The sequence below is a fragment of the Musa acuminata genome, chromosome BXJ3-8, assembly GCF_036884655.1.
Source record: "Musa acuminata AAA Group cultivar baxijiao chromosome BXJ3-8, Cavendish_Baxijiao_AAA, whole genome shotgun sequence".
In the NCBI taxonomy this organism is placed as follows: domain Eukaryota; kingdom Viridiplantae; phylum Streptophyta; class Magnoliopsida; order Zingiberales; family Musaceae; genus Musa; species Musa acuminata.
The window spans coordinates 10,654,737-10,709,549 of NC_088356.1; the positions used below are offsets into that span (position 1 = coordinate 10,654,737).

The 54,813-nt window shown below is 39.3% G+C and overlaps 4 protein-coding genes, 1 long non-coding RNA gene, 2 other non-coding genes and 2 pseudogenes across 13 annotated transcripts; 5 read left to right on the plus strand and 4 right to left on the minus strand.

Moving 5' to 3' along the window:
* The first annotated feature begins 7,346 nt into the window (after positions 1 to 7,346).
* Positions 7,347 to 9,166, plus strand: LOC108953577 (uncharacterized). 2 transcript variants are annotated; one of them, XR_010498737.1, is made up of 3 exons: positions 7,523 to 7,746; positions 7,815 to 8,100; positions 8,994 to 9,166. It is a non-coding gene; the product is annotated as an uncharacterized LOC108953577 (long non-coding RNA). The 2 variants fall into 2 exon arrangements; XR_001979354.2 differs by lacking the exon at positions 8,994 to 9,166 and having other exon boundaries at positions 7,347 to 7,746; positions 7,815 to 8,268.
* Positions 9,167 to 11,891: 2,725 nt separating this feature from the next.
* Positions 11,892 to 13,518, plus strand: LOC135646091 (uncharacterized). Its single transcript, XM_065165235.1, has 2 exons — positions 11,892 to 12,337; positions 13,029 to 13,518. The coding sequence occupies exons 1-2, from the start codon at positions 11,907 to 11,909 to the stop codon at positions 13,294 to 13,296; spliced, it is 699 nt and encodes a 232-aa protein (XP_065021307.1). The 5' UTR covers positions 11,892 to 11,906; the 3' UTR covers positions 13,297 to 13,518.
* A 1,783-nt stretch (positions 13,519 to 15,301) lies between these two features.
* On the minus strand, positions 15,302 to 15,401 carry LOC135647811 (small nucleolar RNA Z103). The gene has a single exon (XR_010500508.1). It is a non-coding gene; the product is annotated as a small nucleolar RNA Z103 (small nucleolar RNA).
* Positions 15,402 to 15,483: 82 nt separating this feature from the next.
* On the minus strand, positions 15,484 to 15,592 carry LOC135647813 (small nucleolar RNA Z103; annotated as a pseudogene).
* A 291-nt stretch (positions 15,593 to 15,883) lies between these two features.
* On the minus strand, positions 15,884 to 15,983 carry LOC135647810 (small nucleolar RNA Z103). The gene has a single exon (XR_010500507.1). It is a non-coding gene; the product is annotated as a small nucleolar RNA Z103 (small nucleolar RNA).
* An 89-nt stretch (positions 15,984 to 16,072) lies between these two features.
* On the minus strand, positions 16,073 to 16,184 carry LOC135647812 (small nucleolar RNA Z103; annotated as a pseudogene).
* Positions 16,185 to 23,318: 7,134 nt separating this feature from the next.
* On the plus strand, positions 23,319 to 25,430 carry LOC135646228 (uncharacterized). Of its 6 annotated transcripts, none has more exons than XM_065165556.1 (7): positions 23,319 to 23,574; positions 23,674 to 24,292; positions 24,403 to 24,525; positions 24,607 to 24,681; positions 24,762 to 24,827; positions 25,055 to 25,093; positions 25,171 to 25,430. In XM_065165556.1, exons 1-7 carry the CDS (start codon positions 23,351 to 23,353, stop codon positions 25,336 to 25,338), a joined length of 1,314 nt encoding a protein of 437 aa, XP_065021628.1. In that variant the 5' UTR covers positions 23,319 to 23,350; the 3' UTR covers positions 25,339 to 25,430. The 6 variants fall into 6 exon arrangements, with proteins under 6 accessions (XP_065021628.1, XP_065021630.1, XP_065021629.1 ...); XM_065165558.1 differs by having other exon boundaries at positions 24,613 to 24,681; XM_065165557.1 differs by having other exon boundaries at positions 23,677 to 24,292.
* A 1,456-nt stretch (positions 25,431 to 26,886) lies between these two features.
* Positions 26,887 to 37,541, plus strand: LOC135645822 (dolichyl-diphosphooligosaccharide--protein glycosyltransferase subunit 1A-like). The gene is made up of 10 exons (XM_065164608.1): positions 26,887 to 27,050; positions 28,882 to 28,926; positions 30,139 to 30,773; positions 30,863 to 31,010; positions 31,124 to 31,300; positions 32,551 to 32,619; positions 32,716 to 32,805; positions 34,555 to 34,713; positions 35,775 to 35,999; positions 37,153 to 37,541. The coding sequence occupies exons 1-10, from the start codon at positions 26,952 to 26,954 to the stop codon at positions 37,342 to 37,344; spliced, it is 1,839 nt and encodes a 612-aa protein (XP_065020680.1). The 5' UTR covers positions 26,887 to 26,951; the 3' UTR covers positions 37,345 to 37,541.
* Positions 37,542 to 40,665: 3,124 nt separating this feature from the next.
* LOC135645823 (RING-H2 finger protein ATL80-like) lies at positions 40,666 to 41,486 on the plus strand. The gene has a single exon (XM_065164609.1). It carries the CDS (start codon positions 40,740 to 40,742, stop codon positions 41,313 to 41,315), a length of 576 nt encoding a protein of 191 aa, XP_065020681.1. The 5' UTR covers positions 40,666 to 40,739; the 3' UTR covers positions 41,316 to 41,486.
* The last annotated feature ends 13,327 nt before the right edge of the window (positions 41,487 to 54,813 follow it).

The window sequence follows — 54,813 nt, forward strand, 5'->3', positions numbered from 1 at the left end:
ACACTTGGACCTCTCATATTTGGGAATATAAACAAATACTTTACACCCAAAGACTCTTAAGTGATTATAAGATATATCTTTTCCTCTCCATACTCTCTCTGGAACATCATCTTTTAGAGGAACTGATGGAGAAAGATTTATCAAATCAATTATAGTTCTCATAGCCTCCTCCCAAAATGACTTTGGTAACTTGGCGTGGGAAAGCATACACCTAATCCTTTCTTCAATGGTTTTTTTCATCCTTTCTGTCACACCGTTCTGTTGAGGAGTTTTAGGAACTGTTTTCTCAAGCCTGATACCATGGAACCTGCAATAATTCTCAAAGGGACCCCTGTACTCGCCACCATTATCTAATCGAATACACTTTAGTTTTCTGCTAGTTTCGCTTTCAACACTAACATGAAACTCCTTGAAAACATCGAGTACCTGGTCTTTAGATTTCAAAGCAAAAGCTCACATTTTTCTTGAATGGTCATCAATAAAAGTAACAAAATAAAGAGTACCTCCAAGAGTTCTAGTTTGCATAGTATAAACATCAATATGAACTAAATCAATAACATCTGATCTTCTAGATGATGGATATGCCTGAAATGTAATTCTATGTGTTTTTCCAACTAAGCAATTGATCACAAGATTTAAGAGATGTACCTTGCAACTCTAGTAAAAACTGCTTTCTAGCAAGAGTTTGAAATTCCTTCTCGTTGATATGTTCAAGCCTCTTATGCCAAAGATCTATATTTTCATCTTTTTGAATTGCATTAATCTCTCCTTTACGTAGCTTAGCTTCCATGACATAAAAAGAGTTAATCTTCTTTCCTTTTGCCACAATTAGAGAACCTTTAGTGAGTTTTCATTTACTTTCACCAAAATAATGTGCAAAGCCCTCATCATCAAGTCTACCTGTAGATATCAAGTTAAGACGAATATCTGGAACATATCTTACATCTTTGAGTATCAATTTGCTCCCAATACTAGTCTCCAAGCAAATATCTTCAATGCCCACAATCTTAGATGTACCACTATTTCCCATTCTGACATTACCAAAATCACCAACAGTGTAAGATCTAAAGAAATCACCATGAGAAGTGACATGAAATGAAGCACCAGAGTCAATTACCCAATTACTGTCCTAAGCTATAAGGCTAACACAACCTTCATCACAGACAATAGTGATATTACCTTCAGCAATAATTGTATTGGTCTCTTTCTCATTTTTCTTCATTTCATTATGTTCTCGCTTCCAAAACCTACACTCTTTCTTCATGTGACCTGACCTGTTACAGTGAAAACATTTGATATCTCTTCTAGACTTGGATCTTCCTCTATAACCATGTGGATTTCTGCTATGACTTCTTCCACGTCTTTCTTGTTTTTCAGTAACAAATGTCTCAAAAGAAGATTCACCCTGTTCTTTCCTTCTAGCATCTTCATTTAGCAAACTATCTTTAACCATATCTATAGTTAGAGTCCCCTCTAGCGTGGAGTTACAAATAGTCACCACATACGTTTCTCAACTTTCTGGTAAAGAGCTGAGAAGTAATAATCCCTGCATCTCATCATCTATATTCATTTTCATAGCAACCAACTTGTTTGCAAGACTCTGAAATAGGCTTATGTGCTCAACAATGTTACTACCATCTTTATACTTCAAATTTACAAGCCTTCTAAGGAGAGAAATTCTATTTCTCACTGTCTTTTTCGCAAAGAGGTTTTCTAACCTTTGCCAAACAACATCAGCTTTGGTTTCATCTGAAATATGCTCATGCAAGTTTATATCCATCCATCTTCTAATATAGGCAATAACTTTTCTATGTTGAACTTCTCATTCTTCATCATCCATAGTAAAAGGTTTATCTTTAACCTTGATAGGCTTATACAAATCTTTGTAATAAAGCAAATCTTCCATCAGACGCCTTCAAGTGGAATAATTTGATGAGTTCAATTTAATCATATCATCTGACTGCTCCATTTCAATCACACAAGAAAACTAGCACCAAACAACCTGTTGCTTTGATACCACTTGTTGGAAAGAAACCTATTAAAGCGGAATATTCTTTTCCCTCTTTGTGTATCAAAATGGGTTCCTTATCAAAATGCCAACTTGGTATCCAAATGTAAATATCAACCAGCACAACATAAACAATAGAGCAAATAATCAATCACACAATAAGACCAAATCTTTTAACGTGAAAAACCCAATATGGAAAAAATCACGGGACCGTAGTCCACCTCAAACTTTCACTATCAATAATAATGATAACAGGTTTACAGTAGGTCTTCTCTAGAATAACTAGAGGATCAGAATAACATCAAGAACATAGATCTTGGCTCTAGCATATCATCGGATGAATCTTCTCAAAAAAGAATTTTAAGTCTTACAAAATAGATATCACAGAAAAATATCTTAGAGAGGGTAAACTGTAGATCAACACCATTAGGATTGTAGAGTTTACTGTAAGGATTCTCCACTTAAAATTTAGGCTGAAACTGACAATGTTTGACCACATATCGTCAAGCAGAAAACTCAGAAACTTAATCTTTTTCTCTTTATTTCTCTCTCCTCTTTCTTCACACCGCCGCACGCTGCACGCGTTTACTGCGCACACACACAAGCTGCCATGTCTATTTTCTCACCTTTTGCCCTTTCTCTCTCTTGTTTGCTGTCCAAGCGCACACATGGGCTGGATCTTGTGGAGTACATACAGGTCACCGATGGCAAGAAGGCCTGGAGATGAGGGAGATTCCGCCGGGCCCTTCGAGATCTTTTCTTGGATGGAGATCATACATGCGGTCTCAGAGGTCCCGAACCCACCAAGATTCCTTTCCGGCACCGAAGTGGCAACGAGCAGAGAAGGTATTGGTGTTGACAAACATATTCGTTTTTGATCTGACAATAAGGTCAATAAGTTAATCATTATGCAACTAAAAAAGCACTGTGAACAGTGTAACACACCAAATGAAGAACTATGCAAATCCATCCTTGTTTTGCCAACAAGTAAAGAGGGTTATCTAGACACACGGAAGATTTACTGGTTGGTTCTTTCTTCGATCTTTCGCTGCAAGGCAGCTGCCGATTGATCCTGCAGATTCCGGAGTTGCTGCGTCTTCAGATCGTCTGGTTTCTGTTCGTCGTCTTTGCTGCGGGAACCAACAACGGCAGCAGGGCGTATCCCATGGGGAACATCCAAACCATTCTCCACACCTCGGATCCAACGACAGCAGGGCAACAGCGACAGCTTCGCGACTGCCTGAAACTTCTCTCTCGTCTCCGAAGTCTGCTCTATCAGGTAATCAACGAGGACAAGGCGATGAAGAAGCGCGTGGGAGAACTCTGGGTCTGCATGCTTTCAGCCAATCTACTCTCTCTCTCTCTCTCTCTCTCTCATGACATGGTTTCTTGGATTCGTTGATGACCAAGATTCCTTCCCGGCACCAATGGAGTTCCAAGAACTCCCAAGAAAGAACCCCCAAAGAACTCCGATGGGGGATCAATAAGGAGAGGCGCAGCATCGAACATTCCAAGAACCAACAGAAGAGAGAAGAGAGATGGGACGGGCAGGTCATAGAACGGGTCCTCTTAGGGTTTTAACCCCAAAGAGAGAGAGAGAGAGATGCAAGAAACAGAGGAAGCGTGGAGAAGCAAAGAAGAAATGAATCAAAGGGTATATATATATATATATATATATATATATATATATATATATATATATATATATATATATATATATATATATATATAACACCTGACCCGATTTCAAAATCAAGAATCTGGATCCGACCCGGTACGATATCGGGTTTATCGGGGTCCAAGACTCATGACCCGGAACCAATTCGAAACCCGATCCGGTTCAAAATCAACAACACACTATGGATCCGACGCTTACTACTTAAAACCGACCACACCGGGCCCCACCGACCCCCGGCACCCGCCCCCCCCCACCCCCCTCCCCTCCCCCTTCCCCCTCTTCTTTCTATTAGTCTTCTTCCTGAGGCAAGTCCACCTAAAGGAATTAACGAGGCGATCCATGGGGAACGACCAAAGCACCCCCAGGAACGAGGCGGCCTTGCTTCTTCAGCTCAGCAACTACGACGACACGATCCGTCGGCTCCGGAACAGGCTCTCCGCGGTGGAAGACGAAGAACAGTGGATGAACAAGCGCGTAGAGAGCGACCGGGTCTGGGTTCTCTTGCCAAGCTTCTCTCTTGGATTCCTTCGTGTGATGATGTTTTGATTGGAATGCGTAGGTCAAGTCAATCAAAGCCGCTGAGGAGTTGAAGGATTGCATGGCGGAGTGCCAGAAGATGGAAAGCAAGCACGATCGTCTGGTGAGGCGCAAAGCTACATACGATGTAGAGGTAGGAAGGATAGAGACTTTTCTTGATAGCATTGACTTCTTGGAATCAATAACCAAGAAAAGAAGATGTCGCTTTAAGCACTCACTCGATCTTTCTTCTTATCTGTACATTTGTGATCCGGAAATTGTTGCATTCCGTAGGCTGCAAGATTGGCTACTGACATCAAGCTTCTGGAAATCATGAGGTGAGCCGCAAAATCTTCTTCCTTCTTCCGTGGATGATGCATATCTCCGGCCGCTCATGTGTATACATAGTCATCATATTTTCTTCATACTGACATACAGTCATCATGAGCTCCAAGATCTCTAACATGCATAAGATCACCACTAAACATTCTCTCCATGGGCAGGCCGCAAGATGGAAGAAGAATGTGAGGAGACGGACGAGTCGATCACTGTCGTAAATGTTACTGAGCGTGAGTTCCTGAGAAATATGGCCATGCATGGCTGGAGCAATTGTGAAGCTCCCAAATCAACTGTGAGGATTCAAAAATTTGTTGGGTTTGAGTTCATGTACTAATAATCAAGAGTTGTCGTGTTTGCGTGCTTTTTTTGGTATAGCGGTATCCTTTGTCAATCAATTGATTGACAAAGAACATCAATCAATACATCAGAACTTGACAAAGAATCTTTAATGTTTCTTTGTTCACCTTTTAACTTGGAGTTGTTTTATGTTCTTTAAGTACAACTGTTCCAGCTAGAAATGCGACCTGGTAGTATTCTCTGCTACATGACACCAATGTGGGCAGGAGCAGAGAAGGTATTGGTTTTCACAAACATATTCATTTTTGATCTGAAAATAAGGTCAATAAGCTAATCACTTTGCAACTAAAAAAGCACCGATGAACAGTACGACACACCTCATGAAGAACTATGCAAATCCATCCTTGTTTTGCCAACGAGCTAATCATTTTGCTGGTTGGTTCTTTATTCGATCTGTCGCTGCAAGGCAGCTGGCGATTGATCCTGCAGATTCCAGCTCTGCTATCTCTCGAGCCAACGTCTCCTTCTCCCGGTCTGAGATCTCGTCTGGTCGCTCGTTGCAGCTTCGTCAAGGCCGCAGAGCAGAGCTCGGGTGGAGGAGCAGATAACCAAAGAACAAGAAAGCCGTTCCCAAGAACACAAGAATCTTGATAAACCATATTGCCTACCTCGACCCACTATAAAAGCACGTCGGCGTTCTCCCTCTGCATGCCTCCCATTCTCTCTCGATCTCCCTCTCCCGGTGAGATCAAAGGTTTCTTTAGCTTTGCTTTCTCCTCCCATTAGTCCTCGTCCCGAGTTGCTGCGTCTTCATATCGTCTGGTTCTTGTTCGTCGTCTTTGCTGCGGGAACCAACAACGACAGCAGGGCGCATCCCATGGGGAACATCCAGACCATTCTCCACACCTCCGATCCAACGACGGCAGGGCAACGAAAACAGCTTCGCGACTGCCAGAAACTACTCTCTCGTCGCCGAAGTCTGCTCTATGAGGTAATCGACGAGGACAAGGCACTGAAGAAGCGCGTGGAAAAACTCCGGGTCTGCATCCTCTCTCTCTCTCTCTCTCTCTCTCTCCCTCTCTCATGGACATGATTTCTTGGATTCGTTGATGACAGGCTAAAGCACGCGAGACTGCGGGCGAGCTGAAGAAATACAAGGATGAGTACCGGGAGCTGAAATCGAATCACCGGAATCTGGTGAAGAGCAAGGAAGAATATGATGCGGAGGTACGACCCGAATCTTGTAATGTGTCGAATCTTGATTACCATGAGAATGGAAAACAAAAAGATTAAGGAGAAACCTCTATCCGTCCATCATCTGAGAACTGTTTTCCGGCTAGATCAAGAGATTGACTGATGAGATCGAACTTCTGGAAACCGGGAGCGGAGACAATGATGCAGAGGTACGTGGTGTGAATCAAAACGTTTAGGTCTGCTTCTTGCAAGTCATGTTAGCTCTGAATTATTTGCTTGATTTCCTTGGTATTTATTATGTACGTTAAACCTTCTTTGATCCGTTTCTATCTATCTGGATATCGCTGCACTGTGTAGGCAAGCGGTGAGATCCAACATGCAGATAATCCAGACAGATATCGAAGAGGTATGAAGTAGAATTTTTCCTTTTTTTTTTTTTTTTTGGTGTATCGACCATAATATTTTCCAAACAATTAATTTACCGACGAGAGGAGAAGAAAAAAATATAATTAAAGGAATGTGAATTATATTATTTTGAACTGTTGCTCATGGCACACGCACACCACAGGTTGCACCGTCGGCTAAGAACTCGGAAATGCACTTATGGGGACGGTGTTGATTCCGGTAGCTTCAGCCGTTCAGGGCATGTGAAATGCACATGAATCTTGTTCTCGTGTAATGGTTGAATCTTGCAAGGATGCGTGTTTGACTTGGAAATGAAACAGGCTCTCAACTGGTAAGTTCTTCTGTGTGTTTGACTTTAGGTGCCAGTTCTGCATGGCATGCTCGATCGCACATTCATTCACTGGATTGGGTTAGTAGGATCGATTCGCACCGAAGATTGGGTTACTGTTGGCCACGAATCCGACCCAACTCGAACGCCTACGTGCACAATCCAACGCCGTTGCTTTCAGCACAAAGGCTTCGTTTTGTTGACATAGAAGCTTGTAGGAGTACACCGTCGGTCATTATAATCATCACATAGTGTCCGAGAAGAAGATAAAATATTCTATTATTCATTTATATTAATGTATAAAAGTTATTAACTTGGGAGTCGAAAGAATGGAAACTAATTCGGATCGTATCGAATTAAAAGGTCAATGACTTGATCCTTCGACAAAAGCCTCGATTGAAATGTCAAGAACACAAATAGAAAGCTCAGATCGGAACACACTGAGACACAATTCTTCACGTATAAGTCGACTAGATTCAGACTTTCGAGTCCAATCAAAAGGTCAAAATTGCAGTTAGGTAGCTTGGTTCGTCGAAACGATTAACGTAATCATTCCTTCCCATCCAAATCTGCGTCGGTGATTACCCATCTTCCATGGCTCGCAGGAGGCGGAGTGGTAGCAAAGCGCAGTACAGTGCAGTACTAAGATACTACACAAACCACACAATAGAAGTACCACTATCTGAAGCTCGGGCAGTGGGAAAAGTACACCTTTGTACTGCCCCGACACACTCGTTCTCGGGTTTATAAAAGCAGAGCCGATAAGAACGCATCACAGGAGAGGGACAGAAAGAGACTAGAAAGAAAGAAAGGGCGCTGAGGAGGTAGCAGTAGCAGTGGAAGGGGCATGCAGAGGAGAGGAGAGGAGAGGAGGGAAGGCGAAAGAAATCCTGTCTCCTGTGCCTGCCCCTCCCACCCCTGCTGTTACGACTCGCTTCTACCGGTCACGGCAATTCCTCCTCGACATCTTATCGACGAACGGTATGGTTTGACTGATGACTCTTTGATCTTTATTTGTTCTTTGTGGTTTTATCATGGAATCGCTGCAGCTTATAGCGAAGGTAAGGGGGAAGGGGGGAAAGAGGTCGATTGCCATCTTGGAATCGCTTCTCGCTTCTGGATCTGAATCTGGATTTTGGCCTTACGAACGAACAGGTAGCAATCTGAATTTGGGTTTCATAGCAGGAATTGCGTGTAGGATTCTTCTTTTTCTTCTGAAGCGAAGACCTCGATTGCCATCTTTTTACCGTCCCAGCGGTTAATGATTTGTGTGGACAACCAAAACAGTGGGAGTCAGCTGCACGTTTGCTGTTCCCGGAGAAGCAAGCATATTTGGTAATCTTAATTGATCTGTGTGTGTGTGTGTGTGTGTGTTGTGAGCATTATTACGTTGCAACTTTTTGCTTATTGATCAGTGTGTGTCTCTCCACCAAACACCAGTTGCTTATTTTGCAACTTGGTTGAGAAATATTACATTTTATGGAGATGTGCATTGTTTGTCTATCGCTAAGGTAAGTGTGGGGGAAATTTGAAACAAAAATATGGCAGCATTTTGTATACGAACAAATATAGATAGATAGTAACACACAGTCGAATGAAAATATAAATTTCAGAATTTTTTGTCCAAAACTCAAACAACAATCTCAATGAGTAAATAAGATACAAGGATTATGTGCATAATATCTAAATTTTTTCTATTAATCACAACAATGAATAACAATAATCTCAAAAAAATTATGTGCATAATTTTTTTTAATTAATCACAGCAAGAATCTACTAACTTTGAAAGAGAATACTGTTTGGATGATTGAGAATAGTCTTACTCTACTAGCATTTTTCTGCTATAGTTTTTTACCTTGTTGTTGTAGTATTTTCTTCTAATTTTTCGTAGGAAGATGGGCTATGGTTTGTTAAATCCTAGTATGGACTAAACTCATGGGCTATCAGTCCAATACACACAGGGTGATGTTCAATTGAATTTTTTTTATGAAAGCTTCAAATCAATGATATTGAAAGCTTCTGATAAACCAATCATCATGATGATTCTCTACCAAATTAATAGAGAAGATTTATATACAAATAAGATTCATTTGTGAATATTAAGATCATCCTTCAATGCATTACACATCTCTCTTTGAAATAAGATGAGGGAGTGATAAAACAAGAGTTTGGTTGTGCATTTGTTTTGAAACTATTTTGGTGATTACAGGTTTTTAATACACCTGCAGGTTAGAAGGCAGCAGTTATGATGATTACTTATCTAATAGTGAAGGCAATGATGTTTGGGTCAGTCTTTTATTTTGGATAAAGATTTGTATTTTTTGGGTTTGAATTGTGGTTAGTTGACAAATTTTATTTGTTTTGTGTCATCGGATACAAAATTATATTTCTTTTTGTCACAGATTATATTTTCCTACAAGCATTTACCAATTCATCAGCATTTTACATAGATGCAACACTAATAATACACATTCATAAATTGAGTGTTAATGAATTTTCTATTCATTGCATTTCACCATTAGAAGGGTACAAACAACAATATTCAATATCTATCCCAAATTTGTAACTACAAAGAGACCTCCATTACACATATAATTAATTGATGGAATATAAAAAAAATAATTTTTGTATATGAACAAATATTAATAGATTATAAACACAATGAAATTAAATGGAATCACAATCAAATAGAATAAATTAAATGGAATCATAATCAAATAGAACACTATTATTTACGTGAAAATTCTTTCAATGTGAAGGGTAAAAATGATGAGACAAACTAAAGATAATTTATTATATTAATAATAAATATATAAATCTCAATTTCTTATCCAAAATCATAGCAATAATCACAAGAGAATAACTGGGATACAAGGATCTGTGTATAATATCTAAATCCTCCATAATTCTCCCTAAGTAATCACAGTAAGAATTTACTATAGATCTAATCTAACCTGATATGAAAGCACTGTTAGATGATTAAGAACAGTCTCTCTGTGTTGTCATTGTCTTTTTTTCTTTTCTTTCTCTTCCTTTTCTACCTTGTTCTCCTCTTTTTCTTTGGAATTCCATGGCTGTCAAAAACTACCTAGTTGCTGCCTTTTCCTACCTCTTTTTATAGCCATCACACCCCCCTAATATAAATAGGGTTAAGTTAAGAGAGGGTGAGCTGTGGACTGATAAAATCCATCTTGGACTGAATATGGACTGTCAGCCCAATATTAATTATATACAAGTTGATGCAAATGTAGAGATTGGACCCTAAACCAATCTAAGCTAACACATTATATTTTTTGCAACAACAAAACAATTAACCACAATTGCAACCCAAGAAATGATAAGAGCTCCTCAATAAAAAGTTCCTCCCTCGATTTACTTTTGGCCAATTCCACTTTGTGAGGATTGGAACTACTCCGTTTGCTCGTTCACACATATAGGTGGATCTCAATCCAAGTAAAATATTGACATCTCCCTATGCTTCGATCACACCATAAATCTTAATAAATAACTAGACCACAAATCATTACAATGAAATCAATGTAACTAGCAAGAATAAAATCCTTCACAATCCTCTAGTAAAATAAGTATAGTTGTGCAACCACAAGCATATTAATTGCATTATCAAATAAATCCTAATATATAAGTTGTATAAACCAAGCTCAAACCATTACAATGAAATCAATGTAGTAAGAATAGAATCATCCTTCGTAAAATAAGTATAGTTGTGCAACCAATAAAGATATAATCATTAGAATGATAAGAGTAAGTAACTCTTTGAACTCACAAGTACCACTTTGACACGAATCAAATCAGGTTCTTCTTCATCTAAGATATCTTTATTGTAAATTCACATGTCGTAATAATATAATTTATTTGTATTCGAGCTAGAGTTAAAACTTTGACTTAGACAATTATATTCTTATTGTAAATTACATATTAAATTAATATCATTGTAACTGGTAAAGATAAAATCCTCAATAAAATAAATACGATTGTGCAACCAATAAAGATATAATCATTAGAATGATAAGAATAGGTAACCCTTTGAATTTACTCGTAGCACTTGATGCAAAGCAAATCGAGTTCTTCTTCGTCCATGGCATCCTTATCACAAATCGCATAGCACAATAGCATAATCCATTTATATTCGAGCTCGAGTTAAAACTTTAACTTGATATTCCCATCCTTATCGTAAATTGCATGCCAAATTAACACCTATATAACCAATAAAGGTAAAATTCTTAATAATTCCTCATAAAATAAAGATTAATTACATGATACCATTTGCAATTAGCTATTTTTAGAATTTTAATTTCTATATTCTTAAATGTTATATTGGGATCTCTATATTTATAAAAGTGAAACATCTAACCTTGTTTCTCCTCATGTCGTCGTCGTCGTCGTCGATTCGAAATATCATAAGGTATATCATTGAGCACATGCGGACTCTGCCTTACTTCGGTTTATCACTAAGCACGTATAGTATTTTTGTAAACAGAATCGATAAGATGAGTAAAAACAAGGTTAAATATCTCATTTTTATAAATATAAGGATTTCAATATAACTTTTTAAAAATATCAAAATCGAAATACCAAAGATAACTAATCACATGGATAACATATAATTAGCTCATGATCATTCAACTAACAAAAATATAATCGTTAGAGAGCAAATCTAATTCTTTTTCCTCTAAGCTATTCTCATCACATGTCATATATTATAATAATATAATTCATAGTGTCTAGTGTGAGAATTTGTTGATCGCTAAGAGGAGAGGTCGGAGCGTTAGGAGACTTAAATTTGAGACTTTTTTAGAACACTTAAAATTTGACAAAAATATTTAAAAAAAAAAAAACCATTATGTTCTTTATTTAATGACAACTTACGCACGACTTTCCGTGAAAGTGCCATATGACCCGAGAGATAATGGCAGTGGGGAATATATAATTCCCCTCTCTTTTGCGACATAACGTTGGAATAAGAGTCACGCGATGCCGAATATTCTTTTTCGAGAAGAAACGCACGAATCTTGAAGTACTCGACGTTGGCTGTTAGCGCCAGAGGGCAATGTCGTGATTGTCGACAGAGTTGATTTGGATTCCGTCAAATCGGCTCCCGTCATGTCATTAGCGACGGAGAAATGACTCCATATTGCCACATCAGCCCCGAGTCGACTCAACTCACGGTGGATTATGACACCCCCACTCCGGCGGACGGCGTTAGCACCGGAACAAGCGGAATATTCGCAGAATGTCGTTCGCTGGGAGACGGCTCCGTCAGGAGACAGTTGGTGCGGTGTGGGTCCCACGGATATAATATTCGAGAAGGGGAAGGGTTGAGTGCGACGAAGCGCGTCTCCGTTGTCCGTTCCCTTTCCCTTTCCCCTTCTCAGATAGACTCTTACCATTCTTTCCTGCTTTCTCCACGCGGAGGTTTCTTTCCTTCTTTCTCCGTCTCATCCGTTCTTTGTATGGCAGCCCGAGTGTTAGTCACTGGAGTCCTGGGGAAGCGATTCGTGAACCGGATCTGGGCCGCTCGGGATCCCGCGCCGCCCGCCGTTGCTTCTTCCAGGTTCGCCCCCCTTCTTTTTGTCTTCTTTTCTTGCTCGATCTGATGTTGCTCCTACGAACACGGGGATACATGCTCTTGTTTGGGGGAAAACCATGGACCTTCTTCTTCGTCTTAAACCACTCTTAACAATTTCTTGGTCATCTCCTCACACAAGAATCTCTTGCGACAATTATTAAAATCGGTTGCTTAAAACAGGGGTTTTTGGTCCGAATCTCTAATCTCTAACGAGCTGTCTAGTACTGATTTATCGACCATGGAAAAATCCTTCGGTGGGTGGTAGACACATCTTTCGTATCCTCTCACGCCAGATGGGAAGAAGGACTGTCCTGATTGGTTGCGAGTGTCGCTGAGATGATCCAGGCGATATCAGCCGTATGATACGTTCGTCGAGGTCATCGACGTCTTCCTTCTTTTTTCCCTTGATCTCGTTCCAACCGGTTTCTTACCCTCGCATGGTGTACCGGTGGAACCCGCTTGCTACCGTGACACGCATTACTCCGCTTCCTCGAGGCACCGGAGCGGGTACGTGAGCGGGTGGGGAGGTCTCGTACGGTTGGGATTTGCTAGCTGATGGTGGCATCTTCGCTCTCGATTGGGGAGTTTTTCTTATTTGTCTGAATACTATGGAAAAGATCCGCTGCATCACCGAAACAGCATGCAGCTATAGAAGTCCGCTTCTGGCTTGGTGCAGGAAGAGGGGAGTGCACGCGTCGTCGTACGATAAGAACGAGGACGAGCCGGTGGGACCCACCGCGGTGCCGGATAATGTGATCGACGCCCAGGCGGACAACTACTACTGGGGCCCCCACCCCACCACCGGCGTCTTCGGCCCCGCCACCGAGACTGGCGCGTCCTCCGCAGCCGCCGGCGGTGCGAAGACGGCAGCCGGCCCGTCGGCGTTGGACGAAACCGTGTGGTACCGCCCCCTGGAGGACGTCGACAAGACGCCCCACGCCTGAACGCGGCCTCGGTAGCATCAGCTATCACGCAATAAGCAGCGGGTGTATGTGTGTGTGTTGAATGCATGTAGGAGAACCTGTTTGCCTCTGCTTCGATCGTCGTTTTGCTTTCCGGTATGGCGTGCTTTAGCTTTAGCGATGATGTATTAGTAAATGGCTTGCTGAACTTCGTTAATGTTTCGTTGCCTTCGCTGCACAATTTGCTTTCTTTTTCTCTTTCTATGATTCGCTATTGTCTGCTTGCAACTTTCCCTTGCCATCGTCGTACGTACGGTCCTGTCCCACCGAGCTAGTGGGGTAAGGGATTAGGCCTCTTGGATCGTTGTGCCGACACAAGCTTGCTTGGACTATGGCCATCGGATCCAATAGGGAGTCGATGCGTTCTGTGATCCGCACCGATAGGATTAATCATTCATGTTGGCAAACCCCGCCGCACCGAGCAAGTAAAATTATCATAAGACATAATATATCACAATTAATATAGGACGAATTCCAGGAAAACACTCTATTTTTAGCTCTTTTTTTTCCCGTAACCATACTCATATTTTTCATTTTTTGTCAACATTCCACAAAATATCTCTAACAAGCCACAATAACAATTCTCGTTTATTCTTTTAAACCAAGCTACAGGGTAAATTGATCTACAGAGTGAATAAAAATAATGCAATTAATGTCTTCCTTTTTAGTTGTTCTTGTTTCTAGACCAACAAACATATTTTTTAAAATCATATTTTGTATATGAGAAGTTCTATTGAATCTTGAATCAATTTATGTTGGTTATAGAATTTTTAAATAAGTATACAATATTTTGATAAAGGTTTTTAAAATACTGCAAATTTATTAAAAATAATATAAGTGACGTGTGAATTTTATACATGCGAGGTTAATATTGTCACCCTGTGACCATCGATTGGTTGTACCCAATACTAGTTAGTATAACTCCCTCGTCAAAGGATATTTCGAAATTGTGAAAAATAAGATCTTTAGAAAATATAAAAAAAGGGATACATTGTAGAAAAACTTCAAAATGAAAATACAAAATTGACCATTTAATATAACAAAGTTACTCTCAAATGGTTAGATATTATTGTATACTCTCTCTCACTGCTACCAATAAAGATTTCTTAGACGCGACTCCGAATCAAATCGAATTGATTCAACTATCAACAAAATTTTGGTACCAAGAGGAGGATCACACATCTTAAAAGCATCTCTCATCCTACCCTCAACACTTATACCCCGTCTTCAACTACAAAAGTTGTTTCCGTTCGATCGCATAGTTTGACAGCAGTATACATTCAATTTAGAATTAGTTTACAACTTTAGGCATTCTTGATTTTGATGTTTGTTTATTTAGGTATCCTTGCTTTGAGGATTATTTCAACATGCTTTAGAGGAAGATATTTAACCATCGGTGGAAACTAGTATTTTAAGGTCTCGGGTCAAGCATTCGATATACGCTAGTAGTTCATCTCCGACAAGGTTCCTTGGGATAGAAACGTGGGCGATTACACTGCCGCCAAGCTCCGCTATTCGAGAGGTTTGGAGGCGTCGAAGGCGTTGAGATCAAGGCTTCGGTGAGTATAGTTCGTCTCTACATGTGCTTAAAATTGCATTGCAATTATCACCCGATGATATTACTTCGGAGAGTAGCAAAGAAGATAAGCAATTAAAAAAAGTGATAATTCTGATGTTGAAAAACGTTGAGCTACAAAATGAATTTTGAAATATTATTTATTTTCTTGAAGACGAAGATATCTCTGTAGAATTACTGAAATATTTCTGTGGGTTAGGAAAGTATACATCCAATCGTTTTTTCTGCCTCTCGGATCTAAAAAAACTGGGAGATCGATTTCTTGTTTTCGGTAAAAGAAAAATTAAAATACTTTCTTCGCAGATAAAAACAGAGATAATAATGGAACTCTCGTATCAATATTAATTAAAACATTTTCAACACAAACATAAAATTGCAAAATTCTCAGACAATGAATGGATTAGCAATCGCGGAGATCAGAGTCCTGGCTTGATCTTCTCCGTAAAGGAGAAGACATTAGCGCACAGTGTGTTCATAGTCGATCATCTGGGGAAAGGCTCATCATCTCGCCGCGACCATTGATGTATCATCAACGGCAACAAAGCATCAGAAATCAACAAAACTAAAAAAAGGAAAACAGAAGATGGAAGGATGGAGATCAGAACCGCTGGCTTGAATCTTCCTCCTCCAATCTGAGGAGACAAAGAAAAATGCACAGTGTATTCACCGTCGATCATTTGGGGAAAGGATCATCACATCCCGTAGAACACCTCCATCATTCTCTTCCAAATCGGAAAAGAAAATGAAACAAAAAGAAGAAAGAAACCAATCATGGATTTATCAACAGACATGAACACAAACGCTAAGAATCTAACGCCGAAAAGATCATGAAATCTAGAGATCTCGACTACGAAGCCTCCGCGAAGAAAGAGGAACCTTAACTTTAAACGAGGAGGCGAGCTACTTATAGAAAGGAAACGAGAAACCCTAATGGCCATCGGAAAGGAGATCAACGATTGCACCATGCCAGCCATTGGATTGGTTGGCAATCGCGGAGATCAGAAACCTGGCTTGATCTTCTCCTTGAAGGAGAAAACAATAGCGCACAGTATGTTCATAGTCGATCATCTGGGGAAAGGATCATCATCTCGCCACGACCATTAATGCATCAACAACGGCTGACAAGCATAAAAAAATCAGAGAATCTAAAAAACAAGAAAGGGAGGAAGACGATGGAGGGATGGAGATCAGAATCGCTGGCTTGAATCTTCCTCCTCAAAAATGAGGGGTAGATAAAGAAACACGCGCAGTGTATTCATCGTCGATCATTTGGGGAAAGGATCATCACATCTCATGAAACACCTCCGCCGATCTCTTCCAAATCCGAAAAAGGAAAACGAGAAACAAAGACGAAAGTGAAGTAGGATCCATCGACAAAGAAGATGCGCGAACCTTAGAGATCTCGCCTTCAAAGTCCTACAAAACCACGAACCCTACATATGTCGCCTCCGAAGCCCCGGCCATCAGAGAGGAGCTTTGGGCACCGAGGAGAGAAGCCGTGGAGGCGAGTTACTTATAGCGAGGAAACGAGAAACCCTAATATCCATTAGGAAGGAGATCAACGGTTGGGATATCGCAACGTCGTAGCTGCGAAATGAGACCCTAAGACCCAGGAGGCGGCGGCAGGAAGGAAACCGATCAAATCAAATCTGATCAACGGCTATTAGGGTTTTATCCGTATTTACAAGTTTATCTCTGTAAAAATTTTAATTACTTAAATTCTATAGATTAAATTATAGAGGAAGAATTACATCTTAAAAATTAAGACTAAGATAATTAAGCTCCAATTAATTTTTTTATTGTCAGTCTTTGAAAAAAGAAACGATGACATTGAAAGTTCAGTCAGATGCCTCACATATAAAAGATTACGACTGAAAAATATAATAAAATGAAATAAATATTTCATTATATTTTCTTGGACGAATTCCAGGAAAAAAAAGCTTTTTATGTTTGAAATATCTTTTTTCATTCCATATTCTATCGATCGACCCATAGTTTGATCAGGTGTGATTATAATATTTTTTTATACTATATCATAGTGTTTTCAATAATACTATGGTATAAAAACACTATAATATAGTGTTTTTATAAATAGTATAAAAAATATATTTATAGTATATTTATATTATATTATAGTGTTATTAGCAATAGCAGAAAAATGTTAATGAGTAGTAACAAAAGCATTGTAATATAGTTTTTTTGTTTTTCGTGATATTAGGAAGACATTATAACATTATTTTTTACTATATTATAATTATATTTAAAAATTATTAAAAAATACTATAACAATGTGTGAAAATACTGTAATGGGATCGGTTCATCCTACTTGTTCATAGAAAAAAAAAAAGGGATAAATGATTAAGGGTATTTTAGACATTAGAGAATAGAGGAGAGGAGGGTTATGATCGCTCCTCTTTGCATCCCTTGCTCTGATATCGGAGGAAGGCTGTTGTAATCGTACCCTTCTCGTGGTCAATGGTGCTCTGCTGCGGTCGGCGGTTCTGCATCTCCTGCTCTCCTCCTGTTCTGCTCGGTGGAACAGAGGAGGGTTTCTTTGGGGGTGGCTACTGCGTGCAGCCCTCTACCCTCCTTCTTCCCCTTCTCATTACGAGGAACAAAGGTGAGGTGGGCTGGGTGACAGCGGCGGCGACTGCAACGAGAAAGTTGGGATCGTCGACCTGCTGTGATCCCTCTCTGCAGCCCCTCTTCTCAACGAACATGGATTCTGCGTGAAACCCCCAACGCCATAGAAACAGACAAGAAGAGGGTCGGCAGTTCTGTGCGCTCCTCGTCTTCTTGGTGGAACAGAGGATGGTTTCTTTGGGGCGGCGAGTGTGCAGCCCTCACAACGCTGCAGGGACACAGCAGCGATGGTCCATTGAGCTGGCGACGGTGGCGGCAGGATAGATTTGACGGCGAGGCTCCCTGCCCTTACCTCTCAAGTTGCTCCTCCACTATCTTCTTTCCAGCGAGATGCTCGTTCGACGAAGCAAGTCGCGCTCTAGATCGCGACCTCCTTCTCTCGTTTCCGACGTTGGACTAGCCTCTTCAAGGCTCCAATTGAAAGTCCGGATCTCAGCTTGGATTTTTTTGCTCGAGAAGTTTAGACCGATAAAAAGATTGCTGTGTACGAAACTATTTATTATGCATAGTTGATTGAGACATGATCTATAACGATTGTTGGATATGGGGTAGGTCTCAAAATATCATATTTCTTACTAGTCTCATTTATCAAAACTACATTAGGAACATCGACATTTGATCTTTACATGCTGAAGAACGATTTTTTTGTTTACAAACTATACTCTGAAAAAAATTTGCAATGGGTCCTCAAAGGGTTTTAGAGTATTCACGATCATCCAATGATTCTACAATGTTGGTCTCCTGATGTACATTTGGAGTTAGACAACCTACAGTTTATTTCATTATGGGTATCCTTTCAAATCTTTCCCTACATTTTTAGAGTCGATATTTTATTACAAAGTTATGCAGCACTTTAGGACAGCTACTCTTCGACAAAGCAACAACGATGCAGACGAGATTAGCATTTGCACGAGTATGTGTACTGGTTTCTTCCGATGAAGATTTTCCTGAGGTATTTTATCCGAAAAATGTCCGAATATTCTGCCTCAACTATCTTATGCCCCAATAAGCGATATTGTGCGGGAGAAAATATAAAATCTAAGGATAAGAAAAAGGATGGTATTATCCATTCAAAGTCATAGGATGAATATCTTACTTCCTTTTCTATTTGTTTAATTTCTGATGAAGATAATCTACTAGAATGTTCATGGAGTTAATAAGCCTGAAAAATATCCGAAGCTCTACAGAATAATCAAGTATGTCGTATGTAATATTGCTATTTTTGTGGAAATGAAAACTAAGCAATCATGTATTCATGCTCAAAAGAATTTAATATGGCTAAACACAGAACTGTTTAGCAATGACTCCAGTGAAACTTTTGGTAGAATATGGGTCTTATGACATCCTAACTCTATTAATGCTTGGTTTATTTATGCTACTGATCAATTCATTCATCTTAAGGTTGAGAACAAAAAGAATGGCTATCAATTTAATTTCACTGGTATATATGTTTCAAATAGTATGCAAGAAAAAAATATACTATGGACTGATCTAACTAACATTTCAAATGATTGTGTTAATGTACCTTGGATTGTTCTTGGTGAGTTTAATATTGTTCGGTATATAAATGAAAAAGTGGAGGGTAGACAGCTTTCAGAAAGTCAACTTCAAAGTTTTAATGATTACATCGATACTGTTGTATTAATTGATATGAAATATATGAAAATTGGCTCTCCTAGAATAATTAAGGTGCTGCTAATAGAAAATTAATGGCTCAACTCGACAGGTGTCTGATTAATCAAGAATGCTTTACAGTTTACCTTGATTCACTTTTTGAGTATGATGCACCCTTGTTTTCTGTTCATTCTTTAATGTATACACATGCAGATAAAGCAACATCTAGAGGCAAAAAACCTTTTAGATTCTTTAATATGTCGAGGACTCATCCTCAGTTCCTTATGTTATCAGATCAGCTTGGAATGTTAATATGTTTGGTTCGCCCCCTTACATCTTATGTTAAAAGCTCAAAGTCTGTAAAGCAACACTTAAAGAGTGGAATACAAATAACTTTGGTAATATTATCACCCGAGTTCAATTTTGCAGAAAGGAACTAATAGCAATGCAACATGAGATGCAACTTCAGCCCCGTGATAAGAATCTTATCTACAAAGAGATAGAAGTCAGAAATAACATTATACAAGCCTTAAAACAGGAGGAAAGTTTTGCAAAGCAAAAGTCTCAATAGCATTGGCTTACTCTAGGGGATTCAAATACTCAGTTTTTCTATTCTTCCATTACTACACGAAGGGTTGTTAACCGCATTAGAAAATGCAGAGACAAATATTATATTCTTATTAAGAATTTAGATGAGGTTAGCAATTTTTTTATTCCTTACTTAATCAAGCGGTGCAACCTAATAACATTCATGTGGAGCCAACTAGAAAGCTTGATTCGAGTGTCATTTCAATCTTCAATGCCTTATAGATGACAAAATTGTAAGAGTTATCTTTAAGTCACTGAAGCATAAAAGCCCTAGCCCAAACGGATTTCTACTGAATTTTATCAAATTACATGATCTATTGGTAATGATGTGATTAAAGTTTGCTAATATTTTTTCTCTTCAAGTCATATTCTTAGAGAGATGAATTATACTTTTATTTCTTTAATTCCCAAGAATGCAATGGCTGATTCACTAGAGAACTATCAACCCATATCATTATGCAACTTTATTTACAAGATCATCTCCAAAGTGTTGGCAAATAGAATGCAAAAGGTAATACATAAGATCATTAGTCCTAATCAGGCTGCTTTCATCGAAGGGAGAAGTATACATCATAATATTCTTCTTGCTAATGACTTGGTCAAGGATATGTATTCAAAAGCAAGAGGGATAAAAATATGTTTTAAAATTGATTTATGAAAAGACTTTGATTTAGATAATAGGAAATTTATCTATAAGATACTCCTCGATATTAACTTCCCTCAGCAATGGGTTAATTGGATTCAATGTTGCTTGAAAACTCTAAAGTTTTTAATATTCTTCAATGGCTCACATATTGGCTTTTTTTTATAGCACGAATAGCATCCGACAAGGTGATTCACTCTCTCCATATTTTTTTACTATTGCAATGGAAGGACTCAGCTGTATATTAATACAAGTAGTCTCTGATGGCAGTATTAAGGTACCCAATGCTAATTCTATTCATATATCACACATAACTTTTGTAGATGATTTATTTATCTTTCTTCAGAATGATTCAACTTTAGTGAGGAACCTGACTACTATTTTGAATGAGTTTGGTATAGTTTCTGGCTTTCAATTAAATCATACGAAAAGTAAAGTCTATATGTGTCCTTGTATCGATGATAAGGACTTTATTGCACATACTTTGGGGATTAGTAAGAGAAGTATGCTAGTTCCTTATCTAGATCTCCCACTCATATCTACTGGTATTCATAGAATTTACTGTCAACCTATCTTATAAAAAATAAAGAATAAAATTTTCTCATAGAAAAATAAGTTTCTTTCAAAAACAAGTGTGATTATAATATTATTAAAAATATTATTAATAAATTATTGAAATAAAAATAATTCTTAAAAAAATCTGAAAAAGGATTTATTTTTATTTTTATTTTTTGCAATAGGATGCCGATTGGAGCCTTTTTGTGATTGAAAAGAAATATCATCAGGCATGTTTTGATGTTTGAAACTTTGGTAACACAATAAAGCACTAATCACCGAAATCTTATTTTGAAATATTATATATTATTATTAATAGTGTGTGTCCGACATTTCATAGCAGTTCTTCTAAGGTAGGAGATGATTGAGGGAACAGCTCAGAAGACATTACACACTCATCTTCCTCCAACTACGGCATGGTTGAATCAATCAATGGCACAGCCTTCGATCCTCGAACGAACTCGTCCTGTTTTGACTTCTTGCCCTCGGAATTCTTCACCATCCCCGTTGACAAACCCATCGGTCTTCCATCCCAACCCCCTCTCCCTCATCATCTCATCCACCTGTTAAACCTCCTTCACCAACAATTCGTACACACACATATGGAATCCATGACCGTCGCCATCAAAACCCACAGACACAGCCCACTCCCACCAACCCTAGTGGAAGGTAGGCAGGCCTTCACATTTCAGCTTTGATCAGGCTTTATAAAGATAGAGGTGCACAATATAAACAACCCTCTCCTATCTACCTATATGTACGTATAAAGACTATATAGTCAACGTGGGTTAGACGAAGCATTCTTTGATGGCAGGTGTCTCTTTATATATATACATAGTTGTGGAAGGTTCCGTCCACCTTCGTCTCGTGCTGCTATAAACAAGAAGAGGTGTTGTGTTGTGTTGTCCACCTATGGAGGAGGTCGAAACTCCCCGAGCTATTGATTCACCAAAGGACTCCACTAAGGGGGAGATAATGGCCTCACTGCGCTTTGGTTGTGATGATTGGCCTTAATGTATTGAAAGAATGCTGTGATAGTGAGAGGTTGTATGTTGTTTATCCTGCAAAGACACAGCTTCGGCATGTCTGACATGGACAGAGGCAGATGTTGTATTAGGAAGAGGATGATATTGCCACCTGTGCTAACACAATAACAGTCTAACTTAAGAGAGAGAGAGAGAGAGAGAGAGAGAGAGAGTTGTGGATTGACATCCATATCACAACATACCCTTTGTTTACTTTGTAGAATATGTCTTTGCAGGACATAATTAAAGGCACACACTAATCTCATTCTCATCCCCAAGGCTTAGCTTGCGTTAAACTAATGTGATTATGAGAGCTAGCAATGGCTTTATCTTTTCCAATTCCTTTAGGGCACACACTGATGAATGCGGATGAAGATGGCGTGAGCTGTAGTGGAAGTAGGTGTCACAGCTGAGTCGGGGAGCCTCCACCATCCTGCTAAAACCACTTCCATTTCTTAAGCCAGCCTCTCAAAAGAAGAAGAAGCGTCACACCAATCCATTTGTTTGATCGATCGGCTCTAAAATCTCCTCTTGTGGTTCTAAGCATTAAATTTACTGTATATTGATTGATGGTGGTGTTGCTTATGAGAGATTCAGGCATGTCTTCCACAGCAGTAAACATCAGAGATCAGTTGAACGAGATTGCTGTGGTCAGATTTAGTTTAATTTGTTGGTCATCTTGTCAAGCTTAAACCCTAGTTTTGTTGTTTGTTTCCCCTCATTGGAGCATTGGTTTTGCTGCTATGGACAGCACTCTCAAATTGCACTGTTTCCAGCTGCTATCACGTCACTTGCACTATACTCACCTTCTTCTATAGACTCTGTATGTCCATTTCTTTTCCCACTTCACTTCTCATGCGCAGCTGCACTCACGCGGCTGGGGAAGTTGTGGAAGAGAGCAGTACTGAGAGCGATCGATGGCACCCTTGACATCTCAGCTTCACCACCACCACCACCACCAAGCTTGTCCTCAGTGCTTTCCACTCGCTCGTGATATGGTTCCTTACAAAGAGATCAGGAACTGAGAATTAATGGTCTCAACCTTGTAAACTTCATTATCGAACATAAGCATGCACGCACGGTTTCGGGGGAAAACGGAAGAAGAGTCTTTCGATTGCACCAGTCAAAGGTTAATTAACAGCCATTAAAGCCATTAATTAACTGTGTCACACAATTGAACTACACTTTCATGTTGCGTGGCGAGTGGGGCTAACGCCATAATAATTGTCCACAACCCAAGTGGGAAGAAACGACACGAGTTGAGTACGCTTTGCTGTCTCCCATCCTCCATCTCTCTCCATCTCACGCTGATGTCATGCCATCGGCTGTGCTCTCCTTATATATCCACGAGTCTGCAGCAGAAGCCAAAGCAAAGCTCACTATTACGACGCCATGGCTCAACAAGGCCTCGAACTCTCGACGGTGCCCAACGACCGGTGGGAGATCCACCCCAACCCCTTCTCTCGGACCGCCATCACCCAGTACTGCTCCAACGCTGCCGCCGCTGCATCGTTCGCTGATGCTTCCAGCCACTCAGCCCTCAGCATGGACTCCTCGTCTGGTGATGTTTCAGGAGAGCCAGCGGAGAACCGCCACATGTGGAGCCATGTCCTGCTGTAAGTATTACGGAAGACGCCATACATAATTGCTACTCATGGTGATCTATAGATCTTTCCCTCTGAGTACATAAGCGAACCAAACTCGTCCTCTGAAAGTAGGTGTCGATGTTGCAGAGACGTAGAAGATGCTGGGGAGGTGGATGATGGGGAGAACTTCCTTGAAGTGCTGAGCTCAAGAAGGCTAACAGCAGATGTGTTCGAACCTGCATGCGCTAACTCCAAGAAGATGGACAGCTGCAGGGAATTGCATCCATTCTCTCTTCACTCCTTGGGAAGCCTCATGCAGCCAGATTTCGCTAACAACTGGTCTCTCGCTCCTTCGAACCCACAGCTCGAGCATCATCTTGCACCATCAACGTGCGATGGCTATATCTCTGCTTCGATGTTGATCGATCACTTGGCGTCTGATACTTCTCACGTTACGCATGAAATCCCGGTTTCACCGTCGTTTACTGTCGACGCAGTTGTAGGAGAAAACAGTAGAAGCTATTATGATCACAACGTGAAGCCACGGAGTCACCAAACAGGTCTCAACCATGAGTTCTGCGGTGGAATGGCAGAGGCTTCATGGTCTAACCGTAGAAGTCCGTCAGACCAAGTCCCCTTTGGTGGATGCTTAGGCAAGCAAGCTGGAATGGAGTTACCGGCGTCAAAGCCTCGTGTAAAAGGCTCAGATTTGTGTTGTGGCAATAAGCAAGCATATGAAAGATCATCAGTAACTCTCTCGCTCTCTCGCTCTCTCTTTCTCGTTTACAGACACAAAACCCTCAAAACATTACATGTAATTGTTTCTGCTAAGAAGTAAAAGCTCATTTCTTACTGCAGATAAGAGGAAATAGCAGGAATACCGGAACAGTTGAAGGAAAGAAGCAAAGATCTGATGAAGAGAGTACAGAGACACTCCTCAAGAAATCCAAGTATGATAGCTCGATGGTTTCACCTACTAAGGTTAGGTTAAAGATACGCATTTATCATACTGTTTCTTGGAATATATAGAACAGGGAGATAATGTATTCTTGTCGGAAACAGCTGCAGGTGCCCAAGGCAAGGATGGCAGCTGAAAGAATCAGTGCTCTACAGCAAATTGTATCGCCATTCGGGAAGGTAACCGATATCACCATGTTCTTCGTGATCAGATAGAAAAGCATGAGTTCATCCAACACTCTCTTTTGCGAATTTGTCAGACAGATCAAGCATCTGTGCTCATGGAAACCATATTTTGTATCAAAACTCTACAAGAGCAAGTACAGGTAACACCATAAACTTCTCGTCTTCTGGGAGGAAAAGTTCTATTACCATTCCTATAACTTTACTGCTTCATCAGTTTTGTCTTGATTAACAAGAATATGTTGCATCAGAGACCAAAATTGAGGTTTAAGTCACTCGACCTCAACCTTTTGCTCAAGAGATCTCAATCTCAATCTCTGTATTAGTAATCACCAATTAATTGACGATAATTCTTGTCCTAACCATGCAGTTGCTAAGTGATCCATACATGAAGTCAAGTGCTAGCAAGGTACTTCAAGATCTTTCCTTATCTATTTCTTACAGTGGCAAATGGACTGCTACATGATCTGTATCTGCCCTTCGCAGGATCACAATTCATGGGGACAGTTGGAGAGGAAGGTAAAGGCTCAGGCAAAAGTTGATCTGAGGAGTAAAGGGCTTTGCTTGGTTCCTATTTCATCCATCTCTCAAGATCATACAGACAATAGCAGAACAGATTACTGGATGCCAACATACAGAAGTTGTTTCTACTAGTTAGAGCCTTCTTGCGTAGATCTTTAGATCACCAATTCTGTCAACGACATGTAATTGTCCGACAACATAAATGTTTCTACCAGTTGTTATTATTTTGATGGAATTGTTGCTGTATTGTTTTGTTTAATACCACGAAAATATACTGTAATGCTATTTAAAAACATTATAATTGAGTAATGTCTCGTATATTTTAACTTCAATTCTTTCGTGAAAAATGAGAAAATGGTATCGTATGATTTTTCTAATTAATTTTACTCATATATAAAGGGTTGCACAAATTATATTTTTTACAAACATAAATCATCTAACATCATCCACACAAATCAATCTAACATACCCAACAAGTCAATGGCAAATGTTAAATAGAATACAGGTGCATAGAGATGTAATGTTTGTAATGTTTATGTTTGGTAACACAAAAACAATGTAACTTTCTTCATATCTACGTTGTGTTAACAGTAATTAATGATGCATTAGCTACAAACTCGCCTAACTGGAAGCATTATATACATAGTTAACTGGTTTACGGCCAACTCATGATTATATCAAATTAGAATATATTAAGAAGTTTGCTATTCGCAATCCTTAAAAATAATAAAATATTTTTTTATTATTTATTAACGATCTTTTTTTTTTCTTCCCTATAACCTTTTATTTCATTCGCTCGCTATCAATGCCATCATCACAAACACGATTTGTCACCTCCTTTCGATGTCTCTAGATCCTTATCACATGTGTAGACAGAGGTAACATTGCTTGCCACCTCTCTACTCGCCGCCGACATTGCTTGTCACCTTCTTTGATGACACAATGTCTCTCCACTTGTTATTGGCATTGATGATTCTTGTTAGACACTTCCTTCGTTATCTTTATTTGTAACTTCCCCAACTTCTCCTTTATAAACATCACAAACATCCACTATGCCAATCGTTTACTCCTCTCCTTTGTGTCCTCCATAGCCCTTTTAAAGAAGCCTCAAGCATCAAGGGGGTGTTGAGGTAGTCAAGCTCGAGCGACCACCCAAATAAACTCGAGCCATCACCTATTGCCACTTCCATCAATCGTTTGCCTCTCTATGATTATTGCTCGTGTTCACTTTGATCATTGTCAATCGAATCGGGGAGGAGGAAGAAGAGTACGACATATACGTTAACTTATATAAAGATATTTTAAAAATATTTAAAAAATAAAAAATAAGATTGTAAATAGTAAAAAAATTATGAATAAAAATCTCCTAGATTAACATCATTACATGTTGACATTTTTAACCTCAATTAGAGCTAATCCAATCAGGATAAAATATTTCACTATTTTTCTATAGAATGCAAGAACAAGAAAGTAGTATTTTAATTTTCATTTACTCAACACCAATAACAGAAGTCAATCAAGGTAAAAAATAAAATATTGTTATATATATTTTTTGTTTTACATATAATCACACAAAGAAAGAGACCGAGATGTAAATTGAGCCGCATGATGGGCCCAATTCGACCCATGAAAGGGTCCGTTACGGTCAACCTTACAAAACCCTCGATCACGTCCTTCCGTTATATGTTTGCGGTGGCCTAAGTCTTGTTCCTGTCTTTCCTGCCTGGTTCGATCCAGAGAGCACCATGGCGATGGTGTCCCGCTTCGCCTTCTTCCTTCTCTGGATCTCGGTGCTGTCGTCCACCACGCACTCCGAGCTCGTGATCTCGAGAATCGATCGACGGGTGTGTAGATCTACTGTCCTCTCTGTTTTTAGGGTTTTGGGTGATCCTAAGTCCCCCCTTTTTTTTTGGGTAGTATGAGTGCGATCGGTTTGTCCGATGTGGTAAATCTGGTATTTGGGTTTCGATCTGCTACATGAAATTGGATCCTCGTCAGAAAATGATGGAATAGTTCGTAGGAAGTATTGGGGCTTTACGAACATAGATCGTGTAAAGATCCTTCAATATGCACCACAAGTGGAGTCTCCACGTGCATTGTGGAATTTATGCAGTGGGTCCTGTCATTGAGATATGAAAGATTTTCTGGTTTTTGAATACTGCAACTATTCTCCTGTGAAGCCCTTATGTTTTTGTCGCACCAAGTTTGTGTTATTCTGGTGTTGGATATGTAGTTTATTTTTGCACTGGAGCTGCAGTGTCAACGCTCCGAGCCTCTAAGTTTGCTTGCTCTTGTTGGTAGATGTGGATGAATTCAGAATGATCCTCCATTTTTGACTTAAGGATTCCTCCTCCAAAACGGTTTGTTGCAATGGTGGTTAACTGATGCTCTAATGCAGTTGTCAGAGAACAGGAAATCATGCTGATGATAGTTATTTCTCCATAATAAACTGTTTAATCATTTTCTGTAATAGCCTATTTGCCGAAGTCTAAAAGCTTTGAGCCACTAGTTTGAGTACAATAACTTAACTCTGCCAGAATCATGATATATGCAGTAGCCAGCTATGATGACAACCCAGTTTTAGGTGAATATAATGCTCAGTAATTAACAAAATATTTACTTGATTGGAGGTCACAAAAATTCTTGGGGTACCAGAACTATATCACTATGTTCTCATCTTTAGGATTTTTTTTCCCCCTAGAATTTTGCAAGTGATTTTAATGGACACAAAAACCAAGCTGAGCTTGCTGGGATTCACAGGTTTAGGATTGATTATAGTACTTACAAACTAGGAGTAGTCTTAGTATTGGGGATTAAGACCTGTCCATGTGAGCTGAGTCATACCATCTGGGCCAAGTCTTTCGAAATGAAAGATGATCAATTGGGATCTGATTGAGCGAAAATATCAAGATCTGGGAACAGTCATTCGAGGCCACTTGGTAAGATTGATTGATTTTAATTTATTTCTGGTCAACTAGTTACTCTTTTGCAATTATGTTTTGCAAGGGCAATATCACTAGCAATTTGAAGTGTCATTGATTATATATGTATTATTACATTCTAAGTTAAAAAGACACCCTTAATTCTGCTGCATTCTAAGTTATCTTCTGTGCACAACACAAGCTGCCAGGTCCCAAATTGATATATTCTACGTGTGATGTCATATGCAGTAACACAAATGGATCAGAATGCCTATGATTGTTGATTGAATGTGAAAGTGTGAAACAATGCAACATACATTGTAAACAACCTGATACTAGATATGGCAGCTGATTTTTTTTATTGGGTATATCCTAATTAGTTAATCATGGGTGGACTAAATGCTACTACGCGTATTGGACTGCAATTTCATTCTTGATGTTGTAGTCATATGAACCACAAAGTGAAAATTCAAGCAAGAGGTGTAAGGAAGGTGATGAAATATATGACACTTTACTGAAGGCTAGGATCTTTTGAACTAAAAAGATTTGTAGTTTTCATGATCATATTGTTTTAGAGATTTGACTGTGTGATTTAGTGAGCTACTATGTTTTTTATATCCATCAACCTGTATAGATTGACGCTACCTTGTTGAAAACATGCTTTGGAATTTTGATATTCACTGATCTTGATGTTGATATGTTGTTTGCTATGGTTATCGTGGTTCACTAACCATGATGCATATATTGCTAACAGGTTGATTTGTCTTCTCACATTGTACGGGCCCTATTCTCAATGAAGGTAATCTGCTCTATTATATTTTTCATAATCTTTAGGGCACTAATGGGTTACTCATTACTTTTTTTACACATTTTTTTTCTGCTTTCTGAGCTCTGTGATCATAGATCATTTCATGTATTTTTTTCTTCTGTACATGAGATATGTGGTTAGTGACTATTAATTTTTTTTATCTTTTTGTTAGTTTGTGTTATGCATGCATATGTATGTTGAGAGAAAATATAACTGAAATTGAGCTTCATTGCCATGACATGAGCTAATTAATACTTGTCTTTCATAAAAAATATCTTACTTAAGCTTATCTTTAAGTATTTTAGTAATTATGATTTTGCTGTTTGCATATTCTTTCAAAGTATTCTGATAAAGAAAAATCAACTAAAGAGATGGTATCCCCTTTAATCATACAAAATCTTGTTCTTAATAACCTGTGAAATCAAAGTGAACTGAGAAACAAGGCGACATAGTTTGAGGCCTTTTCTAGTCCGACAACAGGTTGAATGTTTTTTACTTCTACAATGGCTGCACAAGGTATCAGCTTTTAGAGGTCTACGTGGCATCTATTTGGATGACTGTAGTTATAAAATAAGTATTACATTACACAAGCATGCTAAATAACACAATCATAGGCAAAAGGGGAGAGAGAGAGAGAGAGAGAGAGAGAGAGAGAGAGAGAGAGAGAAAGAAATAAATTAAAAAAATGGTGTCATGTCACTTCCACCTGAGGGCATCTCCTTTAGTCTCCGGTGTTTCTCCTCTATTATGGTTTTGAAGGAGGATTGAGGGCCTGTCAGTGGTCTCATTTATTTTAATACATTACTGCAAGTGCAAAAGCATCTTCACTGTACCAACAAGATAATTATCTAGTTGTGCCATATCATTTTGTCAGTGGTCTCATTTATTTTAATACATTTATTTCAAGTGCAAAAGCATCTTCACTATACCAACAAGATATGTCTAGTTGAGCCATATCATTTTACTATGACTCAAGTCTCCCATTTGAGATAAGTTATTGTCTCAGATTCTGAGAACCATTTCCAAACATTTGACTGGTCAAAAATATTTTATGTATTTCAACTAGTCAATCATTACTTCATATTCTGAATTGATCTTTTTAGTGCTGGTGGCAGAAATAGACTTGCTTTTTCTGCTTAGTTCAGAGGTTTACTTAATAATATCAATTTGGTCATGTAAACTTATTTTTTCCCCATTGTCTAGGTAGAGAATGTTGGCAGTAAAGTTGTATCTGAAGTTTTGCTGGCTTTTCCAAACATGCAAGCAAAGAACTTGGCAGCAATAAAAACGTTATATAATGAAGGGAGAGGAAAAGTGAAAGCTTCTAGTGTTAGCCTTCCTACTGCAGTTGTTGAGCCAGAGGGGATGCCCCCAGAATTGACCTTTTACTCCGTATCTTTACCTAAAGGTTTGGAGAAGGGAGGAACTGTGAGTTTGGATGTTTTGGCCGTATTTGCTCATTCTCTACAACCATTTCCCGAGGAGATTACTCAAGCTGATGGACAGCTTGTTGTATATCAGGATAGTGCTTACTATTTGTCTCCTTACACAGTAAAGGTCCAGACTCTTGGTATAAGATTGCCTGGTGGAAGAGTCGAGTCTTATACAAAATTTCCAAATGCAAAGCTTGTTGACTCAGAAATTACGTATGGCCCGTTCGAAAACCTTCCGGCCTTCTCCTACTCACCTGTAATTGTTCATTTTGAAAATAACTATCCTTTTGCAGTGGCACATGAACTAGTGCGTGAGATTGAGATTTCTCACTGGGGTAATGTTCAAATTACAGAGCACTACAACCTTGTTCATGGAGGTGCCAGGACAAAAGGCGGTTTCTCTAGGTTATTTTTTCGTTCATTTATTTGTTATGCTTTCTATTTTTGGGAGCTTTTCTTGGAATCTGTTTCTTACTCATTTTCGTTGTTTGCAGGCTTGATTTTCAAGCCAGATCATCCGTTAGGGGGGCTTCATCATTTAGTCATCTAATTTTTAGATTGCCACCAAGGGCTCACTCTATATACTATAGAGATGAAATTGGAAATATTTCAACATCACATTTCTGGGGTGATTCCAGAAAGGTACTTGCTATATTGTTGGATCAACAGAATTATCATTTCCAGGTCACTGTATAGCTTTGAATTTAACTGGTAGTGTCAGTCTGAAGTTCACATTAGATGTTTTTTCTCTGCAGACACAACTTGAAATAGAACCTAGATTCCCAATATTTGGTGGGTGGAAGACATCTTTTACAATTGGCTATGGTTTACCATTACAAGATTTTCTATTCAAGGTGGATGGAAAGCGGATGCTTAATATCACATTTGGTAGTCCCATGGATGAGGTCATTGTTGACAATCTTATTGTGAAGGCAAGTTAACATTGTTCTATTTGATATTTTCATGTAACCTGTACACTATTTATTTACTTCAATTTGTATTGACAGAAGGCTTCTCTCTTTAGAACAGTCACTGTCACTTGGTAACTAAATTACTAGATGATTAACTTTATGTTTTTAAATCATTTACTTTAAAAGGTTTGTTTGGCATTTATGCTGTATAATTTCTCTGTCACAAGTATCAGTACGATAGAAGGGGAAGATGTTTTGCATCGTGTATTCAATCTTCTTTTTTTACACAAATGAATCCCAAAGTTCTCTTTATGTATAAGATTCAGTGTTTATATCTTGATTTTAGCAAAATAGTTTGTATGAAATGTTAATTAAGCATGGGCATGCACATGGGGTGAGAAAATTGAATACGATATGACATCAAAGGAGGTCGATCAATGAATATGTTGTTTATAGATAATTGGATATAAATTCATTTATATCTTCACAAAAACTCATTGTTTAATTAATAATCATTTCAAAATTCTTATGGTTCATTTTGGCAAAAAAAGATCAAAGTTCTTTGAAGGTTGCAATCAACTAATCAGACTTTTGTTTATGAGAATACATCATTCATTTGTCATAAAGCTGATATTTCTGCTCATTAAGTTGATGATTTCAGGGATGGGATTAATTGACAGAAAAAAATGTTAGACAATTTTAGTTTGGATGCTGATTGAATCAAGTTTAGGTCCGTGTTTGATTCGAGAGTCTGGATTAACTTTAGGATTGAGTCGGCATATAATTTCTATGCTTGTGGATAATTTGGTAGATATTTGAGGGCTCAGCTATAATATTCTTTAAAGGAATCCAAGTAACATATCCAGAGTGGTTATTTAGGTAGCCCTCTTAACATAATAAAAAAGATACTAAATGGTTTAGATACTCAAGAACAGAGCTAAACCTTTTAGGCAGGATACTGTTAGTAAACTTCTTTCCTTCTGTCAGATGCCTTGTCCAAGCAGTTGAACAAGGTTCAAATTCTGATTCGTACATGGTACCCCTTCTCTTGCCTTCTCAGTATGAAGCCTTTCAAAATTGACCTTAGTAAACCAACATTTTTTTTGAATATATAACATTGTTGTTATGATTAAAGCACTGTTTTAGCTGAATTGTATCACTGAGATCTTGATGAGTTATGTAATATTTTGTCTATGAGGATTTTTAATTATTCTTTTGTGATCTCAAATCATCTCTTGTTCTCTGATGAAAAATGAAAATGCTCACTGCAGGTTGTTCTCCCTGAAGGTTCAAATGGAATTTCTGCTTCTGTTCCTTTTCCTACGAAACAAGGGGAAGAGGTAACTCTTAATATTTGAGCATTTAAAAACTTTTTAGATGCTATTGACATCAGCCAGCTTATGGATATGATACTGAAAATGATTTCTCTTTTTCAGATAAAATATTCCCATCTAGATATTGTTGGAAGGCCTGTATTAGTCCTAGAAAAGAGTAATGTTGTTCCGGAGCATAATCTCTATTTTCAGGTATGCCTTTAAATTTGTTAGAAGTTGATATAGTTATAGCTTCTTTTGTTATGTGACATTCTAGAAATTTCCATTGCTTTATGGTGCTAACAGTTGACAACAATTCTCCATGATCATCACTTGATTGAGTTGTCTCTGTAGGGGTATTTAGTTTGTCGATTTGATAAACCAAAAAGAACCCCTTTGTAAATCAAAATATGGTTCGTTTGAAGAGTACTTCTTACTTTTTTAATGAAAACACACTTTTTCTGATAAAGTTTATTTTAGATCATCATGTTTAATATGTAGATCTCACTAGAAGCAAAAATCTCCAAACACTTTCTGCATTTTATTATGGAAAAGTACAGTTTTTCAACTTTTTTTGAGTTGATTTCATATTGCTTACCCATGCCTCAAAATTTGGCACTTGAACTACTTGTGGTTACTTCTGTTGCTACTTTTCTCAACCTACCTATATTTAACATACGAATGGCATGTGCATTGAGATTTAAGCGCTAAATGGACAGAGAGACATATGTGAACTCAAGTTTTTCCATGTATTAACATGCGTTCGTAATTTCATACCGTACCAGCATTTTGAATTTAGCTCGGTACAGTACGGTATGAGCATACCGAGTGATATGCTAATAATAATAATAATAATAAATAAATAAATAAATAAATAAAGAGCGACATCGCCCCATTTCTTCCCAGTCATTTGAAATTAAAATTCTTTGTATTAACTACAGTCTACCAATGATAATTATTTTTACTATATCTCAGTCAAAATTTGTGTATTTGCTAATGAGCAAGATATTGTGGAACCAAATATAAGCTCTGAGCAGTCCTATGAACCACTGGAGGTTAGTTCTGTTGATTCTCTTTTTTCAACCCACCTATTGTTATATTCAGCATAGAAATGGCATGTGCATTGATATTTAAGCCTAAAAAGGACAGAGCCACATGTAAACTCATATGTTTTTTCTTTGTGTTAACTACAATATACCATTGATAATTATTTTTACTATATCTCAGTCACAATTGGTGTCTTTGCTAAGAGCAAGATATTGTTGAACCAAATATGAGATCAGAGCAGTCTTATGATTTGTTGATACTATTAGAAGAAAAAGTAGCTTTTTGTACCTTGAGATGGCAAAGAACATTTTATTATTCAACATTTGAGATGTGCAATGTTGTTTTTTGCTTTAAATGAAAAAGATCCAGTGTACTTCTGATTATTATATAACTGAATAGCTAACATGACCATTCATATCTACTTAGTATATTTGGATCTTTCTTTTACATTTTTGTTGTTGATTCTTTGCTTTTCAGAAATACAATTCTATATTTTTCGTAAAGCAATTACAAGTCAGATATAATCTCCTTTGATGGCAGAAGTTAGTCTTGTAGTTAGAATTTAGCTTTGGTTTTAAGAAATTTCATCTTGTTATGATTGTCTAAGTCTAATTAATATTAGATTAAAGGAACAATGTGCCTTATCCTTTCGGAGATTGAGCTCATTGGAATTCTTGCAAGTAGCCTCTTACATGTAATAAAAGATTTACCTGTCTGTAGCAAGGCAGATATCATGGCAGTACATTTAGTTCTTGATTCTTATTTCTATTTGAAACATTGTTGATACAAGAATTATGCAGGCTATTTTAAAGTGATGTTTAATGCATGAATTTTCATTTTGTTCTCATCTTGTTACTTGTATTTTTTTCATTAAATGAACAAAAGATTGGATTTACTGATTTCAAGTGTTTTTAGGTGTACTACCATTTCAACAACCTCTCGTCGCTTGGGGAGCCAATGATGCTGATTTCTGGCTTCTTCCTCCTTTTTGTTGCTTGCATTGTTTACATGCACACCGATATGTCAATCTCAAAGTCTTCTGCTTCGTATCTTGCAAAAATTCAATTAGAGGAGGTACGAAAATTTTGTTTTCTGTATCTTCCAACTAGAGAAGCTAAATTGATAGAATCTTCTTTTTTGGTTTAAACCAGAAGGCATAGCTTCTACTATTAGGTTTTATGCATACTATCAATTTGTTGTAATGGATGAACGATCCACTAATTACAAACACTTTACTTTCTTGAAATAGTACAAGGTCTCCTATCTTAAGTTGCTAATTGGTTTTCAGAAAAATATTCTCATTTATCAAATTTTGGTAGGAGGATTTATATTCTTTTGTGGCTTAACTAATTAAGGTTTTATATGAAGAGAGCATCCAGCCATTGATTCATCAACTTGAGGCAATCATTTAAATGGTGTGTCCAAAAGTGAAATTGGTTTTGATATTTTGAAAAATGTGGGCTCAGGAAGGAGTAATGGCACTTCTCGAAGGAAATAGCAGCCATGTCAGTCGAAGATTGAAGGTTTTGTTTGTTTTAATATAAGTGAACTTGTGGTTGAGATGTTGGGCATTTGCATCTTGCTATTAACTTGTTGGCGATGTTTGGATTTAGTAGGCTATTAAGATAATTAATCTAGTTTGAGCTAAGCCCTACACATTGACTGAGGAAAGGATTAGTATTATATACGAAAAGGTGTCTACAACTATTTTGTTTTTTGCTTATTTACATTAAGATTGATGAACTGAGATATGATGTATATGCAGTTAAATGGATTGTATATGCTTCATTGAATGTTTTTAGGGGTCAATAATGACAGATACATGCTTTCCATACTTTCTTGTGTTCTTTCATACTGAACTTCTGTGATACTACCAAACAGTTTTTTGTCTACTTTTATTTTCAGACGACTTTTGGGTCTATCATGTACACACCAAACAAGGATAACTTTTACTTGCTACCTTTGAATGCTTTTTATGTTTTTTGTCAAATTGTCTTGTATTATTTACTTTGACAATTATATAGGTGTACATATATTTTATGTGCTCTTTCTACCCAATTGAAAGACTAATGATATTTTCTATCATGTTGCGGAAGTTTGAAGTCTAAAATTGAACCTTGTTGATCTGATCATAGGTGCAAGCAACAGTTCAGCAGATCCAGAATATCATCAATCAATGTTTAGCAGTCCATGACAAGCTGGATGCTTCCCTACGAGATCTCTCGAGGACAGGAGATGTCCAATCATGTAAAATAGCTCGTAAGACAGCTGATGCACAACTCAAAGAATTGGTCAAGGAGTTGAAGCCATTGGTGACGTTTCTTCACCATTCTCCTCAGGCTTCCCATATATGGCCAAAGGTTAACCTTTTTTTTATATAGCCATGCTTATGTTCCTTGATTGTTTATTAGCATGCTGTAAATTTTTTTTACTTTAATGAATAAATGAAGTAAACCTTTCCATGAAATATATAACAACAACAAAGCCTAAGTCCCAACTATTCCTATGAAATGTATTAGACAAAATTAGGTGGCCAGCACAATTATAAAGTTAGCTACTCTACAATCAAGCCTATGCTAATCACTGCTAGGTTTGTGGTGTTTATACTCTTTGTATGAAGATTAATCTCATATGGGATCTTAGGAAAGTTAACAGCATCAGGACTTATTGCAACCTAATTCTGTATAACCAAATCCTAGTTCATTTTAATCCTGGTTTGAAAATAACTCGCGTGCCAAACTGGCATCTGGATTCCGGACAATTAATTTTGAGGAACTGGATATGTTTCAGTCAAATCTGACTAAACCTGTTTACTTGTCTGAGCTATCAGAGCTGTTAGAGTTAATAATATCAAGGTTTTATTGTTGAATGGAGGTCTTCTGGTTATTAATCATGCCACCCGATGGAATTAGTATGATGCCATTCTCCATTTTGACCTACTGGCATTGCATGACCAGGACAGATGGCATGTGCAATCCATGGTCAGAAGTGGGATATAGTTACAAAGAATTCCTTAATAAAAATAGAAGAAAAAATACTCGGTGAAAAGAGTTCTGCAAACTGAATATATACTTGGATCTGATTCCCCTGTTGGTTGTCACCTCTGTCATTTGAACCATGTCTAGACCTGGTTTTTGGCTGAGGTTCATAATGTCTGAATCCAGAGATAGGATTCCTTAGGTAGGAACACATGGGGCATACTAGCTTGGTGCTAGTTTAAGGTCTCTTTGAAGTCATTAGCAGTGGCAGACCTTCCTATTGTTGCCATCATAAAAATATTAGTATTGGTCGCTTCCACAAACTTTTGAAGCCTGTAAATATGCTGGTGGTCTTATTGGTCTGTGTTCATCCTAAAGTGCCTTGGAGTTTTGTGTGAAAAGGTATGCATGGATAATTTGAGTATAGCATTACTGATGAATTTTACATTCTTTCATTGGCTGTAATCCATGTTTTCATTCTTCTTGGATTTTTTTCTCATTGTTGTTCAAAATGACAATATGTTTTTGTATTTAGGTAGAGGAGCTGGTTGCAAAGGAGAAAGATATGCAAGAGAAGATGTTTCTGAGACATTCCACGGTGGTTGATTGTTTTGAGAAGAAACTTGGTGGGCGAGAAATAGAGAACCGCGTTGCATCACAGCAGCAGAAATTAGCGGCCCTGAGGCAAGAGGTTGACGATCTTTTGGAGTTCCTTGATGAGATCTAGAACAAACTATCATCTCATCATAACTATGAGATTTTTCTTTAAGATATTGATGTCAAATCTTGCATGAGCCCAAAAATGTTATTCTATCATGTTGGTATTTAAGTTTACCGAACCACATCATCTGAGGTCATATTAGGACATCCAGGGACAAGACAGCACCTTTTTCTTGAACATGAATGTCATGTGTGTAGATGTTATGGCTGCGGGTAATCTGGCTCTAACCCCTCTTTAAGTGATTTATTCTACTGTGCATTAACCTCAGGGTGCTGGTGCAGGAAAGAAAGATTACTTCCAACGAAGCAGGTCAGTCAAGTAACCCTGTTTGTCCCTTTAGTTTTGTGACTGAAACTAATGTGGAATTAATGCTTTTATGGAAATAAGCTTGAGCGATTATCCGGTCACATATGCACTGATTGAAACTCGAGCAGGTATCACTGATCAGGAGCATGCTTATCAGATTAGCTTATTTTTTGCGATCATGTATCTCAATAATATCTTTTGCAGCTAACCTCTCCATTCATATAAATTCATCCTGAAGTGGTTTTTGACATTATTTCCCATTTTAAGTTTTCTTATGAGGGGCACCGGAATGCCTCGTTTACTGCACTCCTTCCCATGCATGTAAATTCCTCCTGGTTTTTTGTCAGGGTTTATTTCACCCCTTTTGACCCCTCTGGTTCAGCCAATTGATGGCGGTGGAGCTTATCAGGTTGACCCTTGGAATCCTGTCACATCTCTTTCCGATAGATTAAGCACCCATGTCATGGCATTCTGGCCCATCCAAGAGGGTCAGTAATGTGGCTCACAGAGACCACCATCATGTGAAAGATTGGTGATCCTCTGATGTTTTGACAGGCATGGGAATCCCTGGGTGGATGGATGGGTACCTCAAAATATCTATCCACCATCTCCTGTTGACTCCTCGCAGAAAAAAAGATACTTTGATGAACATGGTGGTCTTCTTCACATGACAACCTTGCAGGTGAGGGGCATCCGTCTTTTCCCTTTAGAAATGGAGAGTGAGGCTGTGAAGTTCTCCATTGGCTTCAGGTACTGATTAGCCTCTTTTCATGCATTTTTGGTGGTGGAAAATCTTCTTATCAGGTTTTAATATTATCTTGTTTATATCCAATCCAATCCAAGCGTAAGTATTCCAATTTAAGCCTTGATTGGTTGTCTAGAAGAAACAATCATCAAAAGAAATGTGCACTGTATGATCATAGTGGAAAGGGACCCAATTTATCAGCTCAATTTAGCCATCATTGTTCACTCGAGTGGCACTCAGCCTCACAACGAGCTTCAGATTTTGAGTGCTCATAAAGCTGTGTGACAAAAAGAGGAGCAATTTTGAAGTGATCAATTCAGAACAGGCTGATATGCCACTGAGAAACTTCTCCTGACTGAAATGATTTGTTGTGAAAAAGATGGCAAACGAAAGGACAGGATTGCAAACTGATGCACAGTGGAGTTGGTGAGGTATCATTTGCATGTTGAAAGTCACCGTTGATCCTACTCGTCTACTACGGAGGTAAGAAACACTTGGGTGTTCTGTAACCAATGTTCCAAGAAAGAAGAGAAGATGTGGCACTCAGATTCAGGAGGAACTCAACGCTCCATTGCCACCTCTTGCTTCTCTGACCGAATCATCCTTTGCCATTTATTTACCTCTCGTCGAGTAAAGTGCAGTAGTGCGGGACTCGATGTCATCACAAGAAGAAGTTTCGGTTGCAGCTGTGACACTATCGCTGTATAATTTCTCCTCTGATGCTGGTCGCAGTGTAGCAGTTCCTGGGACAGACAAAAAAATCCTATCAAGAGTGGTGCGAAAACCCTGTTCCAGTTGGATCAACTACCTGTGTAGGTACAGTATACGAAAAAGATGGTGGTGTTAGCCTGGTCCAATGAAGATATAATTCTGAATCCAATCCTCTTATATTGTCTGCCAATCTCATGTTGAGGTGGAGGCGCATGCAGAAAAAGGATGCCCGGTAGGACAGGGCAGGAGAAATGATGACAGTGTTAGTGAAAGCGAAGGCCTGCTTGCCACGGGAGAAGAAAGAGAGAGGGAGATGGTCTTAATAGTTGGAGCTTCTCCGAGAGTATCATTCGCCAACAACGAAAGAAAAAAAAAAAAGGAGTCACGGAAAAGAGATTCGCGGAGAACATGATGAACACCGTCCTGCTCACTCTACCGCCCTCGCTTCATCCCGTATGTGGCAACGCGCAAGTGCGTCGGAAACACCCACTTTTCCTTTGGCATCTACTGCTCTCCCCGCACCAGAGAGCATGTGATCGCATCGCCCTCGAATCATCTCCGAGAAGGAAAGCAGATGGCCCTCCTTTACTCTCTTTGGAGCTTTGTGTCTCTTGGATCTCCAGGTTTTGGACCCAAGCAGAAGAAGAGGCGAGCTGTGTCTCATGTTCCGTTGCTTCCGAAGGTACGAGTATCCGGAGTAGCTTTTGATCTCTCGTTTGTCCTTCACTCATTTTTCTTCTTTTCTTTTTTGTAGCGGTGAGTTTTGCATGGCACATGCATCCTGGTTCTTATTCGTCTCCAAAGTTCAGTCACCAAATGGCTATATAAATCTTGCAGGAGCTTCGGAATGAGCATCTCCGGGGGCTTTCTCATTCAAATTACGTCTGCTACGAATGATGCTGACTTCCGTTTGCAGTAAAATTCTACTTCGTTTTCCTTTATCTTTCAGAACGGTGCCGATCGATCTCGAGATGACAGGACTGATACCTAAAATTTTCAAGTACCACATAAACCAAAATGCAAGGAGAGTATAATCAATCTCTATCGAGTTGTCGTCACATGCAACTCATTTGGTAGAGTCATATATATCATCAACCCGGCAATGCATTGTAGATACGGATTGGAACAAGGCAGCACGAGGCACTAAAATCCATGGCACTTAACCACGTTACTCTGGCCCAACCAAATCATGCCACCGGCAACGCCGCCGTCCACAACCCGAGCCTTTACCCGCCTTGGCGGCACATGAACTCCGCCATCATGTCGCCGGCCCCACATTACACTTCCAAAGAACAATCTTTTATCCACGTTAGTTCGCCTCATCATCATCATGGGAGTCAATAATTCTCTTCGGATCTGCTGGTCTTTAGACCGTTGAACTATCTATGATGAAACAATGTTAATAATTATTCATAAGCACGAATTCTTATATGTATGTAATTATAGCAAAAGTTTAGGGTCTTTTACGTCAAAGCTGTGTTTGTACATGTTGGTAATTTCGTTAAAGATCGAGGGGCTTTTCCGTCAAGTAGTTTTAGTCTGTGTGTTATATATGGATGTGCAAGGGCGTCTAAGATTGCTGATTCCGAGTCTTCCCTCCCCTCCCCCCTCTCTCTCTCTCTCTGTGGTCGACAAGGCAATGCCTCCATCGGCGAGAATCTTGCAGACGAGCTCCGGCTTGCTTCCCGTTGCGGAGCCTCCGGAGCCGTTGTCGGTGGACTCCGACGTGGTGGTGATACTGGCGGCCCTGCTCTGCGCCCTGATCTGCGTCGTCGGGCTCGCCCTCGTGGCGCGCTGCGCCTGGCTCCGGCGGGCCTCCCCCGGGGCACGGCCCGCGCCGCCGAGCAAGGGGCTCAAGAAGAAGGCGCTCAGGGCGCTGCCCAAGGTGTCTTACGGCGCCGCCACAGCGGCGGGCGGGAGGCTCGCTGAGTGCCCCATCTGCCTGGCGGAGTTCGCGGAGGGGGACGAGATCCGCATCCTGCCACAGTGCGGGCACGGATTTCACGTCGGGTGCGTCGACACGTGGCTCGTGTCCCACTCGAGCTGCCCCTCCTGCCGCCGCGTCCTTGTCGTCGCCGCCGACGCCGCCCAGCCGTCGCGGTGCCAGAGGTGCGGTGCCAGCTCCAGCGACGCTGCTGCGGTCGCCGCCACAGCGGCAGCTGAGGAAGTGGCCAAGGCTCGAGAGGACGGCGATGCCAATAGGTTCCTCCCCTGAGTCCTCCTCTCCTTTTCTGCAACTTGTCAAGTAAACAAGATGCAATTTCTCTGCTTAGGGTTTGGACTGGGCGGTGGACTAGACCGCCATGTGTTTGTAGTATGGTGCCTTAGGGTTGTATAATAGTGTAGAATTCAAACCAAAGAATGATAAAAAGTCACTTTTGGTGAAGCATCTGGGATCTGTCTCCCCTTTTAAATGCTGATTGTAGTTAAAAAATGGTTTTCTTTAGTAGAAAAACCCAGAAAGATAGTTTTTTTTTTTCAGCCCTTTGATTCCCTCTTCCAGTTCTGAATGAGAAAGGCAACTCCTTCTCCACCATTGTATTTGGGTGGTGGAATTTTGTTTAAGAAAATCTATCAAAGAAAGGAATAAGGAGCCAATTAGAAAGTTCCTCAGTGAAGCCCTTTTGATAGAGTACAACTTATAGGAGTAAAGTGAGAGGGGAACAAGGAGAGTAAAGGGCATGCATTGTTCATCAAGAGAGGCACATGCAGTTTGGTATGTTTTAGTGGGAGTAGTAATTGTAGTAGGGCAGTGTTTGGGACCTACTTACTGGTCTTCTGACTCAAGTTACCATGTAGATCTGTTTATGTACTTGGAAGTTTGGAGGTTGGAGCAGGTGGAGGGGGTGCCCTCCTCATTACAACCCACAAAAAAAAAAAAAAAAAATCATATAGCAGTGCATAAACAGAGGGTAATCTAAACCCTAACTCAAAGTTATTTATTTTTTTAATTTATTTTGCTGGATTTGAGTGAAATGAATGTCTCAGATACAAAAAAAAAAAAAAAAAATCCACTCTTCTCATAATACTTTAAATTGGAATAACATGACTGTGGTTTGCTTTTGGCATTCAGCTTGCAGTTTATGCAAGTGGTCAATGCAATTCTCTGCATTAAGAGTGTCTGGGATTAAATCTTAGATCAATATTTGAGAAAGATGGGCATTTAGAATCAGATTCTCTGTAGAGGATTTACAACTGACATCCCTATGGAGGGGAGTAAACTTTTGTGATAGATCTTTTCATGTAAATGCAAGTAAGCAAGGTGCTAATTCGGTTGGCAAAAGATCAAAGGGTGGTCAAGTTTAGCATATTAATGCACATAGGTTGGCCTGGTCTTATGTGGATTAATTAGAACGGGCTGGTGCTATGTATATTATATACTCATGCTTGTTGGAATAACTCACTTTTTGGATTTGGTTGTTTCCGCAATCTGATGAGAACACAAGTTGTATTTGCTTCTGGAGCAATCCATGAAAAGTGTGACAAAAGAGTTTTGTAACTCACACTGAAAGCATGACTTGCTTTTCCAAACATCTTGGCCGCACCCATCTCTTTTGTGGGTTGCAATGACTCACCAAAGAGTGTTGAATTAAACTTCAGTTGGAAAGTTGAATGTTAGTTGCTGTTAGGCCAAAGTAGGTAATCAGTCAAGCTTCATTGTTTAGCTTATCAGCGTCTGTATGACATGTGGCAAAGGTCAATGAGGGTTCTAATCCTCAGCCACCATTTGTCTTTAGTCTTTACAAATATATACAGTTACCTGAAAGTGAAAAAAAGAGACCAGGATAAAGAAAAAAGGTACATTCCTTTAGTTAAAATTTTTAATTTAAGAAATGACAAATCAAGATATGAAATCCCATAAGATTGCAGCTACTTTGTTTTTGGAGCGAAAAATACTTTGTTTCAGATTAGATTTTCTTAATCTGGATAATCAATTCTACATCTTTTTTGTTAAAAGGATAGGGAAGAATTATTTCAGGACACCAAATAGTTTTACCTTATCTAAAAATAAATCTATTCTTAAAACACTAAAATTGTTTGACTGGTTAAACAAGCTGGTTAGTTTTCTTTCACCCTGTAATGTGCATATATATAATAATGATAAGAAAGAAACAAATAGAAGAAAAGCTCTAATATTTCCCTGGCTCCATCTTGCGGTAGTACTCTAGTTTCCCACATTTAGTGGTCTATGGCTTTTTGGGCATATTAAGCCTACTTTTTGACTGGTCCTACTTGTTGGTCTCTTGTCACTTCTTTCTATTGGATCCAACCATGTGGAGTATGTGGGCAAATACCACTTGAATCTTGACCACTGTTCCACTACTACCAATCTTATATATCAATGTTCGCAAGTAGTGAAAATGAATTTATTGGAGAAGAAAATTGAAGTGAAAGTTTATGGATGAACTTGCGATCCTCAAATCTAGGTGAGTCTGAGGATTTTGATCGACTTGAAGTTTGTGAAGAATGAAGCCCAATAGGAACCCAAGAGAATTCAATCAAAAATTGTAAAGATGGAGCATGGTAAGAAATCAAAATTTGACGAGCTTGAGTTCCTTGTGGACATTGTACTTGGATGACAAAGTGTACAAATTTCTCGTGCCATAATGCTACCAGAGAGAACCAACCAGAGCTAGAACTTGTCTTTGTTACCAAGAGGGAAAAGGACTTCATAACTTTATTAGCTGTGCTTGATCTTTGGATAAGATTCCATTACAGAATTGGTTGCTTGAGTCTACTGCTGGTCGAAATCTTATCATTGTCAGAGTAAGGAATCCTGGTATTATAGACATATACAAAGGAAATTTATCCCTACATAAACAAGACCTGTACAAGGTAACCCAGTTATGATTAGTAATGAGGAGACAAGGAAGACATGAGAAAGCCTCATTATTAACGGCAAAAGAGATCTTATTGCTTTTTGTTTGATTAGGGATATTGTTTTCAAGCAGTATCCATTATTATGGCTTGTTATCATCGTTTAACATCATTCTCTGATTAAACGTAGATCATTTGCTGCATGAATTCATGTATGTTTGCAGATGCACACTCTTGCATTTGATCATTTGCAAATCCATGAAATATCGTGATTTTTCAAGTTCAATGATAGAAGATTCAATTGTCCTTAGCTCCATAAAAGCATGACAGAAACTTTTCGAACAAACCAACTCTCGTGTAGGGTTACATGCCTGCCTTTACCAACCATCTTAATGGCAACCATCAAACTTTAATGGTTCCACCATTCTTGTCATGGTGTTGGTGGATTTCTGAATGGTACTGAATCAGGATTTATTATCAGAGGACAGGAAGGAATACTTGATCAAAATTGAAAGCAAGAGGTCATAATTTGTATCCTGTTGCTGTTTATGCCAATCAGGTAAATGATTAAGCCCATAAAGAAAAGAGCCAATAGTTTAGGTAAATTTAAGTGTTGACTAGAGTAAAACTAAGTTTATTTTTATTTTAAAATCATCATTTTGTTAGGTCCTAGGAACAACTTGCCGCTAGTCCATGTCTTAGTCCAACTCTGACCAACTTTCAGCAATAAACATAATTGACACCTAGGATGATGCTCACTTTCCCTAAATCAATTCCCTTGAAGACTTTATTAGGTTGGTAACATCACTTTAGGCCAAAGCAGAAGTGCTATAAGTTCCTCTTGGCATCACCAGTCCACCTTCCAACTCTCTGGGACATCCACTTTTGTCATCTACTGGTTTACTAGGACCTACTGCTTATCTTTGCCTCCACCAAGGATGTCCTTGACTATCAGGACAATTTATGTATGCTTTTAAGTATGTTGTCAAGTTGATTAATCTTCTTGTTCTTCTCTAATGACCTCATGTCTTCTGGATTTTGTTGGTGAATCAATCCCACTTGTAAAGTGAGATGCTTGGTTCCTGGAAGCATCCAAAAGGTCATTTGAAATATTTTTGTGTATCTTACCATCTTTTGGAGATCAAACCACTACAATCCCATTGTTGTTGGGTTTGCATCATCTGATCCTGCTTCTTATGCATATATTTTGTGAATCATCCTGAGGGCAATGAAGAAAAAAAAAAAAAGTAACTTGATCCACTGTTCACCTGTGCATGTATGAATTAGCTACCCTTTTTCTTCACAAGGAAGCTACTGATCCTGGTCCTCCATTACCTTGATCTCCATGTCAGGATCATCTTTGATGCCTTCTTCCAAGTGAAGACCATGGGGAAGAGCATCAGGCATGGCAGCCACAGCATTGTTGGTTTCAGCTTCAATTTTAGCTCCACCATTTCATGCTTTACATTTGTACCTGAACAACTTGGCTATTTACATATTTCACCATCATCATCAGTACATGCTGTGACAAACAGTAGAAAACAAAGATCGAGTAAATGATATTACCATGTGTTGAGCAGAAGTGCAATACATGGAACAGAGGATATAATTAAACACTCTGATATGTGCATATACTGATATTGTAATTAGAAAAAAGTATATCTAGAACCCAGAAGCTAGAAGCTTTGACTTGATCTTTCTTTTATCCTTTGATGAAATAGAAAGTGTGGTATTACGTGCATACATTGATTGACTTGTTGATGAAGCACATCTTCCCTATCATCGAGTCAAATTACATTTGCCTTCTGCCAATACTGCAACTTTGTGTTGCATAAAATGGGAAGAATGTATGCAGAAGAAGATGATAAACCATATAGCTTAATTTAACTAGCAGAATCAAGCAGTCAGTAGCAGCAGCCTAAAACCAAATTAATGATGTAAGACAGTAAAATACCATTGTAAAAGACTAGATAGGGTAGCAGGAATAAGGACAAGCTCGGTGTTGGATCCAGCACAAGCTTCAATTGCTTATGTTATGCTTGATACACCATTCTAGAAGCAAATTTTCCTTAAAATTAGTGGAATTATATTTCATATGCCCCATCCCAACACTACAAATTAGTTTTGCATAAAATGGATTCTCCATATTAATGTATTCTTGTTCTATGCCTCTGAATGAGCAGACTGGTGAGTAGCAAGACTGCCTCTGCTATAGGAATATTTCAAGCTTCTCAAGAATTGCAACCTAATATTGTGAAGCAATTCAAGAAAATTTCTGCAGATAATTGGAGTAGGATCATGCACAGGGATCTGAATCAGTACTTAGTGATCATATAACATTACTCTTCTACAAGGAAATTGACAAACCATTATATATAGATGGAGAATTTGAGAGCACAAAGGCACAATGTGAAATAAAAGCAAGCATGAAGAGAGACTAGAAGATGCAAAAGGAGAACACAGAGAGGATTTGCACATCACCTCATGTAGGTAGAATGAGTGACTTCCATCATTTGAAACATGCTTACTTGGAATGATTCCTCAGAGAGGAATGCCATCAACCAATGCAGTACTGGCGTATCAGCATGAGACAAGACATTTGACTTTCTTTTTTGCATCATTAGATTGAGGAGATAGAAACATGGATTAGATCTGTAGTTTTATTATTATTGTTGTTGCTGCTGCTCCTAGAAACAATCAATGTTAACTTGTTTGATTAAATATATGTCAATCAATATTTTTAATAAAGATTAACATCTTAGTTTTTAAAATTATTCTATATATTATATTATATCGGACCATCCTTATTTCATCATGAACTATTTAGATTCCAATCTGTTCATGAACTATTTTTATTTCATCATAAGTTAGGCTAATTATATATTATCCCTTTTAGTTAGCTATCTTTAACATTTCAATCCCTACATTCAAAAGAATTATATTGACATTTACGAAAGTAAAATATTTAATTTTATTTTTTTTCGTATAAAAATAATACTAAAAAAAGGATAAAAAAAGTAATTTTGCTATTCTATCGTCTAAAAGATATTAATTTCATACAAAGGATAATTTTTGTCAAAGTTTCATCATCCTCCTATTTAGCTTCGTTCTCCTCTTCGGCTTCATTATCCCCTCGAACAACTTACCCAACAGCGGTGTCGGTGGTTATCTTTATCTCTTGCATTGTCTTATTTCTCTTGCTTCGCTATCTTCCGCTCTGGTTTTACTATCCTCTTGGATGGCCTATCCAATGGTGATGTTAGTGGCGATCCTCACCTCCTACACTATCCCATTTCTCCTACTTTGCTATCCTTTCCTCTGGCTTCGCTATTCTCCCGGATAGCCTAGCCTACCCAACTATCATGGATAAAGCTGTAAATGGGGTGTTTGATGTAATGCTCATGCATATATGTGTCTTTTGATTTTGTTTATGTTTTGCACAACATGAAGAGAGCTGGCTGTAGGCTTGGCAACTCCATGTTGGTTGGCTTTGGTGGTCACTTTAGGCTTGTAAATGAAGTTTGTCATTTGGGTATTTAAATCTGTAGTGGGCCATCTTGGATCTTTTGTTGTGTAATCGTTCAAAGTTTGCAAAGTCTATGTTTGTAATTTGCATTGGCTATAAAGTGTTTTTTAAAATGGTTATTTGTGAATCGTGAGTGAAATGCTTTCTCTAACATGTTTTTTCCTTAAGGAATCATAGAAGGTTTCAAGGAGGTTGACCTTTGAGAATAAACATGCAAGGGTGCTGCATGACATACGTAAAACCAATTAAGTTTATGACATTTGGTGTCAGCATGGGACAAGCACAGTTAGAAACACTTAGCATGCAAACGTGGGGGACCTAACGGGACTACGTTGAGAGCAAACAACATGCATGACCGTTTTGTCACGGACTTAGCTGGTTTTGCCTAAGTCGTGCGGCACCCTTGCGTGTCCGTCCGCAAATGTCATCCTCCCCGAAGCCTCCCATTGTCCCTTAGGACCAACAAAAGAGAGAACGAGTTAGAGAGAACGCCTCAATCGGGATCCATAAGCAAACATCTCCGAAAAACACTTCATAGACAATGTAAATTACAAATAGACTTTATAAGCTCTGAATAGTTGCACAACAAAAGGTAAAATGGTCCATTACAGATCGAAAATCTCTCGCACGTGTCCACATGACACAACCTTTATTTACAAGCCTAAAGAGGCCACCAACCCTACTAAAATGGGACTATAAGCCTTCGGCCGCCCCTTTACATGCTGTACAAGGCATGAACATGCCAAAAGACACGGACATACATAAGCATTACATCAAACATCTTGTTTAGAAGTTTGTCCGTGACATTCTCCCCCACTTATTCCTTTGACGTCCTCGTTGAAGCCTTTGTCGACACTACAACTCCTCGCCTTTGCTAAGTCTTCAATCTTCTGCTCCAACTACAATGCGCCTCTTGGCTCCCAACTACTCTCCGCTGTTGTTTTTGAGTAGTCGAACCTTTGATCTGCCATGCTGCTTCAACTCACTAATGATTCTGACTCTGGTGTGGGGTTGGCTGAGTTGTGTTGATCCTTGTTGATTCCTACGGATCTCCCAGATGAAGGAAAAGACCATCCTTATTGCGCTAGTCTCTCAAAATTCCTCATGCTGCTTGAACTGGGTGGATGCTTGTTGGAGCTTCAACGAGCATCGTCTCGCAAACTTCTGAAGTTTTAGGTCCTTCCTCCACAAAATTTGCTCATTGACTCTTCTTTCACTTAGTTGTCTCATCCAAATAGGTTCGCATCACTTCCGCTTTCGATTGGTATTTCGTTGGGAAATGAAGCGGACAATCTACTCTCAGTAGCACTGATCACCGTTGGTGAGGATTTGACAACTATTATCTTCTATTATCTTTGAAGGGTCTTTGAACTTGTGCAGAGCTCCACTGCTGGATAGATAAGAGAATTGGGGTACTCGGTTTCGCCCATTCTCTTAAGAGTTGAGAAGACAAAGGTTACTTTACTTCGCCCGCCTCCTCGAGATTGTACTTCATGCATTAAGCTGGTTACTGGCCTTCGCCTGATCTTTGCTCACACTTCTGAAGCACTTGAAGTGTTTGCACTCCTTGTGTTGAGTTAGCTACTGTGATTCACCTTCTCAATGCCATCGAACTTCTGGAATGCGGTAAGTTTTCACCCCAACTTGAAGTAATTCTCTAATAGATGAGGTCGCCTCTAGGATTGTACCGTCTTCTCCATCAACCTTGCCGCCTACTCCCCTGAGTAGCGAAGGTACAGTACCATGTACTGCCTGCTTCGTTCCTTGGTCATGCACTCTTGCATGACCCAAAGTCCTTCACTTTCGGCTATCTTGATGAGAAACTTATTGACAGTCCGTCGCCTAGTAGCTCCCGAAGTCCACCGACTTCACTGTAATTTGTGCACCATTGTCTGGATCCTGGGCCTTTGCCCCTACCAGCACAATCTCCGCTGCGCACCGCTTCCTTCATGGCAACTTGAATGGCAACACTGTGGCATATTCTTCAAGAGCACCTACCTTTGCATCCTCTTGCCCCGTGCTAAGGCCTTCCGAACCCAACTTCGCCTTCGCAAATTGAGTCACCTTAGTTCCTCCATCAAATGCTTTTCCGAGATAAGGTGCATGTGCCCAGAAGCTCCCTTCATCTTTGGCACCATGTAAGATGAGTCCACTCCATCAGAATGAAGGACCCATGGAATAACATGATCCTACTCTTGCCTCTGCAAGAGTTCATGTCCTTGACCTCTGTCTAAGGAAAGCACTGTGCCTCTACTCCATGTTCCAATTTCTCTATTGGCTCCCTTCATGCGGTTTGGGTACTTCGCCAAGTTACACCCAAGTTACTCCGCTCCTCATTTTTGCATTGAGTCGATGGTGGCCCTCGTGCCCACCATTCCACGGGTCAGCCCTCCCTTGAGTCCGATCTCCATATCGACTCCAAGTGTGCCTTCATTTGTGTTGCTTTAGGTCACTCCCCCACTTGATCTCGCAATGCATCCACCAATGCATTCTCTCGAGCGAGATCATCCAATAACTCCTCGCCGCTTGCTCAGTCCATTGAGCTTCGTGGAGTTGTTGTTTGTTAAGGTACTCCTCCTCAACATGTGAGGTCCGTCTCATATGATTCTCCCTCTGGAGAGCCGAGACTTATCCCTCCTGGATAACTGTCCCGTTGGAGCAACATCTCTCTTCGTTTCGGAGACCACCATCCCCTTGGACTACTCCGATCTGCTGAACAAACTGTGCATTGTTCTGCCTCCTGCAAACGCACTTGCTAGATTGCGACTCCACGTCAATACAGCCCCCACTGCACCACTCAAGGCCTAGCAACATGCTGAACTCGCTGCACCCTTCAGCCTCCTACGAACGTATCCTTCACATGCCGAAGAGAAAGTTTCAATACTCCATGGCGCCGAATTTTGGTCGCCTTGGGATGGCCACGAACATTCCATCGTCCGCATACAAGCCCATGCATGAGTATCGAATTCTTCGAGTTAGCAATTCCCCTCACCTCTGTGAGCTTTGCATAACTCTTTCGGTCGCTGAGCAACTCATTCCACCTTGCATGGTCTCATCTTTTATCAAGCGCCTCGCTTGCCTTGAGCACCATCAAGTATAGTTGTCAACGTTGAGCCGTAGCTCAAACTCAACCATCCCAACCTTTGTGCGCTCTGCATTCTTCCAAGCTTGTCTGTTCTCGTGGTGCCTCTTGCGCGAAGGGTTGGCCATTCCTCTGAATGCCAATCTCAGATGCCCACTCCTCCGAGTGACTCCTTTTCCCTACATCTCCATGCCCGTTTTCCCCCAAACGGTCGCACGTGTGCTGACTGCCCTCAACGCAGCCCCGCTAGGTCCCCCACGTTTGCATGCTAAGTATTTCTATGAGTGCTTGTCCCGCTTTGATACCATCTGTCACGGACTTAGCTGGTTTTGCCTAAGTCGTGCGGCACCCTTGCGTGTCCGTCCGCAAAGGTCAACCTCCCCGAAGCCTCCCATTGTCCCTTAGGACCAACAAAAGAGAGAACAGGTTAGAGAGAACGCCTCAATTGGGATCCACAAGCAAACATCTCCGAAAAACACTTCATAGACAATGCAAATTACAAACAGACTTTACAAGCTCTGAACAGTTGCACAACAAAGGGTAAAATGGTCAATTATAGATCGAAAATCTCTCGCACGTGTCCATATGACACAACCTTTATTTACAAGCCTAAAGAGGCCACCAACCCTACTAAAATGAGATTATAAGCCTTCGGCTGCCCCTCTACATGCTGTACAAGGCATGAACATGCCAAAAGACACAGACATACATAAGCATTACATCAAACATCTTGTTTAGAAGTTTGTCCGTGATAGTTTGGGGGAAACGGGCATGTAGATGTAGGGAATAGAATCGCTCAGAGGAGTGAGCATCCAAGATTGACATTCAGAGGAATGCCCAACCTTTTGCGCGAGAGGCACCAGAATGCGTAGTGCACAAAGGTTGGGATAGCTGAGTTCGAGCTATGACTTGATGTTGGTAACCAAATTTAATGGTGCTCAAGGCAAATGAGATGCTTAGTAAATAATGAGACTATGAAAAATGGGATGGGTTGCTCAGCGATCAAAAGAATTATTGTAAAGCTCACAAAAGTAAAGGGAATTGCTAACTTAAAGAATTTGATACTCATGCAAGAGCTTGTATGCGGACGATAGAATGTTCGTGGCCATCCCAATGCGATCGAAACTCGACACCATATAGCATTGAAACTTTTTCTTCGGCATGAGAAGGAAATGCTCATAGGAGGCTGAAGTGTACAATAAGTTTAGTATGTTACTAACTAGGCTTTGAGGGGTGCAACGGGGAGTTGCTACTAGTCATAGGTGCCCTGCAGGCCAATCACATGAGTGATGACATGTGTGACATGATACACACTCTTTTTTACTTATTATTATTTATTAGTATTTTTCTCACTTTATGTTGCCTATTGCATATACTGTGACATACATAGATCTGTGCAATGGGAATCGGATCATGATGAGATCATGATAATGAGATCAATTAACCTTTAAACATAAACCCTATATAATCACAGTCATAGGATACTCGGGAGGGATATCGAGATAACCAAATATATCAGTGTGTATGTTGTATGCCCATCCATATGATGAAGGTAGTTGGTCTTATAGCTACTCATGTGGGGACACTAGGGATATAGTGCTGGTGCTCATTAGAGAATGAGTTTACTGATTGATCCGCTCATGAAATGCTGAATGATTAATGATACCTCATTGTCAGATAATGATTACGTCATTCCAGTTATGTATCTGGTCCTTAGACTTGAGATATCAATGATATCCTATATGAGTATTCCATTCTTTGATATCAGACTTATAGGTTTGGAAGTTCTGGTTATAGCACAGCCGGTCATTGAGAGAGGCGGCCAACCTTACAAGAGCAATTGAGTGTCGTTAGAGGATCATCCGCTCTCGGTGTCATGAGAGGAATATCATTTTTGCTCTTGCTCATGTAACTCTCTAGATAGGTTCATTCGGATTGAGAGAGAAAGAGTTCTCTAAGAGAATTTGATTAGAGCAAGACTCAAGTAGATTCCATATAAGCTTGACAACACCATGCCCGATATACGGTCTTTAGGATATTAGATAGATGAGAGACTATAAAAAATGGTAATTGAGGACAGATAGGTCTAGTGGATTGGATTCCCCTGTATTGTTAGGAGACTACGACGAAGTGGCATACGCTTATGATAATTTGAGTGAATTATTATAAGAGATAAGAGCTTATGATAATTCACTAAGTCAAAAGGAGTTCTGATAGGTATGACTCATGATCAGCTCGATATTGGGCCTAGAGAGTCACACAAATATGATAAGTATTACGACGAGTAAGGGTTCAGATATAAAATATCCACTAGAGCCCATATTTTATTGGATATTCAATAAGCCCTTGAATTATTGGATCTTGTGAATAAGAGCCAACGAGAGATTATTGGGTCAAGATCCACTAATCAACTAGGCTTGGATAGTTGGATGGAGATCTAGAACATAATAAGGTAAGATTCATTAGGGTTATGTTGACAGTGATCTTTATAAATAGGGGAGAACCAAAGGGGCATAGGCTAGACCTTTTTGGCTGCCACCTCCTATTCTCCTCCCTCCCTCTTCTCCTTAGCTGATAGCCCCAGTTTGGGGTGTGAGGATAGTAAGAAGGGTCGACCCCTTCTTGATTACATGGTATGCGGGGAGAGAAAGATCGTGCAACGATTTGAGGAGCACCTTCGCCGCATCTATCGTGTGGATTACCGCTAGAGAGAAAGATAGTTGACCTCCTTCATCCTCTCATACAAATCTGTAAGTTTTCAGAGATATACAATCTCTTTAGTTAACATATTTTTCACATACGTGTAGTTTTTTATTTTGTGGGCATATGCACATCAATCTTTGCATGACGATGAGAAAAAAATTTCTTTTAAAACTATGAGATTTTTGTTTTTCTATTATTCTGCTGTGCATGTGATACTTTGCTCAGGTTTTTCAAAAGTGATATCGGAGCTAGGTTGTTTCATTCGACGATTTATTTTTTAAATTGCGTGTGTTGTTGAATCGCGTAGAATTATTTTTTTACGTGATTGGTGCATTTTTTTATCATAGTTTTCAAATCTGGATTGCACCCTCTCTCACTATTGAGAGATGCTTTCGGGCTAAATCACATTAGGCTATGGTTTATAATCATCTTGTGTGATTGCTCGTGTGATGTGTGATTGATTATACACATACTAGATATGTATATATATATATATATATATATATATATATATATATATATATATATCTATATATACATGCTATGTAGATATATATTAAATATGTATATGCGTGACACATCATATTAGGAGACCGAATCAAAATCTCTTCTTACGATAATATTAAGTCGATAAGCATGATACAAGTAGATTGATCCACGTGGCCTTCTATCGTTATGGGGAGAAATCAATTCTCAACGTAGGTTGAGTTGGTCGAGTCCCTCGAGTCTCACCTATATTGCGATTCAAGATCTTGCTTACAACATAGAGATATCACCGGTCGAGTCCCTCGATGTCATATCATCGAATTAGACTTATCTTATAACGATGGTGATGACTTAACCGAACATCGTGGTTAGTCGAGTCCCTCGAGGCCATGATGGTTCGGAGGCTAAACAGGACGAGAATCACAAGGAGTTATGATATACAAGAGTTATCTACCTTTTCAAGCTTCGTGTGATTTGTCGAGTCTCTCGAGGTTACACTAAGACATTTATTGGATCTCAATCCCCACTAGAGATCCATTGGTGGGTCTTCGATGTACATACAGAAGGGTGTTGTCTGTTTCACGAGAAAATAGTGAGAGATGTTAAGATTAAGAAAGACACTAAGAGGAGGGGTGAATTATTGCAGTGGATAAAAACCACGTCAGTTCGAAAATCTTCGTACGTTCGATAAAAACCAATAAAATGCGAGAAGCTGATTTCCTAATATTGCGACAACTTCACGGTGATTGCTCAAATAAGAGAACCTGAGTCTCATCAGAAGTATTCTGAGGGGGTTCCAACTTATTGGAGAGATTGTGACCTGAGGAGATGTAGCATTGGAAAGAGTTACATCCGAACATAACATTATAGATCCACTAATAAAGCCATTATCTCAAATTGCCTTTGATCGTCATAGGGTTCTAAAGGGATCAGACACATAGGTGATTGACTTTAGGTCAAGTGGAAGATTGCTAATCATAGGTGTCCTGTAAGCCAATCACATGATTGATGACACGTGTGACTTGACATGTAGTCTTTTTTATTATTATATTTAACATTTTATTACTTTATAGATCCACCCGAACATAACATGTTATG

Bases quoted from the DNA above. Each gene is read 5' to 3' on its own strand.
- LOC135646091 (XM_065165235.1), top strand. From the start codon at position 11,907: ATGACTCCATATTGCCACATCAGCCCCGAGTCGACTCAACTCACGGTG. The intron at 12,338-13,028 runs GTTCGCCCCCCT...GGCTTGGTGCAG, and splicing joins CCCGCCGTTGCTTCTTCCAG to GAAGAGGGGAGTGCACGCGT.
- LOC135646228 (XM_065165556.1), top strand. From the start codon at position 23,351: ATGGCTCAACAAGGCCTCGAACTCTCGACGGTGCCCAACGACCGGTGG. The intron at 24,293-24,402 runs GTAACTCTCTCG...TTCTTACTGCAG, and splicing joins AAGCATATGAAAGATCATCA to ATAAGAGGAAATAGCAGGAA. The intron at 24,682-24,761 runs GTAACCGATATC...CGAATTTGTCAG, and splicing joins TTGTATCGCCATTCGGGAAG to ACAGATCAAGCATCTGTGCT.
- LOC135645822 (XM_065164608.1), top strand. From the start codon at position 26,952: ATGGCGATGGTGTCCCGCTTCGCCTTCTTCCTTCTCTGGATCTCGGTG. The intron at 32,806-34,554 runs GTATGCCTTTAA...AAGTGTTTTTAG, and splicing joins AGCATAATCTCTATTTTCAG to GTGTACTACCATTTCAACAA. The intron at 36,000-37,152 runs GTTAACCTTTTT...TTTTGTATTTAG, and splicing joins CTTCCCATATATGGCCAAAG to GTAGAGGAGCTGGTTGCAAA.
- LOC135645823 (XM_065164609.1), top strand. From the start codon at position 40,740: ATGCCTCCATCGGCGAGAATCTTGCAGACGAGCTCCGGCTTGCTTCCC.